The following is a 69,598-nucleotide window of genomic DNA, read 5'->3' as shown; positions in this document are numbered from 1 at the left end:
CACGCGTGAGGCGGCTGCACCTGGATACGTGGTTTTTTTCAATTGGAAGGAGACACAAACTCTCGAATGCACTGAACTCATTTAAGGTGAGATTCTGGGGTCCCAGACTCCTACAGGGAGAAACTGGACTGTCATGCAGTGGATCGGAAAGTGAGGGTGGCTTTCTCACAGAGCTGCTTGCAGGGATCACTGTTGCTGTGGAGGCGTGGGACTCGGGATGCAGAGACACGGAGTCGCAGAGATGCTGATGACAGCCATTGCTGTTTGCTCCGCTCTGGTGATTCTCTGAGACTCTGCCCCACTCAATTTACATCCCCACCCAAACTGTGTGCAGCAGTGCAAAGAAATCATCTGTGCTTTTGCAGCCTAAATTTAACAAACTGCAGCTGGGTCAGAGAGCTCCAAAGCTTCCAAACCCCAAACAAAGAGAAGAAATCTGCTGGTATGGCTGTAGCTCCTGCTGGGTTGACTCACACAGTGGTTGACTTGGAGATCCAGGAGCCAGGGTATCCCTGCCAGATACCAGATTTCAACTCCTAACATCCATAAGGGACACACTCAAGAAGCAGACTCAGTGAGCACCAAAGCCCCACTGAAGCAAGTCCTACCCCATAAGGGTGTCTCCAGCACAGCAGTTCTTCCACTGTAGACACAGCGGGTACTTGCAGTCAGCCCAAAATGCGAAGACAAAGAAACATGTCACAAACGAAAGAAATGGAGGAAAGCAAACTAATGGAGGACATAGAGTTCAAAAACCACAGTTATAAGGTTACTCAAGAATCTTCTACGAACCTCCGAGGAACTTAGTGAGACCTTCAAGGATCTGAATGAGAATGCCAAAAAAATGGAAAAGGACCAGTCAGAAATTATACATACACTGACTGAAATTAAAAATAATATACTGAGATCCAACAGCAGATGAAAGGATCCCAAGAATAAAGTCAAAGATTTGAAATATGAAGAAGCAAAAAACACTCATCCAGAAAAGCAAAATGAAAAAAGAATACAAAAATATAAAGATAGTGTAAGGAACCTCTGGGACAACTTCAAACGTACCAACATCTGAATTATCGGGGTGCCAGAAGAAGTGAGAGAGCAAGATACTGAAAGCCTATTAGAAGAAATCATGACAGAAAACTTCCCCTACCTGATGAAAGAAATAGACTTACAAGTCCAGGAAGCGAAGAGAACCCCAAACAAGAGGAATCCAAAGAGGACCACACCAAGACACATCATAATTAAAATGCCAAGGGCTAAAGACAAAGAGAGAATCTTAAGAGCAGCAAGAGAAAAACAGTTAGTTACCTACAAGGGAGTACCCATACGACTGTCAGCTGATTTCTCAATAGAAACTTTGCAGGCCAGAAGGGAGTGGCAAGAAATATTCAAAGTGATGAATAGCAAGAACCTACAACCAAGATTATTCTACCCAGCAAAGCTATCATTCAGAATTGAAGGTCAGATAAAGAGCTTCACAGACAAGAAAAAGCTAAAGGAGTTCATCACCACCAAACCAGGATTATATGAAATGCTGAAGGATATTCTTTAAAAAGAGGAAGAAGAAGAAAAAGGTAAAGATAAAATTTATGAACAACAAAGTGACAACAAATAAATACCTATCAACAAATGAACCTAAAAATTAAGTCAGAATAAACTGGTGAATATAATAGAAGCAGGGGCATAGAAAGGGAGTGGACTGACAATTCTTGGGGGAAGGGGGTGTGGGGGTGTGTGGGAAAAGATTGGACAAAAATCTTACACCTATGGATGAGGACAGTGGCAGGGGGTAAGGGCATGGGGTGGGGTGGGAACCAGGTGGAGGGGAGATATGGGGGGAAAAGAGGAACATCTGTAATAATCTGAACAATAAAGATTTATTATTTTAAAAAGAAGAAGAAGATGTCTTGAGAAGACAGAAGGGAAACACTGCCATTTGCATGGGTCCCTACCTTGCTCAGACTCGCTGCTACCATCTCTGGTCTTCATCTTGTAATATGGTTCATTGCAGTGGTACTGGATACGGGCCTGGTAGGTGTTTACCCCCTTTGTGGTGGTATACTTGAAGACCCCATTACGCAGGCTTCGGGGCTGCCCACAGTCCTTGACTGGGAGAGAACACAGGGCCCATGAGAGCTGACAATGACGGCTGGAACTTCGGTGAGAGGAATGTGAGTTGTCTACCCACAGAATAGGCTGAGAACCTCAGAGAAATAAGTTTCTCTATTGGGGGGCATCTGGGGTGGATGAGAACTAAATGGACTGAAGTTCAGTTCCAAGCAGAGTCCATCAATCCGATTGAGATGAGGGTTGCCTGGTTCCTGAGGTGGCCATAGGCTTCAAAGAAGAAATCAAGGGGAGGGTCTTTTGGGGAGAGGCTTACTTCCAGACCCCCCTCTTCCCTTTTCAGCCTGGGTCCCCAAGGCTGGGTGGTGGGAGACACATCCTGCATTGTGACTTACTCTTGCACCTGGGCATGGCGCGGTGCCACGTGCCGTCATCCTGGCAGACAGCTGTGAAGGAGGGCAGCACCTGGTTCCCCTGTTTGAGCAGAGGTAGAGGTGCCATTAGTACAGGAGGCACTGCAACTCCCACCCTGCCCTTCCCTACATGGCAGGTAGTGCAAATACAGCTCTCAAACTCTCAGACCTCAGCACCCCTGGGATGTGGCTCGTTCATCCTTCTCCCTAGCCAGGATGTTCAGATCAGAGTTATACATGGGAGCACTGAATCATACAGGAGAAAGTCAGAGAAAGGGCTAATTGTCAGACCCAATACTTCTCTCTAGACTCTTGTCTATTTCCACTGAAGTCTAATTGAACCCCACAATTTTAATTATTTATCCACTTTATTTAACAGTTTTTCCATTATAGTTGATATTCAATATTATTTTATATTTGTTTCAGGTGTGTAGCATAGTTGTTAGACAATTATATAATTTACAAAGTGATGACCCTGATAATTCAAGTACTCACCTGGCACCATATTTAGTTATTACAATACTAGAGGCCCAGTGCACAAAATTTGTGCATGGGTAGGGTCCCTAGCAGCTGCTGGCTGCTGGCCAGGACCTCCCTTCATTCCGCCCTGCTCCCTGGTGGTCAGCGCACGTCATAGTGAGAGATTGAACTTCTGGTCAGTCAAACTCCCGAGGGGACACGTTGCATATTAGGCCTTTATATATCTAGATTATTGACAATATTCCCTATGTCCATCTGAATTACTCCTGGGCCAGCTCTCTCCCTCAGCCCTGGGCTCTTACCTCGATGAGTTGGTAGCCTTGTTTGCAGGTCGCGATGAAGTAGTCACGGAATTGATACTGAGGCTGCAGATTCTGGATGATGGTGAACTCATCTAGGGTTTTGGGCTGGGGGCACTTGATGACTGTGGCAGAGACCAGAGGGTACGTTTATTTCAGAGCCACTTGCCTTCCTTCTCCCTGCCTGACCCTGCCCCATTGCTGGTCAGTAAAGGAGGCCCCCAGGCAACCTTACTTGAAGTGGTGTAGTGCAGCTTCCAGCCCCGGCTGTCCCCTGACTCGTCCGTGAAGAACAGCAGATCCACAGCATTGCTGCTGGTGTCCAGGTCAGCGGGTCTTTGCTTCCCACAGAACTCGCCGATGTTCCTCCCACTGGTGTAGATCTGGTCGGGTAGGAGGGAGGGTCATCTCTCCAATGCAGACATTTTCCCACAGGTTCGGGGTGGTGGTGGTAATCTTGCTTTATACCATAAATTATATAATTGTTTGTTTTCAGCTGGAGGGGAAAAGGGACCCCCAGGACCTGCTTCCAGTTGTATAGGAGCTTGCCCAGCCCATGTGTGATGTTGGACATTCCTGTCCCGATTGGCCAGAGGATCCAGCAGGCAGTAGGGATACAAAGGACCAAGTGGGGATGGGAAGGAGAGGGAGGGGTTTCTCTGGGGGTGGGATGGCCGTACCTGTAGCTGGTCATAGGGGCAGTGTACTTGCTGGTGGTCATCGATTTCAAAAGGCTCCAGGAACTTGAGGTGGATAGTGTAGCCCCGCTCCACCCGGATGCTGTAGTTGCAGCGCAGGTCAGGAGGGTAGGGCCGGGGGTACTCCAGGCTGGACACGTAGCCCGATGGCTCTGTGTACAGCTCGCTGCTGCATTCAACTGTGAGAGCACAGCCGGGAGGGGGTCACCAGGAGACTCTCTGGCTGGCCCAGCAAACCCTTGTTCAGCCTTTACCTCTCTCCCACACTACCCAACCTCACCCTGGCAGGAATGTCCGTCCTTCTGAAGCTCATAGCCTGGACGGCAGGAACAGAAGTAGCCACCAACGTAGTTGTGACAAAGGTGTTGGCACAGGGGCTGGGGATTCTTCTCAACTGTGTTTTGCTGGGAAGCACATTCATCAAGGTCTGGAAGAGATTCCGGAAGGATTAAATTCCTGCCAGGGGACTTCTGTAGTGCTGTTGGCCTCAGAGTGTCTCTCACCAGAGGCCACAAGACCAAGTTACCTCCTGCCCTCCTGGACCTCTAGGCCTTTCTAATGCTTTCTGGGAACTACCCAATGGGGACAGAGCCCAGGTTGGCATGCTTCTTCGGGAAAAAGCTCTCTCGAGGGGAAAAATAAGGAAGGCCAGGCTTCCTGCTTCTTTGTAGTCAAGATTCCCTCTTTCCAGTTCCCATTGAATAGGACGGAGGCCTTAAAAAGGCTCCCTGGGGACCACTCACCCACAGCTTGGTAGTAGGCCAGGAAGCCCTTGTAGAACATGATGGTGCCGTTCTCCTCGTTGGAGAAGTCTGTGTGGAAGGTCAGTAGCATCTTGTTTCCTTCGGATATAAATTCCTTTTCTCCTGGGGGGTTGCCCAGTGGAGAACCCAGTTGCCCACAGAACCTCCCCAGGGTTTTCTTATCAGCAGAAATCTGGTGGAGGAAGGACAAGGAGTAGAAAGAAGGGCTGTTGAGACATGTTCCATGTGGATAGTCAGTGATGGTCGGCCTTATCTTGTTCAAAGAGTGAATAAGCCCCGCTTCTGGAATGGCCTCCAACTCATCTCCTCCTGCTGGGGTCTGGGTGTCGAAAACTTCCCCAGGTGATTTTCATCTGGCACCTGAGTCTCCCATTGCCTAACTCTTTTCATGTTCTCCTGTGCCCCTCCCCTGTTTATGTTCCCCAAGCATGTTTCAGACTTTTCTTCATTCCCACCCCTTCCCTTCCAGTCTTCCACTGGAATCCTGATTGCCTCTACCCAGCCTTTATTTTCCTTCATTCTTAGAATCTGGACTGATCTGCTTTAATTTCTATCCTGTCATTTGGACCTCACCTTATTCAAGCCATTCATGCCCAGTCATGTCTCCTGATACACGTAGCTGAATGTGAGCCGCAGGGGCCCAGCAGGGGCCCTCCAGCTTTAGCATCGGCAAGCATCGCCCAGCTTTCCTTATTTCTTTCTTCATGATTCCTTAGCCCATCAAAAGAAGATGCCCTTCCCCCAACCCAGTTTCTCACTATCCCTGCCACCGAGACCCCTCCCCCCAACACAGCAAACTTCCCCAGTCCTTTGGACTAGGAAGACGTACCATTTTCCTGTTATTCTCTCACCACCTCCTGAGAATGATATTTATTGAATGATATTTACTGAGATGAATAATAGAATCAATAGGTTCTATTTGAATCCTGAATCTAGAACCTCATTTTGATTGGATGCAGAAAGATGGGACTGGGAGGGTACCCTTAGTTATTACAGAGGGGAGGGGACTGAGTCCACTGTCCTTGAGCTATAACCACACACATTTTCTTCCCCATGTTCCTGTGCTCCTGATGAGGCAGGAAGTCATGGTGATATTCTCCATGGAAACAGGGAAACTGAGGCAGAGCAGTTTCTCAGAGACTCCCATCAAGGAAATGGATGGGGAAGGTTTTTCTGAATCCTGTAGATCAGTGGTTCTCAACCTTCCTAATGCCGTGACCCTTTAATACAGTTCCTCATGTTGTGACCCAACCATAAAAGTATTTTTGTTGCTACTTCATAACTGTAATGTTGCTACTGTTATGAAGCGTAATGTAAATATCTGATATGCAGGATGTATTTTCATTGTTACAAATTGAAGATAATTAAAGCATAGTGATTAATCACAAAAACAATATGTAATTATATATGTGTTTTCCGATGGTCTTAGGCGACCCCTGTGAAAGGGTCGTTCGACCCCTAGAGGGGTCGCGACCCACAGGCTGAGAACCGCTGCTGTAGATGGTACATTTCTTGAGAGTGGGAACTGTACCTTCCTTCCTCTGTGTTTCTCCCCCACAGTGCTCACCGAGGGCCTCTGAAACGGGTGGACACCATTCATGGTCTCACCTGACTTCCAGAACTCCACTTGGCCATCAGCTCTAACAGGGCTGGGGCTGTGTCCACGGGTGGGGACTATAACCGGGGTGGTTAGAACACAAGTCCTCATGTTCCAGAGCCACCCAGCTCTCCCTCTGCCCTCACAACCTGACCTCCTACCTTGACATAGTCATAGAAACAGTCTTCAGAAGGCTCCAGGTCAAACTGCCAGAAGACAAGCTTCACCCTGTATCCCGTGGGAACTGTGATCACAGTGGTGGTCTCAAAGTTGTTGGGGTAAGGCTTGGGGTACAGAGGGGAAGTCACCTCCCCATAGAGGTCCTGAGCGATGGGCATGGAGCCTCCCACCTTGCAGAACAGGACTGACACCAGGAGGTATAAAAGCCACCTGCCAGAAAGAAAGAGGGTGTCTGGAGGGCTGTTTGGGCAGTGACTGGGGTGGGGGATGGGGCAGTCATATCGCTGGACATTTTCCTCTGCCCATTCTAGACCTCACAATGTTCCAGGTGAGTGTGGTTGGAGTGGGGAGGCTGGTCTCTACATCGGCTGCATTGATTGTTTCTCCCCAGGGCAGAGTCCAGTCCAGAGGTCAACTGCCTTCACCTCTCTCCCCATCCTCCTCCCCTGCCCTGTACCATCACTCCCCACTCCCTCCAACCCCCCCTTTCCATTCCTGGAATAGGGATGGCTTGGGACCAGCTAGTTGAGGGTGAGGGTTTCCAGTCATGGTTCTCTTAAAGGGCTCCCAAAGGCTCAGCAAAGGCCTCTGGGAGAAACCGCCTGTGGAGTATGGAGAAGTGTAGCACAGAAGACACCCTACTGAGCAGAGTGGGTTCCCCCATCTTGGCACTCCCCTGCTATGAGCTGGGGGGACGAAGAGGATGTGGCCATCACCTCGTATGTCTAAGGCCTGCGTTAGTCCTCAGGGGGAGGGATGGGGACTATGAGTTTGAGTGTGTGCATGCATGTGCACATTGGAATAGATAAGGGATATGGGGAGGAGAAGGCTGTTCTTGTCTGTCTGAATATATTTGGGGGCAGCGTTGCCTCCCATGCCCAGGGTTCTCCCCTCTGGTATCATCCTCCCTCCTTGGTCCCCGTCAGCCTTACTCACATTTCTCAAGTCCTGTTTTTGGATCCTGGACTCTCCTGACAGCGTCTTCATCCACTCTGTGTAGAGGGAGAGAGCAGCGGTCATGCAGAGGAGAGAAGGGGGAGGGAGGGACTGACTGAGTTGGGGGAAGGGGGACCTTTCCCGGAGGAATGCTGCAGGGAATGAACTATTTGCATAAACAAAACTGAAAAAAAAAAATCTGTTTCCAGTTTCATTCAGTTTTGGTTTTGAATTCCCTGATAGTGCTGCCACCTGCTGGCCTATATGGGGAAGAGTCAGTTTTTAGGGACAGAAAAGCCTTGGGTTAGAAGCCCAAACTTCTTGTTTTCTAAGTCTGATCTGAATACTCCCTATCTTCAGGGACCTTCCTAGGGACTGCTGTTGTGTTTACAAGATTCCCACCCAAAGTGCAGTGGAAATCACAGCTGAGGGAACTCTCTTTTCTGGACTGCCCTTTTCCATTCACTGGGTTTGTCCTGCCCTTAGTCACAGCAGCCCTGGTCCAGCAATGGCCAGAGTTTTGACACCCGGGATGATGTGACAGGGGTAGAGGAGGGCAGCAAGGGTGTGGACAGAGGAGAACGGAGTTTGGCTGCATTGGAACCCTGGCTTACTTTGCTCATGGATGACACCTAGACATAGGATAGGAATTGCTGCACTAGGGTCTGTTTTAGACTCCTCCTCCCCACCTCAATGAAATCGGCTTTTAGAGAAGCAAGGGCAGCTGGGGAGTGGGTGGAGACATCCTCTTTGCCTCAGCATCTTGTTAAGAATTTGAGCCCCTGAGCATCACAGTTGCTTAGGGCCAGGCGAAGGGAGTGGCTGTGGACCAAGAGTGACTTGAGGGGAAGCTAGACCCCTGGGAGGGAGGAGAGCTCTTGTCCCTCCTTTCCACCAGGACATAGTGTCCTGTTTTAAAGGTTTGCTGTTTGTGGGAGCCTTTCTTCATCAACTCTCCATGGTTCAAATGCCTTATGGCAATGAATTCCATTGGGAGGCTCAGGCTGCAGAGCAGGGCCCTGAGTTCTGAGGCCTTTGTTGTGTATCCTGCTTGTTTCCCTTATTAGATTAATTCCTCTACCCCTGCACCCACCCACCCACTCATTCCTAAGTCTGATCTGAATACTCCCTATCTTCAGGAACCTTCCTAGGGACTGCTGCTGTGTTTACAAGATTCCCACCCAAAGTGCAGTGGAAATCACAGCTGAGGGGACTCTCTTTTCTGGACTGCCCTTTTCCATTCACTGGGTTTGTCTTGCCCTTAATCACAGCAGCCCTGGCCAGAGTTTTGACACCCGGGATGATGTGACAGGGGTAGAGGAGGGCAGCAAGGGTGTGGACAGAGGAGAACGGAGTTTGGCTGCATTGGAACCCTCGCTTACTTTGCCACCTACTTAATGTGCCAGGCACTTTCCTAGGCAATGGATTGTAAGGACTCCTGAAGATGGAGCAGTTCGCCGTTAGGCAGCAACAAGTCATCACTGAATGCAGTGAGAGCAGACACGTGGAGGGTTTCTTCAGCAGGCTTACATGTCGAGCTGAGGAATACATCTTACGGCAGGGCTGATCCATGGCATGACCCATGACATGACCCATGGCCTTGTAAGGTCAGGAAAGACAAAAGATAGGGAGGATAAGGACTAGATCAGGAGATAAGAAAGCAGGGACTCTTGTCCAGCAAATTGCACATTAGCATCCTGACAGCAGTGTGTGTGTGTGTGTGTGTGTGTGTGTGTGTGTTCATGGTGGTGGCAGGATGGCAGAGGTAACAGGGAAGGAGGAGGTGGTCTGAGAAGGTAAGTCTTCGCTGAAGCTCTCCTAGCCCATCTACAGATTCTGAGGTCTGTCCCAGTGTTTTGCAACATAACTGGAAAGTGACAAACTTGGCCCTCATTAGCTTAGTCCCACCCTAACCTCCACTCTGCCCAACTACGCAGAATAACCTTTACTTACACATTTGACTTATGCCCTTGACTCATAATAAGAATAGAAAGAAGGAACAGCCATATAAAGAGTGTCAGGCACTTGACTTAAAGACAGTATTTGAAGACATTGTCTATTACATTGTTCATTCCTCTTAGAATTTGATTTTGGGGGAAAGTTTTTTTCCTTTAAAGTAATGGTAGGTTTTTCTTTGTGGCTATATCCATAATTATACCTATATCTAGTTATATAAATATAGATGTATACATATGAGTATATATTTTTTGTCTTGGTTGGGAGAAACTCATATCATTTTTTTTCAATAATAAAAAACACTAAAACTAAATACATGTTCATTAAATAAAATTTAGCAAATAGAGAAAAACATGGAAAACAAAACATCCAGAATTATACCACTTAAAACAATCTCTGAAGAACATTTTAGAGTATTTTAAAAATGTCTTTATTAGTTGAATGATGTTAGAGAGAGTGGAAGGGAGAGGGATAGAGAGATAGAGACATTGATGAGAGAGAAACTTTGATCGGCTGCCTCCTGCATGCCTCCTGCATGCCCGCTGCAGGGATCAAGCCTGCAACCCCCACATGTGCCATGACCAGGAATTGAACCAGTGAAATCTTGGTTCATGGGTTAACACTCAACCAGTGAGCCACACCTGCTGCGCTTAGAGTATTTTTCATGGTCTTTGTATTATGTACTATTCAACTTTGTAAAATAGAAGTAACCACATGTACGTTCACATTTTAATCCTACTTTTCCGAAGGTAAATTTAACCTTTAACTATATAGCTAACTTGATTTTCAATAGCAGCAAATTTGCTCTCTTCTCTGTTTCATTCATTTTCTAGTTCTATTTGAACAAGTGTATCTTATTTGCAACTTTTACTCTAAATCGCCATCATGTCCTCACTAAAAATTAAATAGTTGGTCCTCTCAGGTGGAGCATGGCCCGGGGTGTCCAGCAGCACTGGAGGGCTCTGTAGGAACATCCAGCCCAGGGCTGGGTTCAGGAGATGGGGTGTCTGCAGGAGATGGGGCCCCAGGAAAGTGCGAGCCAGGTGTCATCCTCCTCACTGAAGCAGGAATTCCCAGGGAGAGAGAATCTGTAGGGATGTCGGATTGGGAGGGGAAGTGGGCGATACGGCAGGTCCAGGTCCGGAGGAACCCTGAGAAGTGCAAAGGCGCACTGGGAAGCACACGGCCTTGGCTGTCCCAGACCAGCTGTGGCATTTGGGTAAGTCACTTTACCCCTCTGAACTTCAGTTTCCTCATTTAAAATGTGAGTCAGCAGAGTGGAAAAAGCTTTGCATTGAGTCTTGAAAAAGTACTCCCATAGTAATAGTGTCCAATTGTTCATAGATGAAAGGTGATACACACATTTACTAACAAAGCTTAAAAGTAAGCCTGAAAAGATCAAGTAAATTCCAATAAAACCTGCATCCACATCCTCTTTACCCAATCATGTACTGAGGGACACTTCCATATCCTGTGATCCACATATACAATGGAATGCTACTCAGTCACAAGAAAAGATGAAACAACTGCCGTTTGGGACAACCTGGATGGATCTGGAGAATATCATGCTAAGTGAAATAACTCAGAGATAAAAAGTCAAGAACCATATGATTTCACTCATGTGGAATATAAAACTGAAAGAGATAAATGAACAAACGAACAAACAAAAACTCATAGACACAGACAACAGTATGGTGGTTACCAGAGGGGTTGGGGTGAGGTAGTAAAGGTTATAGGGGCTCAAATATATGGTGATGAGCCGAAACCGGTTTGGCTCAGTGGATAGAGCGTCGGCCTGCGGACTGAGGGGTCCCAGGTTCGATTCCGGTCAAGGGCATGTACCTGGGCTGTGGGCACATCCCCAGTGGGAGATGTGCAGGAGGCAGCTGATCGATGTTTCTCTCCCATCGATGTTTCTAACTCTCTATCTCGCTCCCTTCCTCTCTGTAAAAAATCAATAAAATATATTTAAAAAAATATATATATATATGGTGATGAAAGGAAACTTGACTTTGGGTGGTGAATACACAATGCAATATGCAGATGATGTATTATAGAATTGTACACTTGAAAATATAATTTTATTAACCAATGTCACCCCAATAAATGTAATAAAAAACTGTCTAAAAAACAAGCTCCAAAAAAATGTAAAGGAGTAAAAATAAACTTAAAATCTATAAATCTAAAAAAGGAAAATAAAATGTGATCATAACACATCCTTTGCAAATTTGGTGTGAGGAGTCAATGAAGTAGCATGTGTGAAGCGCCTGGTATAGAGAATATGTAACAAAAACCGAGCTGTCACTGTAATTGCATCTGGGAGTTGTGGTAGGCGGTGCAGCTGACAGTTTGGCTATTTGAAGGTCAATTAAAGAGATTTGGGAATGTTTCAAAGATGCAATGCAATTAAGACCACTTCCCTCATACATCACTGAACAGGGGGATGAGAGGGTGGCTGTGTCAGCAGAAAGTGAAGTTCAAAGTGAAACTCACTGAGATGTACAGGGCTTCCCTGGGCTTCACGCAAACTCACAGGAAGGTAGAGGGTGAGGAGGGGTTGGGGGGACACCCTTCTTATCTGGCATGAGATCAGCCTTGAGCAGAGGAGGAGTTCTCTCTCAGGGACTCGGATAGGGATTCCCTGCCCACCCCCTCCCCACCCACAGGACTCAGTCTTGGCTTTCAACCCTCTTCTCCTGGGGTCTCCACAGTGCTGGTGTCATTGCTCAGCGCTCCCAGGGTCAGCCCTTCCCACCCATCACGTCCTTGATCCAGTCCACATAATTGAGCACTTTGGTGTAGAAGCCGTACCCTTTGCCACACCCAATGCCCCAGGATACGATGCCCGTGGCCACCCAGTGACGGGCATGGCCATCCCATACTACATAGACGCTACCACTGTCCCCCTGGCAGACACTCTGCTGCCGTGTCTTATCCCCGACACAGAACATGTTATCAGAGAACACCTCAGTCCTCTGTTTCTCTTGAAGCCAGGCCTCGCAGGCCTCCCTCGGGGCAACAGGCAGCCTTGAGTATTTCAACTCGGTAGTTAGCCAGCCCATCTGCACACCAAACCCACTGACATAGCCCATCAGGCCACTGTGGTAGAGGGTCTCGTTGTCAGGCAGACAGACCGGGAGGAGGTGGGGCCCCAAGGGGACACTGTGCTGGAGTTCCAGGAGGGCAATGTCCCCATTGAAGTTGTAGGACTCGTTCTGACGGTAGTCTGGGTGCACAACCACACGGCGCACAGGGTGGTTCCCCAGTTTTATCATCTCATCTATGCCTGTGTGGCCCAGGAAGACGTCCACATTCCTCTTCTTCCCGAGAAAGATGCTGTCCTTGGGATAGATGGTGTGGGCGGCCGTGAGGATCCATCTGTCGCCCAGCAGGGCCCCGCCCCCGCGGCCATAGATACTGGTGAAGGCTTGCCAGGGGAAGTTGCCCAGCTTAGCTTTGGAAGAACCCTGGGCCTCCTGGTTCTGGGCGATGGGGGTGACTGGCTGTCCACAGACTGGGAGAGAAGAGAGGTAAGGGTGAGAAACCAGCATGCATCAAGCCACAATGATTAAAGACCCACTTCTGTGAAGTGCTCTTCTTCCTGCCTCCTTAGCCATTTTAAGCTACTTTTTTACTCTCTTGGTGGGACTACCCTGAGCAAACTCATGTTGCAAGCAGAGTTTGCCTTCAGTGCCTCTTGCCTCTATTTTTTGTGTAATTTCTTCATTTAAAAAAATGTTTTTATTGATTTTGGAGGGAGAGGAAGAGATGGAGGGACAGTAGAAGAGAGAGAAACATTAATGTGAGAGAGAAACATTGATTGGCTGCCTTCTGCATGCCCCCCACTGGGGATGTGGGGGGATGGAGCCTACAAGAGCCGGAATCCAACTGGTGACCCTTTGGTGCATGGGACGATGCTCAACTAACTGAGCCACACTGCCCATGGCCATTTCCTCAGGCTGCCCCTAGAGCTTTCTGTGGATCAGGAGTAAAATCTGAAAAATTTATTCAAGTGGGTTAGAAAGGCAATGGTTTGACTAAAAAAATGGGTTTCAAAAATGGTAGGCTTGAATCCACATATACTGCTGATGGGAATTTACAATGGTGCATCCATTGTGGAAAACAGTTTGGCAATTCCTCAAGAAGTTAAATACAGAGTTATGATAGGACCCAGCAATTCCACTGGTAGGTATATACTCAAGAGAACTGAACACATATGTTCAAACAGAAGCTAGTACATGAATGCTCATAGCAGCATTGTCTATAAAGGGCAAAAAGTGGGAACAATCCCAGTGTCCATCAACTAGTGAATGGATAAACAGAATGTGGTATATCCACACAGTGGAATTCTATTCACTCATGAAAGGAAGGAAGTACGAATACAAGCTACAATGTGGATGAATCCTGAAGACATTGTGCTGAATGAAAGAAGCCACGCACAAAAGGTCACATATTGTATGATTCCATTGATATGAAATGTTCAGAGTAGGCGAGTCCATAGAGACAGAACACAGATTAGTGGTTGCCAGAGGATGGGGAAGGGGAGAGTTGGAAGGGTACTGGGTTTCTTTTTGGGTTGACGGGAATGTTTTGGAATTGGTGGCAATGGTTGCACAGCATTGTAAATAGACTAAAAATTACTAAGTTGTACACTTTAAAATGGTGAATTTTATATTTTGTGAATTTTATTTCAGGAAAAAACCAACCAAACAAAAAAGGTGGACTTTCTGGCCCTGTGGGATCTAAGAAGGGAGATGTTTTGGGGACAGAGAGCCTGTCTGTGTATTCCTAAAGCGTGCCATACCAAGAGAGGGTTTCCTCTTATTACAACCCTGCCCCTCTTTCCTCTTCACTTTTCCATCTGATTAACTTCCTTCATGCTTTTGCTTTCTTAGTTATCTCTTTTTTAAAAATATATTTTTATTGATTTCAGAAAGGAAGGGAGAGGGAGAGAGAGAAACATAAATGATGAGGGATAATCATTTATTGGCTGCCTCCTGCACACCCCAACACTGGGGATCGAGCCTGAAACCTGGGCATAACCTGGGCACGTGCCCTGACAGGAATCGAACCATGACCTCCTGGTTCATAGGTTGATGCTCAAACACTGGGCTTGGTTATCTCTCGATCTTTGAAGAATATGGGACAAGCTCCTTGCCTCTTCTTTTCTGGACCTTTTTGGTTTCCCTCTTCTTCCTCCCTTTCTGCCTTTATTTCTTCTTTCTATTTGAAGGCTTTCCTCTAACCCCCTGTATCCTGGTCCACAGGCCCCTGCTTGGAAAGTGGCCATAATCACAGCACTGGCAGGTCACTACTCACCAGGCACACAGCGAGGAGCCTCCTCCTTGTCCAGTGTCTCTTTCCCAGGGCTCTGGGCTCTGCAGGTGAGTGTCTCTGAGGAGTGAAATGAGGTGAGGCTCAGAATTGGGAGTTGGGGTTAAAAAAGTAGGTGCTTGCCGAAACCGGTGTGGCTCAGTGGATAGAGCGTCGGCCTGCGGACTGAAAGGTCCCGGGTTTGATTCCGGTCAAGGGCATGTACCTGGGTTGCGGGCACTTCCCCAGTGGGGAGTGTGCAGGAGGCAGCTGATCGATGTTTCTCTCTCATCGATGTTTCTAACTATCTCTCTCCCTTCCTCTCTCTGTAAAAAATCAATAAAATATATTAAAAAAAAAAGATTAAAAAAAAAAAAAAAGTAGGTGTCACAGGCCCCTTGGTGGGAGTAAGGCAGCTAAAAGCTGGTTTCCCAGCAGGAGGGGACTCACCTGCTGGCACCGCCTGATAATAGGGCTCCTGGCAGTGGTTCTGGATCTCGGAGGAGTTGTCCCCAGGTGTGTGTGTGGCATCAGAGTCACCACTAACCTGGGTGATGGGCCGACTATGGTTCATACCTATAGGGAAAAAGTGGTCATTAGGACCTAGAACAGAATTGCAAACGGGCACCCCAGAGAGTGATTCTGGCCCATGGCCATCTTTAGTTTGACCTGTACAGTGTTTTTTGTTTTCTCCTTAAATATTTGAACTATTTTTCACTGATCAGATGGTCAATGCTAAAAAACAAGTAACTAGGATATGGGGAAGCGGGCATTTTCAGACATGATTAGTGAGAGTGTAAAGTACCAAAACCTCTTAGGAGGGAAATTTAGCAATACCAAAATTAAAAATGCATTTTTTCCACCTAGCATTTCCATTTTTAAGAATTTACCCTCATATGTGTGCTCCAAGATGTATATGTAAGATATCCATAACAGTACTGTCTGTGGCAGCAAAATATTTACCAGTGGAAGACTGATTAAACACATTATGACACATCAATCAAAGGAATATTATATGGCCATTAAAAATAATTAAGCAACGCTAGCCACATGTATATGGAATGATCTTTAAGATATATCACTGAAAAAAAAAAAGATATATCACTGAGTGAAAAATGTCAAATTTAAAACATTGTGAATAGTATGCATGCAGCACACACACACACACACACACACACACACCTACTCACACAATTATATTTGAATGGCATAGCATGTCTTTGGAAGAATATCCAGGAAATGGAGAATAGAGTTGTTTCTGGACAAGATAGCCAGGGACTAAGGGCCAGAGATCAGAGACTTACTCTTTACCACATTTTTGGGATATTTTTATAGTGAGCATATATTATCTTTAAAAAAATTCTGAGTTACCAATTGAAAAACAATTGGTAACCTTTGGCTTGAAAAAACAAGATGATCTGCAAGTTCTGAGCCAGTAAATAGTCGTGGAAACAACTGTTGAGCAATGGCTGCCCTTTAACTGGCAGCTCATCAGCAGAGGCCTGGAGGGGGCAGGGAAGGTGTGGGCCTGGGTGTTCCTGAGCCCCCAGTGTCAATTGTCACTCAAGTTTCTGCTTGTAGCTTCAAGGCACCAGGGCCATGGCTATGGGCAGAGAGTGCACCCCCGAGGGACACTCACTCACGGCTTGGTAGAGGACCAGGAAGCCCTTGTGGAGGCCCGTGGTCCTGTCCGCAGAGGAGGCTGGTGCAGGGAAGGTCAGCCGCAAACTGTTCCCCGAGGACACAAACTCCCTCTGACCTGGGGGGCTGCCCAGCGGAGAGCCCACTTGGCTGTAGAACCGGCTTGGATCCATCGCACTGGCTGTGATCTGAAAGGAGAGGGCGGCAGGCAGGTGTGGGGTGAATTTGCAGCACAAGGGGTCCCCGGGTCACATCATGGGCACAGGCTTCATCCCCATCTAGGAGGTCTGAACTCCTCTGGGGCTGAGAAGTTGTTCTCTGTGGAACCTTGTTCAAATAGCTTCCTGTTCCATTATTGACCCCCCAGTTTCTTCCAGACATGACTAGATACCTTGCATATTTCTTTAGCCTGCTATAATTGTCTCATAAAGTCTACCATATTTACCTTCTTTCAAGAAGCTCCTTGGGAACAGAGTCAATAACATCATAACAACGATGTTTGGAGACAGATGGTTACTAGACTTATTGTGGTGGCCATTTTGTGAGGTATATTAATATTGAGTCAATATATTGAACTCCTGAAGCTAACATAATACTATATGTCAATTATAATTAAAAATAAATCAATAAAAAAGAAGTTCCTTGGAAACCCTAGGGTTCTCCCAATAGTCCACTGGATTGTAAGTTCCAAGAAGGCAGGGAATACATCTATTCTGCTGGCCACTGAATCCCTGATGCTCAACATGGTGCCTACAGCACCATGGCTTTGAATCAACTACGATGCAGACATAAGTCCCTTCCATCCAACCCCATCACCTTCCTCTTCTCTGAGTAACTTCCTGTGGGCCAACAGCTGTGACGCAATAAGACCCTCTGCAAACACTTAGCTGGGGTTCCTGGTCTTTCCTGTTCTCCTTCTTTTGGAGTGTCCCTCCTCTTACCCCATGCACTGCAAATAAAGCCCCACAAGGCGTGGGAATCTAAGGACACAAGTGTACACAGTGTGGATACTCTGGCGATTGTTGTTTAACTTACATGTTCTTTGAGCAGGGTGTCTCTGTGTCAAACCCTTTTGACTGCCTCGCCCCTGCTCAAATTCCTTTCTGTGGGTTCCCCAACCCAACGCAGGATACCTTGGAAGGAGTTCCCTTGACTGATACTTCATGCTTAGTCTCTATTCTGGGCACACGGCTCACTGCTCAGCTCATTTTATTTTTAAAATTTTATTCCTGATTTCATATTGACCCACATCCTGTGTTCTTGCTAGTTTTTCATTCGCTTATTCTTCCAAAGTCTCAAATTCCTTTAAGAGGCCATCCAGCCTATCTCACTGCGATCACATTAACTGGGTAAACGTTGGCATGTAGAAAATTTCTCAGTTACCCCAAATGCCTTGCTTGGGCACATTCCAATACTGTTCTTTTCCTCAGAACAACAACAAACTTAAGCCCCATATTTAAGAGACTCATCTCTTGGGGGAAGAAGCCTTTTTGCTCTCTGAAACTGTCCTTTACTGATCTACTTGGTTATCAAACTCCTCAGCTTTCTTTTTAGCTTCCTCACAAGTTGTTGGCTAAATAGAATCACGTAGGAGTCTAACTAGCAAAGCAGAATGAACACATGGCCGTGAGTCCTAAGACTTTGCTCTTGAGACTGTGTGACATGGGCAGTAGCTCAACCACCTCAGATCTTAGTTTCCTGTCCTGTAAAATGGTCGGTGAGGCCTCTTGTTGTCAGGGCAGCATGTCCTATGGCAGCTTTCCAGTATGTCCCTAAAGAGCAGTGGTGAAGATGATATGAAATACCTGCTCATTCAAAATTCATTGTGCTGTGTGTCCTACACGTATGACAAGCTTGGATTTCATTTATTCTTTCATTTATTTCTTTGAGAGTTATTATGTTCTATGTGCAAGACACTATGCTAAGTGCAGGGATACAGACATGAATAAGACATGGTTCTGCTACCAAGGAGCCCATAGTCTGGTTGAAAATATTGCATTTAAGGTGTGTGTGTGTGTGTGTGTGTGTGTGTGTGTGTGTGTGTGACTTTCTCTGGCAGCAGAGAGGAGAAAAGAATTCTACTCCTGAGCTTGAATTTCCTCAATGACAAGGGAAGAGTCAGTCTGGGCTTACAATTGTCCATGACTAAGAAGAACAGGGCTCATGGTAGGTGCTCAATAGAATCGGTTGAATTGAATATAGTCGGCTTCTGGTGAAATCTGAAGCTTTAAACATGCATGTATCTCAAATCCCATTAATATGACAGCAAAGGGATAAAATGGTGTACATGGTCAAGGAAAAAACAGTGAGAGATGGCAGCAGATGAGCGATGCCAGTAACATCTTGAAAGGTGGAATGGAGATGCAAAAGGGACAGCCTGACTCTGCAGAGGTGGAAGCCAACATAAAGCAAGCAGGTTCCCATTGCAGAAATTAGGATAACCAGGCACCCGTGAGGATGGGGATGAGAGAGAGGCTTAGAGGAGCCTCTGTAGGGAGACCTCAGGATTCTGGATCCCTTTGCTCACCCTATGCATCCAGATAACTTTCGGGCTCACCCTGGCAGGAGACCTGAATGTGAGTCAGAGACCCTGGACTTGGGGTTCCCTGGGACACTTGATAGAGGGAGTGAGGCCAGAATTGAAAGCAGAAGGATGAGGTGAAAGTGTGCATAGCAAACAGTGAGATGCTACTGCTTGTTTACTAGAAGGCTGGCAGTAAGACTAGAGGATCGGAAGACCAGAGGATTCCTCTCCTAGGCTGGCTATCCTCAAAGAGAGTACTTCTGCATACTGACACTGGGGGCCCCCCCACAGACATCTAAGTCACCTTGTTGATAACCCCGTTTTCAAACTTGTTCCACAAATTTCAGCTATCACACAGAGCATCCAATATCATTCTAATACTTCATTCTTAAATATGAATGGACAGCCAAGGATTATCAAACATTGTAGGAGAGATGAAAAGCAGAGACTTAAAACAAATGAAGAGTAAAAAAGAACTTGGATAATACAGGCACTAGAAGAAACATTTAAAAATAATTCTATTATAGGGAAAAGAGTATTGTCTAGTAAGCAGGAACAGTATTCTGTAAAAAGGCACATTTAGAAAATAAGAATGAGGCTTTAGACATAAAAATATGTCAACAGAAAATAAACCATTACAGTTGGTATTTAAAAGGAGGAAATCTCCCAGAAAATGGAACGAAAAGACAAGGAGATGGAAAACACAGCAGAATGAATAGCAAAACTAGAGAATCAGTCCAGAACATACAGCAGCTAAATCACAGGAGTTCCAGAAATCAAAAATAAAGCGAGTAGATGTCTGGAAATAATTTAAGAAACAATACAAGAACATTCCTAGAATTGAAGGACTAGATTAAAAGAGTCTCTAGATTCAGATAACTCTGTACAACCAGTAAAAAGCACATAATGAAAGTTCAGAATACTGGTAATAAAGAAAATATTCCAAAAGCTCTGGAGAGAAAAAAACTAAGGATCAGGACTCAATGCTATCAGACTTAACACGAGAGCTAGAAGACAATACCACCACATTTCTGAGAGAAAATGACTTCCAACCTAGAATGCAACCCGGTTAAACAATCCATCACTGTGAGGGCAGAACAAAGACATTTAGGGTTATGTAAGAGCCTCTGAAATGTACTCCCACATACCTTTTCTGGAGGAGAAAGTGCTCCTACAAAAAGAGGGAGTAAACCAGGAAAGAAATGGTGATGGGATTCAGTTCCAACACAGGACAGGCAAAGGGAATCTCCAGCATGAGGATGAAGGGGACTCCCAGAAAGTGTGAAGGCTTAGAGAACAAAGAATTCAGACTGAGGGAAGAAACCATCAAGAGATCTGTAGGTGAGTGTCACCAATAAAAAAAGAGGACTCAGAGATTGACATTTGTACTTGAATGTGCTGAGAAGAGATTTACTGTCCTGGCTAAGAGTTTGGGGAGGTCAGTTACAGAGAACTAAGCAAACCAAAGATTAGAACAAAAACCAACAAAAAATTCCAAAGAACTCCATGTAATTATTGACTCCTGGAAACCAAAGTTGGAGAAAGCAAACAAACCTATAATTATTGTACTTCACTGGCTCAGATCTGAATATTTTAAAGTTATAATAATATAAATAAGAACTCTAGATTTAATAAAAAATGACAGTATTGGTAAACTGGGCAGATGGAGGAGGGGAAATGTAGATGGTGAAGTTCTGAGATAGAGCTAGTCCTATCATCTATAGTTGAAAGTTCATGGGTAATATTGCTAGACAGACATGAGCAGAGCAAGGCCAGGCACAGAAACTCACAGGGCAGAAGGCCCCGGATGCCCAGCAAGGGGGAAAACTGGGACAACAAGAACCTCACCCCCAGGGAACCTATCCTCCCCTAGCATGTCACTGCTCATGCGGTTTGGACCCCTGGTCTTTAAAATCGATGGTCAGGTGGTTTAGACCCCCTGACCTTTTCCTCCTTAAAGATAACGTCGAGGCCTCAGTTGTATTTCAGCTCCAGGTCCAGAAAAGCAGCAAAACCTGACAAGTGACGCTGTGGCTGCCTCAGGACAAGCCTTGTTGATTAGTGACCCCCTGCCCTGCCACTGACCGGTCAGTAGAGCATACCCAGAAAACTGATGAATATTCTATTAAGACTCTTCCCTGAGACCTCCCCTAAGATTGCCACCTGCAAGAGAGAGATACATATGCTTAGGACAAAGGACCCCAGTGCGCACACTCTCCCAGGGGAGCACGCTGGCCCCGTTCCCTTCCCCCTTCTTTTTTCTAAGGGACCCCAGGAGACTTGTAACCAGAGGAGCAATGGGCAGTGGCAGCTCGCCCCAGGCTAACCCCCGAACCTGTCTCCAGGACCCCCTTTTCTCTCACTTCTCAGTGAGACAAAGCAGCCCAGCCAGGCTTTCCTGTGGCTTCTTCTATGGCCTTCCTTGCTTCACTGTCCTAAGGATATTTTTGCTGCCATCATGGATACAATACCCTTTGGCTCAGTGTTGTGTAGCCCTTCCTTTTGGATATCTCCAACTCCTATCCCCTTTTCCTTAAATAAATTAAAATTTCTTTATTCACTGCCTGAGATGGCTATTTAGCCTGACTGTGCATCACCAATTTTACCCTTTCAAATGTGTTTTACAAAACACAAACAAAACCAGAATGAGCATGTTAGTGATACAGATGAAAATAACTACCAGAGGAAACAGCTACATGAATTGTAACTAATTGCCCCAGGAGAAGACAATGGGGGGGGGGGGGAGTAGGCTAGAGACAGCTGTTTCTCATTATATGCCTTGTAGTACTCTGTTTAAAAAACAACAACAGCCCTAACTGGTTTGGCTCAGTGGATAGAGCGTCAGCCTGCGGACTGAAGGGTCCCAGGTTCGATTCTGGTCAAGGGCATGTACCTTGGTTGCGGGCACATCCCCAGTGGGGAGATGTGCAGGAGGCAGGTGATCGATGTTTCTCTCTCATCGATGTTTCTAACTCTCTATCTCTCTCCCTCCTCTCTGTAGAAAAATCAATAAAATATATTAAAAACAACAACTATGTGCATGTATTATTTTGATATAAATAAAACTTAAACCAAAAGATAACATGAGGTACTGTTTTTGAAGTGTCCTTATTCGGATAATGCCCTTACCCTAAGAACTTTTGCCATAGCTCCTCTAAGGTAAACCCAATCACCAAATCTTTTGTTATTATTCATGCCCAGCTGCCTGCCCTGACAAGAGCAAGTATTCAGGTGTGTTTAATGACTGACGTGTGAGTCCTTGCTCTTTATTCTAGGGATTGGCAGTATTTGTGTGTTCCTTTGGGGCCAAGATGGTAGCAGAGCCAGGGACAGGTAAGGGGCCTCCCAGGTAAGCCCGCCTGTGCCCCTGACTTGGGCTCTTCATCCATCCTCTGAGGTTCAGGGCACTGACGCCTCCCACTGCCCCCTGGGCTCCAGGCTAGAGGATCCCTCCCCAGAGTCCCTCCAGGACCCCAGCTCACGGTGACAGAGTCCGGCTCACAGTCCTGGGACAGCTCCAGGTCCAAGTCCTGCAAGATAAGCTTCACAGCAAGGCCCTCCGGGGCCTGGATGACAGTGGTGCTCTCTTGGCCTTTGAGGTATGGCTCTGGGTACCCTGGAGAGGTCAGCTGCTGGGGTAGCTGCTGGGCCAAGAGCACAGAGCCCTGAGTGGGGCAAGCCTGGAGGACTCCCCAGAGAAGCAGCCACCACCTGGGAGGGGGTGAGGGCAAGATGAGGCCTGTGGAGTCATGAGCAGTGAGGGCAGGCTATGCCAAGGGACTGAGGGACCAGTTAAGGCATTGGCAGCTGTGGCCTCAGCCCTTGAGGCCTGGCACCTCTGCCTGCTCCCTTATCACCCCTCTCTGCCCCAGTGCCTCCAGCCTCCTACTCAGCCTGAGTAGGAGTTTTCCACCCTTGCTGTCTCTGTGGAGAGTCTCGTACAGAGTTGGGGGCTACTTTCTGCTTCAGCAGATCCCACCCCCACCCTGGGAACTGCGGGAGACGTGGTGGCACAAGTGAGGGACAGTTAGATGTCAGTTTCCTGGCTCAGAGCATCGGGCTTGATCACCCCCAGGAAAGGCTGCTAGAAGCTACGGGCAATTTCTAAGTCCCTCTGCATTAAGTGGCTCTGTGTGTGTGAGTGTGTGTGCGTGCGTGTGTGTGTGTGTGTGCGCGCGCGCGCGTGTGTGTGTGTGTGTGTGTGTGTGAGTGTGAGTGTGTGTGTACATACGCCCCTGGGTCCCACCCCATCCTTTTCCTCTCCTCCAGGCCTCTCCAAGGCCACACTCACATCATGCGTGCGCAGCTTATGGAGCTGGGGCTCCCCCAGAGATAATTCTCCACCTCTGAGACCAGGCATCTGGAATGGGCCATCTGGGACCTTAGAGAGGACTTGGCCCAGGTTAGGGAACAAGAGGTGGGGCTGGAGAGGGCCCTGAGGGGGAGGAGGGAGCAGTTACTGGAAATGGGTTGAGTAATTCTCTGGTTCCTTTTTCTAATTCTCTGGGTTGAGCGCCACCTACTGTCTAACTTGGGGATAGCTCACCCACCACAACTTAAGGCAGTGGTTCTCAACCTTCCTAATGCCGCGACCCCTTAATACAGTTCCTCATGTCGTGGTGACCCCCAATTTCAATTGTTACAAATTGAACATAATTAAAGCATAGTGATTAATCCCAGAAACAATATGTAATTATATATGTGTTTTCCGGTGGTCTTAGGCGACCCCTGTGAAAGGGTCTTTCGACCCCCAAAGGGGTCGCGACCCACAGGTTGAGACTAAACTGATGTGGGCTTCAGAGATCAGGGGTGGGAGGGCACTGACTCTGGGCTCTCTTGGACTATTTGTACAAAACGGTAAATGGTAGGGTGGTTCCTTGTGAGTTATGGCTGTTGCCTTTAATCGGCCATACCTTTCCCTCCCTGACTTTCCACTCATTTATGTTACCAGCCTACCCATTGTTGAACTTGAAGTTTGTGAACTGTGACCTTGAGCTTCTCCCCCAAGCAAGTCTCAGGCCCTCGCTTAGGTAACCTTTTGCTCACAACCCCTGGAAGCTGCTCGTCCACCAGGGTCAAGTTGGCACAGGGCTGGGATTAGGCCCCGACTTCAGCTTCTTTAGGCAGATACCAGGGGCCGTGACTAAGCACAGAGGCCATGCTCCCTAGGAGACACTCACCCACGGCTTGATAGGGGGCCAGGAAGTCCTTGTGGAGGCCAGTGTTCCTGTCCTCAAAGGAGGCAGGTGTGAGGAAGGTCAGCAGCAGCTCCTACAACGGGGCTGTGATCTGAAAGGGAAGGGATGGGGGGAGAGGGTGCAGGCAGGTGTGGAGGATTCTCCACCACTGGTGGTCACAGGGTCACATCCTGGGTGGACTCCATCCTCGTCTAGAAGTTCTGCACACCTCTGGGGCTCAGAGCCATACCTCGCGGTGGCTTTGTCAAATAGTTTTACTCACCCTTTGTCCCCCCGTTCTTTGGGCCACAAAGGCTGCCATATGCCAAGAATGGCTCCTCACCTCCTCTAGTGCTGCCAGTCCACAATTCTTCCAGGAGACTCTCTGGGAACCCTTGGGGTATTCCCAAGGAATCTGCTAGGCCCGGGCTCACATCACCAATGTCTACGAGGGCTCCTAGCCCATGTACAGGGTCAGGAAATGTGTGTGGTTGAATCTTGCAAGTATGGCTAGAAAGTCTCTTAGCTGGCTTCTTCCCTTCTTCCTCCCTACACTAACCCTCTAATCCTCCTTTATTCAGCCCCACTGTTGCTTTAAGATTTTTTCTGCTACCACTCTGTGGACCTGACTTTTCCTTTTTTCTCCATCCCCACGGAATACTCCCCCTTGCCCCCAACAAACACGTATGGTTGTAATTTAACTATCTAATAACAGTGAAAAAGATTAAAGATACAAAATATACTGAAAAAACGGTATACTTCTGTATATATATTTTTAAATTTTTTTCTTTATTGATTAAGGTATTATATATGACCTCTGTATGTTCTTAATCCTGTAATAGTAATAAGTAGCTCCTTCCGGGCTCTCTCCGGGTCATTCCAAATGACCAGGCTCCTTCCCAAGCACCATTCCTCTGGGGTCCTCCCCTTCCTGGAGCCTTGTCCTTTCAGCCTAAGTCCAAGGGACAGCTGGGGGGGCAATCCCTGTCACCCCCATTCCATGAAGTAATCTCTACTCCGGGTGCATGCATGCTGCTCAGGTCCCTGTGGTGTGTATGTTCTCCTCCTTCTCGTTACTCTGCTTTTATTTGTCCCTCACCCTTCTTCCCTCCCTTTCTCCAGGCCTTTGTGCCCTCTTTCATCCTCCTCCTTGCTCTAACTTCAGCTCTGACAACTTCCTCTCCTCTGAGCATCTTATTGCTCCATCTTCCTGGGGAGCCTCTGACTCAAGAAGGAAGTTTCCTGTTGGGCTTAAGAATTTTTATTGTTGGCTTGACCGGCCGGCGTGGCTCAGTGGTTCAGCATCGAGCCATGGGCCAGGAGGTCATGGTTCGATTCCTGGTTGGTCCATATGCCTGGGTTGTGGGCTTGTGTGGACCTGACTTTTCCTTCTTTCTCCATCCCCATGGAATACCCCCCTTTGCCCCCCAACAAACACATATGGTTGTAACTCAACTATCTAATAACAGTGAAGAAAAGGCCACAGACAAATTCCAAATCTTGAGGTAATTGAACTCAGGGTTTTACTGCTTCTCTCTTTTTTCTTTTCCTTTTAAATTTACTTTTCAATTACAGCTGGCATATAACATTATGTTAGTTTCATGTATACAACATAGTGATTAGACATTTAGATATTTGTATACCTTATAAAGTGATCCTCCAATAAGTTTAGTACCCACCTGACACCATAGTGATTACAATATTATTGACTATACAAGAGGCCCAGTGCACAAAATTTATGCATGGGTAGGGTCCCTAGGCATGGCCGGTGAACAGGGATCATCGGCGGGGCAATCAGGAGAGGGGCCCTGTTGGCACCCGGCTTGGCTAGCCTGGCACGACCCACTTGCCAGCCCCGCCCCCCGCTGATGCTGTGGGGTCAGGGCCTGTGGGCTGGGGGGAGCTCCTGCATTGAGCATCTGCCTCCTGGTGGTCAGTGCGCATCATAGTGACTGGTTGTTCCTGCGGTCATTCTGCCATTCGGTCGATTTGCATATTAGGGTTTATTATATAGGATTCCCTGTGCTGTATTTTACATCCCTTTGACCATTTTTATAATTGGCATTTTATACTTCTTAATCCCTTTCGCTTTTTGTCCATCCCCTCCACCCCCTCTCCCATCTGGCAGCCATCGGTTTGTTCTGTGCTCCTCTCTTTCCTTTTCCAGCTCTTCCCATAGGCTGGTTCCTATCTTCCCTGGTCGATCACCAAGCATGGATTCCTTCAGTTAATTCAAATAATTGCAGAATCTTAAATCTCTGATAAGAAATCAAACAGAGTAATGGGATTTTAACTTTATGCTTGAAAGGAGGAAAAGAGAATCCCAAAGGTATTCTTCTGGTTTAACAGATAAGCAATAATCTCACAAGTATTTATGCTTTCTGGAAAGTAAAAGGTTAATTAAATTTTTTATGAGTATCAATGATCAATCAGAATTGCAGACTTTTAACATGTATAGACTACATGGTCATGAAGCAATCATCTTTGAAGTCTGAATGTCTTTAAAGATTCCTTTGTGTAAATTACACTCCAAAGATGACATAAATATAACATGGAACAGGATTATGTAGTTTCATACCAGTGAGATTAAGTGTTTTTGGTTCTTCACTTTATCAGAATCAACTGTATGAGCAGAATCCTGTCTGATTTTCTGCAAGGCTAGGCTAACAGGGAGTACACTCTGTCCTCATCTTGCTCAGATTTATTTTTTGGGCATTTGTGAGGCTTGCTGTTTAAAACCAAGCACCAGAATTTCATTTCAGAGGATTTAGAGGGAACAAAGGGCAGGTCTGAGGAGCTTAAAATGTACAAAAGAAAATAAAAAGTTAACAAGTGTAAATATTGGACACATTAGGTCTCTCATCTACAATTGTGAGTCAGGTCCCTCACTCCAGGCCAAGGAAGAGGACTTGGCCTGGACAAGGCAACGGGGCTGTAGGTAGGGAAGGCTCTGGGGAGCAGGAGGAGCAGAAAGTTACTGGAAATACAGTGCTTATCAACACGACTTTAAATCTCCAGAGTAGACTCCACTGTAGTCTGGCTTGGGGATGACCGAAATATTGGAGCTGATTTTTTACCCCAATTGAGGCTTGACATTTCTGAGACCGGGAAAACCTCTTACCCACCAACAATCAGACTTAACTGAAGGAAAAGCTAAAGAAAGTTTTCTGGGGACCAGGCCAGCTGCCTATTTTTTGTTTTTAAATTCTCTTTCTCAAAGCCTCTATTTCCATTTCTTTATGCTCCTGGTTCTCTGCCTCTGCCTTCCTTTTCTAGGCCCGGTGCTCTGGGGAGAAGGGCGAAGGCCATGTGGCAGCACCAGGACCCGACCTCATTCAGATGAGGTGGGGGAGAAGGGAAGCCTTTGGTGCAGGCAGTAGAATTCACCTCCGTGGAATCCTCAGTTTCTGGTCTGCACTGCTCCTCCTTGCCCAGAGTTGGAAACCTGGAGGTTCAGCTGGTGTTTGAGGTCCTGCCTTCTCATTGGATGTCAGAGCAGATCAGGTGGCCGGCTGTGGACTGCTTGGCCCATGGTGTTTAGAAGTCCAGGTTGGGCCACTTCTTGTCAGTTGAGGGAGGAGTCAAATGAAACCCCAGAAGAGGAAACTTTCTATTGACACCTGCAAGTAAAAAGCCAGGACCTGCTGGAACAGCCAGCCCATGACTCAGAGGGGCCATAGCATGAGTCCACAGGGATCTGTCCTGGAAGGAGGGGTGCTGAACCAACCACTAGATCATATGGGGTAGGGGCCCCGTAGTATGATAATCCTTTGTTTCTCTGATTATGTTTCACTATAGCTACTCCTTCATCATCCAGCCATCTAAACACCTAGTAGCCCTAACAATACTGGTGACTTCTGCATTGATTGCCACCCACCCTGCCTCACTTTATTTGAATCACTCATCACTGATTCACTTTATTGCTGTTGACTCTGATAGGTCTAGCAAGATCATTAGTACCATACCCACCAGGGTATTGGTTGGCTGCCTCCTGCATACCCCCCATTGGGGATCGAGCCTGCAAACCAGGCATGGGTCCCGAACCACAACCTCATGGTTCATAGGTTGGGGATCAACCACTGAACCACACTGATTTGGTGAGCAATAGAAACTTTAAGAAAGAACCAAATATAAATTCTAGAACTGAATGATGCAGTATGTGAAATTTAAAAAATTACTGGAAGGGCTTAACAGAAGAATGGAGATGGCAGAAGAAAGAGTCAGTGACCTTGAAGATAAATAGAAATTATTCAATCTGAAGAACAGAGGAAGGCAGTTTTTTTAAATGAGTAGAAACTCAGGAGTAGTGGAACAATATATATATAAAAAAACCCCTCTAATATGCATGTTCTTGGAGTGCTAGAAGGAGAGAAGAGAATGAGGCAGAAAAAATATTTGAAGAAATAATGGCTGGAAATTTCCCAGCTGTTGAAAAAGGCATCTATCTTCATGTTTAAGAAGTTCAATAAATTCAAAGCGGAACTAAAAATAAACAAAAGAGCACACATGGGCCCATCAAAGCCCCATTGCTGGAAACTGAAGATAAAAAGAAAATCCTGAAGGCATCCAGAGAAAAAGAACACATCGCCATCACAGAACCACATTTTCAATGTCACTGCTGTCTCATCAAAACCAGCACAGACCAGAAGGAAGTGGAACAACTTCTTCAAAACACTGGAGGGAAAAAGCGTCAACTCAGTGTTGCTTTTCCAGCAAAAATATTCTTCAAGAAAGAAGATGAAATAAAAGCATCTTCAGATAAAGAGAAAACTTAGAAAACTTATCATCAGCAGACCTGCATTAAGAAAGATGCTAAACTTCTTCAGGCTGACGGGAAAGAAATCCAGACGGAAGAACAGAGTTGCTAGATGGATAAAGAGAAATGGTAAATTTGTGGGTAAGTATAAAATATATATTTTTCTTAATATCTTTAAAATACATATGCCTGTTTAAAGCAAAAATTATAACATTGCATTGCGAACTTTATAACATGTGTAGATTTAATATGCATGGAAACCAGAGCACAAAGGATGAGGGGAGACTTACTAGTATGTGGTGACGAAGTTTCGTCATTCAACAGTAAGTCTAAAAAGACTAAAAAAGTGAAGGATGCAGTTCTCTTTAGAGCAGTGGTTTTCTTTTCTTTTTTCTTTTTTAATTCTTTATTAGTTAAGGTATTACAAATGTGTCCTCATCCACCCCATTAAACCCCCATCCTTCCCCCCCCCCCCCACTCATGCTCTCATCCCCCATGTTGTCCATGTCCATTGGTTTGGCTTATATACATGCATACAAGTCCTTTGGTTGATCAGAGCAGTGGTTTTCTATTTGTGGTCTGGGGAATGCTGGGGATCCCTGAGGTCCTTCGAAGGGGATTATGGGGCCAAAATTATTTTCATAACAATACTAAGATGTTATTTGCTGTTTTCTCTCTCTTTCTCTCATGAATGTACCAGGGCGTGATCAGAGGCTACGCGAGGTATGTCAGCATCGTCCCTTCACAACTAATGGAACATGTGCTTATTTATCCTTACATTTTAAATTTTTCTCAGTTTTAATGTTTTATGCAGTGAATACGAATAGATACAACCCACACAGACAAGGGCTTTTTGGGGTTCTCAATAAGGGTATAAAGCTTGAGTCCAACTGCCCTAGAGTGATCACTAAAAAAGAAAAATTAAAAAAAGAAAGGCAAAAATGTATAGCTAAAGGCCAATAGATAAATTGAAATGGAATTCTGGACCCTAAATGGGATTAATTTGGGGGACTTGTTGCTAAAAGGTGACCTATTAGAAGTTGTCCTGGTTTATCTGAGACTGAGGGGTTTCCTGGGACACAGGGCTTTCAATCCTAAAACTGGTTCGGTTCCAGGCAAACCCAGACAGTGGTTATTTCTAGTCCTTCAATCATCTATTTTGTTCCCCTTTCCCTTAGCTAATGTGAGCCCATGATGAGCCAAGGCTACATCTGCTCTGCATGGGTCCCCAGATATAGGTTAAGAGGATTGAATAAAAGAAATAAAGGGAGCAAGCTACAAAATTGTGAGTACACAATGTTCGCAAAAATAGAAACACGAGAACAATCTAAAACAACTGTGACTGGCCCAGCGGCATGGATCAGTAGTTGAGCATCAACCGATGAACCAGGAAGTCAAGGTTTGATTTCCGATCAGGGCATATGCCCGGGTTGTGAGCTCATTCCCCAGTGTGGGTGTGCAGGAAGCAGCAGATCAATGATTCACTCTCATCGTTGATGTTTTTATCTCTCTCTCCCTCTCACTTCTTCTCTGAAATCAATAAAAATATATTTTAAAAAGTAAAGAAATAAAACAACTGTGACCATATTAGAGTATAAGGCTATGGGTGACTTAAAAAATGTTTCTCTGTTTAGTGAAATTTATGTGATGTTATTAAATCACTTTAATAATTATAAAATAAATGTATTTAAAATGATAATTGTGACCAGATGGCCCCTCCTAAGACAAACAAGATTAAAAGGATGAGGTCCTGGATCCTGAGGATGATGCTAAGACCCTGGCTCCAGTGGCATCTTTAGGCCGTGTGATCAATGAAGAACTTTTTGCTCTTGGATATAAGCTTAGGCCAGGCATGATTCTTTCAACCTTGGGGAGCTCATGTCTGAAGACACCTCATGTTCCACTGTCTCAACTCTTCCCCTCCATTGGAATTTGTTTCTCATTGACTGAGAAGGGGCAAAGGGCAGAAGCAGGGAGAAGGGACAGTCTTCAAAGTTGTGATGTGGGGGTTGGGGAGGATGGAGAGAAAGCCGAAGAAGTCCATGGGTGTGAGTGTAAGAAGTGCATAAACAGGTTTTCAGAATTTGGATTGTTATTTTTGAAATTCCTGCTGGTGCTGCCACCTGCTGTCCTGAATAGGGAAGGACTTCCTGTGGCAAATGTCTGACTTTTACCGGTTGCTCTACACTATTGTCTTTTAATATCTATTAACTACAATATGAACTGTTCTGATCATTTCACCCTCCCTTACGGTCATGGACATACTAAGCTGCCGGCTGGGTGGTTTTTGATATGCGGGGTAACTATTTATTCATATATCCCTGCCAGCAGGTCTGGGAGGCCTTGTTCCTTAGGACAACTGACTGTCTTTATGCCCCAGAAACATACAGGGTTCGAACCAAAAGGGATCTTCTCACAGCCGTGGCACTGGACTGCAACGGCGATCTCCAACTGGGAGTCCTGCTGAATATATTGCTTTAACATTTTTGTTATGCTGGTAATGGTAGGCTCCCTTAAGGTAGAAGTGGCCCAGCTGACGGGTAGCAAAGTAAAAGCCCCGAATGCCACTTCTAATAACTACAATACCTGGGATAAATCAAGAGCTGAGCCAGGTCAGGGAGGCAATTCTAGAGAATCAGGCTTCATTTTTCTCCTGTTTATTTTTGTAGCCTGATTGCTTGCTGCTGTATTCAATGTCTTCCTCATTTTAGATCCTGCATTCCCTATATTCCATCCCTGCCAACTGCTTTCAAGGCAGAAGCCAATGCAGTCCAGCAAGATGAGACTTTTCACTTAAAACTAATCTCATAGATATGAGATGATAGAAATAGCAGTGAGGAATGTCAGGGGCAGAAATGGAATAGCGGGGATGCTATAATTATAAGAAATATTAATCATGCTCATGTGATTGTTCTAGTGTGATTAGAGAAAACCTAGTTGAGAGTTGTACGCCCCAGGACATGGGAGCCAACATCGGAATGCAGTCCAACCTCCTTTCCTGAGAACTGCCTGTCATTATGAAAAGATTAACAACCTTGTTGCTGAAACAATCTAGTCCCGGAGGCACCAGCTCTTTGCCCGCCCTTTTCGACCCCCAGCCCCTATTGCTTGTAATCTGGTCCCAGAGGCACCTGGAGGCACCTGCTCTCCATGACCTCCTCCACCACCCCTCCCCACCCCCAGCCCGCATTGTCTGCAACCTGTAACCATTATACCTTGCCTACTTTCCCATGCCTGTAATTCTTACTTTCCCATGTAATCTTTGTCCTTCTACCCAAAATAAGCAGCTGGCTTATGGGGAAGGGGAAAACAGATTTTTATGGATGACCTACTGCTCTTCCATACCACCAGCATTATTGGAATAAATGCTCATACATGATTCAACCCTGTCTCTGCTTAATTGGCTCAAACAGTGACAGGCAATTCCAACCCATTGGTTGTCCGGTTTCAGTTTGATTGGGGCTGGAGGGGCTACTTCCAAGATGGCTGGCTCACAGGGCTGTGGGCAGGGGCCTCAGTTCCTGGACACACAGCCCTCTTCATTGGACACTTGCGTGTCCTGATGACATGACAGCTGACTTTCCCCAGAGTAATCTAAGACAGAACAAGACTGAGGCCAAAATTCTTTTTTAAAATATTTTTATTTAATTCTGGGAAGAATGCTTAACATGAGATATATCTTTTTAAAAAATATATTTTTATTGATTTCAGAGAGAAGGGAGAGGGAGAGAGAGATTGAAACATCAATGATGAGAGATAATCATTGATTGGCTGCCTCCTGCACGCCCTCTACTGGGGATCAAGCCTGCAATCCTGGCATGTGCCCTTGACCAGAATCGAACCCGGGACCCTTCAGTCTGCAGGCCGACCCTCTATCCATTGAGCCAAACTGGATAGGGCGAGATCTATCTTCTTAACAAATTTTAAGCTATAGACACAACATTGAACAGAAAATCTGAAATGTCTTTTATAACCTAGCCTTGGACGTGACATAGTATCACTTCATAGTATTATATCATATTCAGTTGGTCACACATACCAACCCTGATACAGTATGGGAGGGGATGACACACGGATGAAAATGTCATGGAGCAGGGATCCCTGGGGCCATCTCAGCGGCTGGCTATCACTGAAGTAGATATGTCATTTTAGTACAATAAATGCAGAAGGTCAGTGGGCAGGATGTTATTTTTGCCAGGTAGGATTGTAGTTCAGATGGATTAACCTGAAGCCACAGTGCCCTTGGGGACACTGGCCCTCTCTCTCCTCTCCCACCCTAAGATCTGAAGGGCCCCTTCACCCATCACCATCAAGGAACAGGACTGTACAGATAAAACAATGACTTACAGCAGACAAATCACAAGAGGAGGTGGGGCTTTGCAGGGGTGTGTGTGTGGCGGGGGATAGGAAAGGTTACAAACTACCACGAAGGGGATGGGCAGGAAGGAGAAGCCCTCCCAACCTAGGCGGGGGGTAACCTTAGTGAGTCCAGAGAATCTAGGACTGTGGTCTCACACCAGCAGATTGTCCAAAGGGCAAGTTCAGAGGCTGAAGGTTCCCCTTCCAAATCTCCCATCCCTGGGGCTTTGGGTGGACTTTGAAACCTGAAGTCAAGTCCTTCAGTAAAGGATTCCTTAACCATACTGCGTATGTGCCTTGCTTGCTAATAGCAAGGCTGTTCTGCTGTATCCTACACCATCCCTTCCTTTCACATGAGTTTATAGGTGAAGCTGCATTTGTATCCTATATAATAAAAGCCTAATATGCTAAGTGTCTGGTCATCCGGTTGTTCGTTCAACCAATCAAAGAGGCTGCTCAACCGCTCGTTATGACGTGCACTGACCACCAGGGGACAGACAGTTGACCTGTTGACTAGTTGCTATGATGTGTACTGACCACCAGGTGGCAGATGCTCTGACCAATAGGTTAACTTGCTGCTGGGGTCTGGCCAATCGGGACTGAGCGAGACAGGCCGGACATGCCCTGGAGCCATCCTGCTGTCCCTCCTCAGTTGGCCAGCCTCCATGTCCCTCCCCCGCCCTGATTGTGTACCCTTGAGGTCCCTCAGTCTGGCCTGTGCCCTCTCATAATCCAGGACCCCTCGGGGGATGAGGGACTCCACTGGTGCACGCATTTGTGCACTGGGCCTCTATTTTTAGATAATCAACTTGGTATATTATTCTCTGCTTTAGTTTCCTTTGTTTCTGCCAAGACTTTAATAAATCTTCATTCAAATGGTGCCCCCTTGTTCCATCTGTGCTACTCAGAAAGAAAGTAGTAGGAACGAGAGGGGCCCCCTTGTTCCATCTGTGCTATTCAGAAAAAAAGTGGGAAAGGGAAGGGAGAGGTGAGCAGTAGCGTTGGTGAAGGGAGCCACCTGCCGGAGGAGGAGTGCTTTGCAATCCAGCTGCCCTTTTCTGTGTTGAGACTGTATCTCCATCAGGGAGCTGGAAGGATAAGCTTTATTAAGCAAGACAATAGTTTCCTTACAGCTGGGTCAAGGACAGGCAGCCAGGGTTTTCTGAAAATAGCCGGGAAGGAGAGGAGATGGGAGTGAAAGACAAGAGAGTAGATCATTCACAGACATCAAAGCAGAGCAGACCAGTCCTGTGAGGAACCAAAGTCACACAGAGTGAAAGATTTTGCCCAAGATCACGGTGACTCCTCAAGCAGTGCTTTTAGCTCTGCCCAGCCCCTCTGCCTGAGTCAATGAATACCCTCAGCTGTTGTCACATGCATGAAGCAAAGAGAAAAGAAGGTGCTGGTTCTCAGCAGTCTTCTAGAACAGTGGATGGAAAGCCACACTGACAATACACACACCTGTCCCCACACACCTTACATAGAAGAGACGTGTGCAAGACAGATGCATGATGGTCACACACACACACAGGTATTAAAGGAAAACTGTGCAGTTGATACTCAAGTCAATCCTCTGCATACTGGGTCATGTCCAGGGTAGGGAGCGAGGGCTGGTCAGGTCCAAGTGGAGGTACGATTGGAAGGATTGCTGGGGCTTCATTAGGGTAGAAAGATGATAGGAAATATGCTGCAGGGGATCAGGGGTAGGAGGCTGAAGGACTCTCAGGCAAGAGGAAAGCATGAGGAAAACACCCACCAGGGCAGGTCTGAGGGTGCTGATATCCATGGGGAAGAAGGGTAAGGAGCCAGAACAGGTCGAGGGAAAGTGGCTGCACCTGCAGCTGGTAACTAGAGAAGTCTGGGGCCTGGACACAGCCCCTGCCATGGTGGGGTCCAGCCCCTTGAATGGTGTAGCTTCAGTGTGTACTGTGGGGGAGGAGTCCAAGAGGAACTCAGGTGGGGGTGGAGCCTAATGGCTCTGCACAGCTGACTCCATAGGGGCTCTATAGGGCGGTGCAGTCTGGGACAGCACACTTGTCCTCCTGGGGGTAAGGGGACTATGGGATACCGTGAGAGATTCTGGTTCTGAAGCTTTAGAGGGAGGCAACGACTCCCTTCCATCCCTATCACCTCCAGTCACGGTGAGGGCTGTACTATCTCTCAATCCTTGGTATCAGTGAGTTATACTTGGGTATGAATATAACCCACTGTGTGACCTCAGAGGCATGAGCCTTCTTTAACATTAACTGTAGAATACAAGGCTTTGCTTCCAGTTAAGGGGATTTCAATCATCGAGTTAAGAGGAAGGAGATAGTAAAAGTAATAACAGCTAACTTCATCCATGCTTACTCGATTCCAGGTCGCATGCTGAGCAATTTTACATGGAATATTCCTGGGAGGAAGGAGGAACCCTTGCAATTGCCTTGCATGACCAGCAAATGTGGTTTTACCATAGGTTAGTGGCTTGTATATTCTCACGCCACTAGTAAGAGGTGGTAGTTTGACACTAGAGCCTGGTCACCTGATCACTGTGTAAAGCTCCCTCCCAATTAATGGGCTCCTGCACAGAGCCCATTAACTTGCCCATTTGGCCTCCTCATCCTTTCCCCTCCTGTTGTACCTGCAAGGTCTCCCCCATCCTCAACTGTCCATACATGACACAGCCTTGGGGTGGCTCCAGGTCAGTGCTCAGGGAACCTGACGGCAGGAGGTCGTTCCGAGGCTGGGCAGGAGCAGTGAACTCCAGAGGGAAGAGCAGCCTGTGGAAGGGCAGGAAGGAGGGGAGGGGAGGACCAGGCCATAGCCAGGGGCAGCCCCCACCCTCATTTTTATCCTCAGCCACACCAGGGATTGCTGGCCTCTTACTGACCTTTGGTTATTTAAGCCTAAACCAGATAGGGTTCTTGCCTCTTAGGGGATAGCATTTGGGTTGGGAAAAGGGGTCAATGTGGACAGGCCTGTGCTCTTTGTTGGGATCCTAGGATTTGCAGTGGCCTCAAAGGGTTTCCAGGGTCAGCCTCCTGGCTGGGATGGCCTTTGTGATTTAGGGTTGAGGGATTTCCTGCTTCTGCCTGGGCTCCCTGGGCATGTGGGCTGGTGGGGGGTGGGGGGGTGGGGAGGGGGTCAGCTAGGGAGGGGTACACGGCTAGACTTTGCTGCTCCTGCCTCCTCTTGGGTCTCTTCCCAGAACATGGAGCCTGAGTCCTTGGGAAGCATGTGGTCCTCTGCTTCAGAGGACACACACCTGCTCCTGTCCTCCTGCCCATGTTGGCCAGTTCCTTCTGAGCAGAAGTGTCTGGATTGACCTAAAGCAGCGGTTCTCAACCTGTGGGTCGCGACCCCTTCGGCGGTCGAACGACCCTTTCACAGGGGTCGCCTAAGACCATCCTGCATATCAGATATTTACATTACGATTCATAACAGTAGCAACATTACAGCTATGAAGTAGCAACGAAAATAATTTTATGGTTGGGTCACAACATGAGGAACTGTATTTAAAGGGCCAGAAGGTTGAGAACCACTGACCTAAAGGCTCATTTGGCATTCAGGCAAGAAAGTTGTTGCTGATACTAACTCAGCTGTGTGGAGTGGAAGTGGGATAGGGGCCTGGCATAGGGCTGGCTTAGATGGGTGCCAGCCCTTATCTCAGATGGAAATAAACATCTTGGATTCCTGGTCATTTCCCTGGGACCAAAGACTCTGGTAAAAAAAAAAAAAAAAAAAAATCAAAGTCTGTCTCAGGACCCACCCTGTGTTCCCCTGGAAGGGCCGGGGTGAGACCCACCTTGGTGCCCACCCATCCATCGATGGCTGTTGCCTCCTCCCCTGTCCTTTCCTTACTCACATGTTGGCGCTCCTGGGATCTTTTCTATCAGAATGAATGGGCAGCCTGATTTGAAGGAGGGTAGGGGTATTGTCAGAGTGAGTATGCAGATTGGAAAGTCCGCTGTGTGTATGTGTGTGTGTCCAGTGGGGAATGGAATATCCAGGAAGGTGGCAGAGAAGGGAGGACAACTTGGTGGGTCTTTGGCTCCCACTGTGATGAGAAGCGCCCCCTGCTGCCCATAGGGGGAAACAGCAGCAGAGCTCTTAGTAGGTCCCGGTTCCCACCCCCTTGTAAATGGCTCTGAAGCTGCTCAGTCCTCCTCTGGTTGCTTGTGTTCCTTTGCGGGTCTTCAGGCCTCTGGCTCCTGGAGGGGTGGGATCGAGTGGAGGATAAGGATACTCATGTCACAGGAGTTTTGGGGGACTGAGGCTGCTTTTATTTGGGCCTGCTAGTCACCATGGAGGCCTCCAAGCTTCTGGGTCAGGCCCTCTGTCAAGACTCCAGGGAGGGGCACTGAACTAACATAAAGAGCACAGAGAACAGTCTTTTGGGGAGAGGCTTGGATATGCACTGTGAACGCAGAGTGGCTGGGACGCTGCGTTGACCTGGTGACTTAGGTAATGGGTGAATACACATGGAGCCTCATCCTTCAGCTTCTCTCTACTTTGGAAAGGGATCAAGGTAAGGCCCAGGAGTCCTTGGAGCTTCTGCTGGGCAGCTTGTCTGAGAGGAGGCTCTCTCTCCTCCCCACTTGGCCGGGGGACTCTGCAGAGAGTCTGGGTAAGGAGTAAGCTTTCCAGTTCTCCTCTGAGTTCTTTTCTTGCTCTTTTCCAAATGCATTCCAGAGTGTGTGGTAGGGTCAGTGTTGCAAGCATAGTTCTTCTGGCCGGAGCCCCAGTGACTGTCCTGAATGTGTGTGGGGCAGAGCCATTACAGGGGGCAGAAGTGTTCATCTAATGAGCACAAGCCAGGGACTTTCCAACAATTTTCCCTCCCCACCCCAGCCAGACTCTGTCCCCACCCCACACCGAGTCCTCTTCTTTCTGACTCTCGTCCTACAGTACTTTTATTCTGAAAGAACCAAGGCCACTGGCGGTAGGGAGGTGCTAGAGGCTAGAGCTGGCCATGACCATGAATAGGGCCTATCCTCGGGGCTGTTTTCCAGGGCAGTGATTCCAGAACCCTAAGAGAGGGGCCTTGGATTTCTCAGTTCTCCCTCTTATCCTCTGTCCCCATTTTTGTTGGCCTTTAAGCAGAGGGTCTCTATAGCCAGGCCTATTGGTCTTTCTCTTACTGTTGCCTTCACACCTCCACGATCCTCATCCTTGTAGCCCTTGGCCTTATATCTTCCATCTGTTTCCCTTTCCAGGCCTTCTTGCTGCCTATCCTTCTCAAAGTAGACATGGAGGCCAGGCCACTATTTAGAAGCTTCTCAACTTCCTCCCAGTACTGCACAAAGGGTCTTCCCCAGTCACCTCCTTCTTCCCCAACATGTAGGATGAAAGTGTACCATAGCCAGGATGCATTCAGATGTTGGGAAACTGAACTCTGTTCAGTGCCTTGGGCCTGGTACTGTTGAGCATAAGAGGCTTTTTCCAAAATAAGGACAAGGACATAGGCAAAAAGACTCTTAAATTCTTGAGCCCCAGTCACAGTTTTCCAAAAGGTCCCCCAGGATAGACTTTTCACTGGCCCTCAAGTGCTCAACACTGAGTCCTTTCTTAGATGGAAGATGAAGAGAGTTGAGATTGGTTATTCTCTAGCATCATTTCCTCTCATCCAGGAGGCCAGGCCGCGAACTGGACATAAGGTCACTATTGGGCAGTGGAGTGTGAGAAAGAAAGGACTTTGGCCTTAGGGGCTGCAAGTTATAGATTAACGTGGGGAGGGCTGAGGAGGGACTGACGACCTGGGACAATCTGGGCTTGAAGGTGCACAAACAAGAGGAGTCTGGGGACTGGTGCTGTCTGGAGTGGCCTTCAGCTCCTCTCTGGCTACTTGACCTTCCTGAAGACCTGCTTGCATACTGCATCCCTTGCGGTCAGTTCCTGGGGATAAAGAAGGAAAGTTGAGGAAAGCGAATGTTCTTGCCAGCTGGAGCTCCTTTCTCAAGGTCCTTGACCTCCATTTAATCCTCAGGATCCATCAACTAGAGCATTTGATGCATGAGGAATTGTATCCTTGTCCAGACCTTCAACTTTTCACCCCAGAGGAAGGAAGGTAGCTGGGCCAGGGAGTGCGAAATGGGGAAGTCGCCATCTCCCCAGTTTTGATTTACGGACATTCACTTGACTTGTAGCCAGGGCCCCACCTCGACCACTCTACTCTTTCCTCTCTCGACTCTCCCCGGAGCTTTTTTGAAAAAATTTTTTTATATGCTTTTGTCCCCCTGTCTTGGCTGTTTTCTTTGGAGAGGGGGCAGGAGATAGAGTAGTAGAGTTATCTGATTTGGGCAACAACATGAATCCTAGCTGGAGGCCCCTCTCCAGACATGCCCATTTGGGTTCGTTTTCCCAGACCTCACCCAGCTTACCAGGTGCAGCATCTCTCCTTCCAGCCAGTGCCTCCAGCCTCGGTTAGGCACCTCCCCTTTCTGCACACAGACCAGCTGCTCCTCCTCCCAGGTTACTATGGTCTACAGGCAAGGCAGGAGTGAAGGAAGACTGGGGGGCAGTTCCACTCTGGCTGGGCTGCCCCCTTTTACACCACAGCAGACGCTGTCTGGCCCCAGCCCCTTCACTCTGAGTGAGAAGGCTGCTCTGATTTAGGACCCCTGCCTCCCACTCTTAAAGGCCACTGAGGGGGGCCCACAGTTTGTCTACTGTAGGGCAGAGTAGGGAGGGAGCAGGATAACCAGGGTGAAATTGGGGAGTGGGTGATGAAGAACGGAGACTTTGTCCTCTGGATACTTCTGGTCAACCTGGAGGGGCCTTTGGGAAAGAAGAGATAGGTTGGGAGTTCCATCAGGGAATCTCTTTCTCAGTTTCAAGGACAGCTGAAGCTTTCCTGAGAATGAAGGATTAAGCTCCCAGAGTCAGAGCTGGGTGGGCCTGGGCATTCCAATCAAAACTTATACGATAGATTCTGCTAAACAGGGAGCTCAGAGTCTTGATCAGTAAATAGATATTTATGATACCAGGCAAGACTGTTGAGGATGGGAGTGAGGAGCTAAATCTTCAAGGAAGTGAGGAGTTAATTAGATTGGAGCTAATGGGAAATTTTTAGCAAGGAAAGTAACAGCACAGAAGTAAGAAAGAGGGAAAACAGTCCTGAGGGGCTGTAACCTAGCGTGTATGTGGGAAGGACACTAGTGTGCTGTGTGAAGCATATGACCTTACCTGGAGCGTAGAAGATTGTCATGGAAAGGGTTTGATTAAGGGAGTGACATGGTCACTTTTACGTGTTAGATCCTTATGGCTACAGGACACAGAGTGGTTTAAAGAAGGGTTAAGATTGAGGGCTAATTTCAGGTACCAGGTGAGAAATGAGGGCCTGAGTTAGGCTGGGGATAGTGAGAAAGGCTAGGGAGGAACAGAGGAGAGCCATGTGGAACGGCAATGTTCAGTAGAAATACAATGGGAATGTAAGCCACATATATAATTGAGAGAGTTCTAGTAGCCACATTAGAAAAGTAAAAAGCAACAGCGAACTAGGATCTGCAAAGGAGACCAAAAGGAATATGTAAGAAGCAGAAAGAAATGCAGGAGAGTGAAGTTACAGAGGCTGAGGGAAAAAAGACTGTGGTGATGAATAGGGTCAAAGGCTAGAGGGTAAGCAAATATTTGCTCTTTGGCCTGAGGGTGACCTGCTCTTTTGGTCCTGTTGACTGGTGATAAGATCCCACAGGGAGAGAGTGGGAGGGGGAGCACCAGGACCCTGTGATCCTGGGGACTCCACAGTATGCTGTGGTGGTCATTTCCCCTGGCTCTGGCTGGGTGAGGTCATTTTGCTTTGCCCCGAATTATTAAGAAGCACCTACTTGCTCATCCACATCCCCTCCCCCACCCCAAACCTGAGGAAAGGTACCTGGCATTTTCGTCCATCCACCATCCTTAGGTCCTCCTCAAACTCAACTCCCACCTCGAATTCTAGGATGTAGTTGCGAAAGGTGCTGAGGGTCTTCACTGTCATGTGGTTGCCCTGATGGTCAATCTCCTTGTCTGGCTTGAGCAGCAGCGCTATCTTCCGCAGAGCCATGTTGATGTCTGTGGGGATTATCTCTTAGCCGGCCGGTGTCCTCTTAGCCAGCCAGCCAGGGTTCCCCCACCTGCAGCAGCCCCTTGGGAGCTGTGAGCTTTCTCTCAGCTGGGTCTGGACTATATTGATTTACTCCCTCCTAGAAACACTCCTAGAGATGGATCCCAAGAGAGGTGCCAGCTCCTGAGCCTCTCCACAGGGTCCAACCCCAGCATTCCCCGTTCTCAATGGGATGGAGAGGCAGGAAGGTAGAGGGAAAAGGGGGAGTGAGAGGGGTCTGGGAGGGGTGAGGCCATTACTTAGGGCTTGCAGGTAGTCCTCCATGTTTTTCTGTGAGACGAAGCAGTAGTAGCCGGTGAGGTTGGGAGGCATTGTCCGGGCTGGCCAAGACGGAGATGGAGATCTTAGGAGACTATAGGAGACAGGGTGAGGAGGGAGGGGTGTTGTCTGGCAGGAGAGACTCCCGCCAGGCCTCCACACACAGAGACAGGCTTGTGTAAAGGTCTATGCTTACCAGGGTTTTTATAGCGCCGGGGCTCTGTTGCAATAAGAGCTCCTACCAGACCTCCTCCCTCCCCTCATGATGAGCTTGGGGTGGTGTTTGCTGCCTGAAGGAGGGGCAGGGACTTGGCAAGGTCATGCTGGACCTCGGCTTTTCCTGAGGAAGGAACCTGGAGCAGGATCTGGGGCTGTCAGTCATCCAAGACTTGAGCCTTTCCAAAGGTCAGCTTGGCTTCCAGCCCATTTGTGGGAGGCTTGGGAACCATTCCAGAGCCCTGGGGAGATGGTGTCCCCCTGGGAGGAGCTGGTCTTGCTGTGTGGAGTGTGGGCTCTTCCAGGCGTACCCAGGGATGAGTTCCAACAATATTCTGAGATCCTGGGGCTGAGTTGGGGATCCTGAAAAGTATGAGGGGAGAAGGTAGGGGAAGGAGGAGGACAGCCAGCTGACCACGAGCCAAAGTGAAGCAAATCCTATCGCGCTGGCCCCCACAACTCCTCTAGACAGCTCCCCTAGCTGCATTCCAGGCTCTGTCCTGTAAGACCATTGGGAAGGAGGTGGAGAAACTGCCCTTCCTAAGCACAGAGGGGGCGGTGGGCAGCCTGATGAGGTGTTGAGTTCAGAGTCCAGAGCGGAAGTCAGTGAGGGAGGAGGTTGGTTGGCTATTCTGGAGAATTTTACAGGCTTTGGCCTGGGACCCAGGGGTTTCCTTCTCCCTGTGGAGTCATTGATGATACATTCCCCCCCCCCCTCTACCCCCCAGTCCCTCAGCCGGCCCAAGCTCACCAGTATTCCCATGGTGGAGGGAGGTGTGCCTCAATTATTTTGTGCCCCAGCCCCCCGCCCCCAACCTACCAACTTCTCTGGCTTCAGAATCAATGGGCTGATTTATTATGGTTTAAGGTGGGGAATTCGAGGAGAGGAAGGCAGGGAGGGTAGGCAGTGGGGAAAATTACACCTGGTGGTGGACTGCCTCGACAGGTGTGTGCGTGCGCGGCACAAAAACCTCACTTTTCCTTCAGTTCCAAAGCCCTTTCCACCGCCCTGCTGACCGCCCCGTGTTTTCCTGAGAGACCTGGGGCTGGGAACTGAAATCCTAGGATCTTTCGGGTTCAGGCTGTGGGTTTTACTTCACGGTTCCCAGGAGGCACGCAGCAGGGACTTGCTGATGGAATGGACTGTGTAAAGAGGTTAATGCAGAGTTGGGGGGGGGGGCGCCTCCCTCAGGTCTCCGTTGACGTCTTGGTTCCCCGCCCCCCCCCACCCCCCCCGAGCTTCTAGCTTCTAGCTTCTCCCGAGGTCCGTCTTATTTCCCACCCCCTCTACGGCTTTCCAGCTTCCTCTCCAGCCCCCGCAGTTCCCTGGCTCCCGCAAATTGCAATCCAGGGGGAAAAAGCCCTAAAAGCATTCTCCCGCCCCAGCTCCCGGTCCCATTGGTTCCCTCCCCCGCTGCAGCACCTGGCCCTCCCAGTCAACCGATTGGCCCATGGCCTCATCAATCTTCGTCTGGCTGTGCTTACGTCATCCTGCAGTAGAGGGGATGGGAATGAGAGAGAGCGAAAGAGCGAGGAAGCCGGGCTGGAGAGCATACGAGAAGCCACTGCAAGTCCCCCACCTCCGCCACCCAGGCTGGGGTCTGCCCAGGTCTGCTCTATGGACTAGTAGTGTGGGCGGCAGGCTCCTTCTGTCTCTGCCCTGCTGCCCTCTCTCTTCCCTCCGCTCCTTGGAGGTCCCCTGCATCCCTCCCCCAAGGAGCAGTAAGTGGGTTTGAGGCTCCCAGGGGAGAGCCATCGCTTGGCCCTGCCCTGCCCTTTACCACACCACACCATGACCCTCCTGCTGCTGCCCCTCTTGCTGGCCTCCCTCCTTCCCTCCAGCTCCTGTAACAAAGGTGAGTGAGGTGGGGGGTGGGGGCACTAAAAGAGGGGTTTCAGGCAGAACATTGGGGGGTAGGGGTGAGCAGGAGCCATGAGGCTCTCTGGCACATGACAGGTGTCAGTTCTTCCCACCATTCCCCTTCCCATCCATTTTCTCAGATGTACCCCTTCTCCTTTCCTTTGAAACATCCTCCCCCCACCACCACATCCTCCTGTCTGGTCCATCTTTATCCATAGGCTTCTTTGGTCCCGTTTGGTCCCTATTCCCATCTTGGGGTTTCTGTCTCCCTGTCTCCCAATTTCTCTCTGTCGGAGATATTTCAGGTCTCGGAAGGACTTGCCCTGAGGGTCATTATACATCTCCGGGTGGTTCTCCATTTTCACTGGGGTGTGCGTGCACTGGGGTGTGTGGCAGATCCATCTGGTCCATCTCCGTCCCATCCTGGGGAGAAACTGCTCCTTGCGGCTCAGCAATTCGGAGCACGTATGTTTTGGCGTGTTCCTCTGCATCTATACCCTTATGCCTGCATGCAGCTGGGTTGTGGGTTACCAGAGCTGCCCTCTCTGGCAGACAGCAGATAAATTCAGCTGGGTGAGGCCCACAGAGGGACCAAGAGGGAGGGAAGAAGGGAAGGGGTGGAGGAAGAGGGCTCAGGTAGGTGGAGAAAGGCAGGAAAGGGCAGAAGTGGGTGTGTGGGGGAGCTAAATGAGGGCTGAGAGGGAAAGCTGGGAAGGAGAAGGGAGATGAGACGTGGGAGGGGGATAAGAAGGGGTTGGAAAGGGTAAAAGTGGAGGCAAAAAAAGGGGGAGAGAGGAATGAAAGGGAAATTAGGAAGAACGGAGGAGAAGAGGGGGAGGGGAGAGTCAAGGAAGGAAAAGACAGGGAGCCTAGGAGTGAGTGAAAGGAGATGGACACAAGGAGAGAGCTGGTGGCCAAGAGGAGAGGAGCAGGGTCAGGGTGAGCTGTGAAGAGGGTGCCCAGTGCGGACCTTGCTGTGTGCCTCCCCTCCATCCTCAATCTCTGACCTCAGTCTGGTTTTTTAGCCTCCTGCCACTTCCTGTACTACCTTCTGAGCACCGTCCTGTGGCTTTCACCTCTGCCACTAGAGAGGGGGTGGTGGTAGTCATCAGCAAGAAAGGGGCAGACTTTCAGATACAAGAAGGCTTTTGGGGGTAGGGTTGGAGGAAAAAATGGATTTCTTGCTCACCATGACATTCTGGGGACGAGTTTCCTTTGGCGACATCCTTTGGATGATATCTTTCTCTGCCCATGTCCTGCTGATGGACCATCATAAATGTACCTGGGAGCCTGAGGGTTGACATGATAGGATTAGATAGAGCAGGCAGTGGAGGTTGGGGTTGGGAGGTGATGTAGGAAGGGAAGGGAAGATGCTGTCTTTCCCCATAGCCTCTTACCAGGCTAGTGGGAAATTGGTCCTGGCAGGAAGCACAGTTGAGCTAAGTCTGGTAGGAGATAGGGAGATTTGGAGGCTGATCCATCCGGAATGGGCTGGTGGTTGAAGGGAAGTAGGATAGAGTAGACAAGAATTGGGACTAAGTCATGAGACTGTATAAAAAGTGGGGTTCAGGGAGCATGGGGTTTGGTCACCTTGGTGGGGGAACACAGAAATGTGTTGGTTACGAGTGTGTTCTCTTGGCTGTGGGGGTGAGAAGCAGGGAGGAGATTTGTCCTGATTCTAGGCCAGCTTGATAATCCCTTAGGATGTTGGCTCTGCTGGGTCCAGTTATTTGGCATTGATTCCTCCGCTCTATCGCTGCCCTTCTCTGTCCCCCTCCCTCTGTCCTATATATTTTCTCTTCTCTCTTTCCCCCTCTTCCCTCTACTCTGGGAGAATGGCCTTAGGTTGGGGCTTGGCTGGGAGAAGTGCAGAGTGAAGGGATCAGGATTGAATGGGGTAGTGGAAGTGGTGATGGAGTGGATAAACAATCACGATCTCAGGAAACTTCTAGATCTACTTTTTCTAACATCAACTCTGCCCTTCATCTATCCCTTCCCTTTCCCAGGGCCTTCTGATGGCCCACCACTATTTCCTGAGTTCTCCAGTCTCCATTCTCCAGCACTTGAAATCCCTAAGGAAAATTCTCCACCCTCTGACCATGTTTCCCAGTGAAGTTAGAAGACCCATCCCTCTCTTCAGGGCAGACTGTTGCCATGGAAACGTTCTATCCTGCCATAGGAGAAGGCTGTGACCTCCCTCAGGCCTTCCGACTCCTTTAATAGCTGATTTCTTGTCCTCATTTTTTCCACCTGCAGGTGCTTCTGCAGGGTGTGGAAAGGGTAGTGATACTGGAATGTGAGTTTTTCTGAGTCAATGAGGGTTGTGTGGGAGTGGCGGGCGAGATCATAGGTTCTTCCTCTCCTCTCCCTTGGGGGGTCAGCCAACAAGCACAAGCCATGGATTGAGGCGGAATACCAGGGCATCGTCATGGAGAATGACAACACGGTCCTGCTGAACCCACCACTCTTCGCCTTGGACAAGGACGCCCCCCTGCGCTATGCAGGTAATTGGGATTGGTGGATTGCAAGGCGGGTAGGGCAGAGAAAAGTGGTTGGGAGGGTAGAAGGCAGGAGAGGAGAGGGGAGATCCTGGGAAGGAGAGCAATAAGGAAGTGGGAAAGAGGCCTTGGAAAGTGGAAGATGAAGTTGGCTCAAGGAGTAGAAAGGGCTGCATTGAAGCTGGTGGTTGGGTAAAGGCAACCAGAGAGGACATGGGCAGGATAGGGGTTAAATGAATCAAGATTTTGCCAGATCTCAGACCTGGTACCTCTGAGAGGTTGTTGATCAGGAAAGCTGGCGTTGGAGCTGTATGCTTGATAATTATTGCTTTCAGATGCACAACAAGGACTGGGTTTGGGAGGAGAGGTGAAGTGGGAACCCGAGGCAGGGAGGCTGAGGCTGGAAGGAGATGCTGGAGGTAGTGCAAGAGCCTCATCTTTTCCTACCCGCTCGGCCAGGTGAGATCTGTGGCTTCCGGCTCCATGGGTCTGGGGTGCCCTTCGAGGCGGTGATCCTGGACAAGGCAACAGGAGAAGGGCTGATTCGGGCCAAGGCGCCAGTGGACTGCGAGGCGCAGAAGGAGCACACTTTCACCATCCAGGCCTATGACTGCGGCGAGGGCCCCGATGGAGCCAACACCAAGAAGTCCCACAAGTGAGGAAGCCCTAGTCCCGTGCCCCCTGCTGCAGGGTCTCCTCCCTCCTTCCAAGCCCCTCTCCATCCTCCATCGGTGCAGTCATGGAATATTAGCTGCCCTTTCCCTCTCTGTTTATAGGGTTTAGGGACAGGAGACAGAATTATATGGTAGAACTTAGTGGGATCTACCCCTGGCTCTGCCTCTTATGGCCTTGGGCAACTTAGCCTTTCTGGATCTGCTTTTCTTATCTGTAAAATAGAAATAAGGATGTCACCTACTTCTTTAGGTTGCTGTGAAGATGAAAGGAGATGGTTTGTATAAAAAGCATGCACCACAGTGCCTGACAGATAGTAATGGGCTCAATACGTGGGGGTTACGATGACCAGGAGAGCAAGGAGGAAGCGAAGGAGCACACTCGGCACTGTAGATTCCTTCCTACTGTCCCGCCGGTCTGTGGTGCAGTGTGCGCCACACTCACACCGTTATCACACACACAGCACGCTGGGTGAGGGTGGGCAGGGGCTGGCTACAGCACGAAAGAGGCTGGGACCTGGGACTCCTTTGTTTCAAGCTAACTTCTCATGTGAGACTGGATGAAAATTGGCAGGCAGGATTCCTGTGTTGCTAAGAGGCCCTGGAGATCAACGGCTCTTTGTGACTCAGTTTCCCATTTGGAGACAGGAACTTTGCCTCTTGGGTACTGGGAGCCTGGATCTAGGCTAGGAGCAGGCCTCAGCGCAAAGGGTTAGCCTGAGCTTTGGTTGCCCTTCGGGGACCTGAGCAGGGAGGGCCGCAGCTGACATGCATACTGTTCACAAAAGGCAATACTCGTCTTCCGTGTACTGCTCATGACAGATGACGTGGCTTTTGTACAAATGCCACTACCTTTCCCACGGTTGGTTTTTAACTTGGCTTTTACTCTGTATCTTCCTTGATTATCTCATTGGATCCGATTGTTGTGAAGAAACGACCTGCTGGACACAAAATCCTCTTACCCCTCTTCTGGGCAGCCCCAACCTATAGCATTCTGTCCAGAAGCCATCAAAATCAGTGTTGGTGTCACCGGGGGCGGTTCTTACCCCTCACAGCAGATATCCTTTCCTTAGCACAGTTCCCTTGAGGGCTCTCTCCCTCTGGGTGCCTGGTGCCCTGGGCAGTGGCGATGGGCATCCCGACTGCCCCAGGCTAAGAGACAGACTGCCTCCCTCCTGCTCTGATTCCCTGTCTGGATTTCTGCTTGTGCCTCTCTTGAGTCTCCAGTATGAGGATGGCTGACTCGTTCTCTCCCCTCCTCCCACTCTGGCACATGCAGGGCAACCGTTCATGTGCGTGTCAATGATGTGAATGAGTTTGCCCCCGTGTTTGTGGAGCGGCTGTACCGAGCTGCAGTGACTGAGGGGAAGCTGTATGACCGCATCCTGCGGGTGGAAGCCATTGATGGTGACTGCTCCCCCCAGTACAGCCAGATCTGCTACTACGAGATCCTCACACCCAACACCCCCTTCCTCATTGACAATGATGGTGAGTCCAGCCCCCGCCCACCTTGTGCACCCACATCCCTTAGGACATCTCAGGGCTGAGCTGTCCACTTTGCCCTCCACACCCTCCTTTCCAGATGTGGAGCATTTTTTCCCGAGATACCCTCTTTTCAGCTTCCTGCTGCTTAGTTAGCTCCTGAGCCCCCTGCCCCCTGCCCCCTGCCCCCCTCGTCTCCCTAGGTTTTCTTTAGTGCTGCTGACCATCTCTATCCTCCCCCGCCCCCACCCCAGGGAACATTGAGAACACGGAGAAGCTGCAGTACAGCGGGGAGAAGCTCTACAAGTTTACGGTGACAGCTTATGACTGTGGGAAGAAGCGGGCGGCAGATGACGCCCAGGTGGAGATCCAGGTGAAGCCCACCTGTAAACCCAGCTGGCAAGGTGAGGAGCCCTGCTCTGTGACTCATCTTGTGAATCATTTTTTACCTTCGCCTCACTTTTTGTCGCTTCTGACAGTCATGGGAGCTAGGCGAGGAGTCAGGGGAGGGATAGTTAGGTTCAGGCTTGTAACTGTCCACCCTGGACAGCCATTTTTGTAGGAGGCTGAGACTGTCAGTGGAATGGCAAGAGCAGAATGGATAGACAGGAGGGGCTGCCTTCCTCTTCTGTCTCTCCACTGCCCTCCCCCTCTCCCCCATGCAGGCTGGAACAAAAGGATTGAATATGCACCAGGTGCCGGGAGCTTGGCTTTGTTCCCTGGCATCCGCCTGGAGACCTGTGATGAACCTCTCTGGAATATTCAGGCCACCATAGAGCTGCAGACCAGCCATGTGGCCAAAGGCTGTGACCGAGACAACTACTCCGAGCGGGCGTTGCGGAAACTCTGTGGTGGGTGTGCACCCCCAACCCCTAGTCCTGCCCCTTCCCACCCGGCCCTTACGTGACCCTCCTCTACCTCTTTAGTAAGAATCTGCATTATATCTTCCTTTGTCCATGCACAGGTGTATATATTCAGAGGGGTTGTGGCATGTAGTTAGCTCTTGTGATCCAAAGATCAAATAAATATGTTATTGGCAAAGATGCATAATTGTAGCACAAAGCGATCACCAGATGCATTGTGGGGAAAAATGGTAGGGAGAGATGAAGAGTTGGAGAATGAGTTAATTGGAGAGGTATTCCTAAAAGAGAGGCCAATTCCTCTCTTGTCTTTGAAAGGCCAGAAGAGGTGGTGAGATTAGCTGTAGGAGATTTTTTCTCATTAGTCACTCTTTCCCTGCCTGCTCCCCAGTTCCAAATCTGCTGCTGCTCAGCTCTGACATGTGTGCTTTCTGGGGCTCCTGCAGGTGCTGCCACTGGGGAGGTGGATCTGTTGCCCATGCCTGGCCCCAATGCCAACTGGACGGCAGGCCTCTCAGTGCACTACAGCCAGGACAGCAGTCTTATCTACTGGTTCAATGGCACCCAAGCTGTGCAGGTGCCCCTGGGTGGCACAGCTGGGCTGGGCTCGGGGCCCCAGGACAGCCTCAGTGACCACTTTACCCTGTCCTTCTGGATGAAGCATGGTGTAACTCCCAATAAGGGCAAGAAGGAAGAGGAAACCATCGTGTGTAACACTGTCCAGAATGGTGAGCCTTGCTCAGGGCACTGGCCGGAGAGTGGGAACACTAGCTTCTTGGCTGCCTCTATCACTGTCCAGTCTGTGACTGTGAATGGATCACTTCCTCTTGCTGCATCTGTAAGATGGCAGTGCTAGGTTTGATAGTCCCTGAAATTCTTTGATTGGCTCCCAACATGAGAGGTTGAGATCCTACTGCTCTCAGAGTGCAGTGGGACTGCTCACTGCCATTCTCACTTGGGGGTGCCCAGTCCTCCTGCATCCCACCATAGACTGCCCCCTGAATCTGCTCCCATTGAAACCCTTTCACTATGGTGGAAAGCCCTGGGTGGTGGTGTGCCCCATCCTTTCTCCTCTGCCTCTACCCATTTTCCTCTTATAAGGGCTAGTTGGCTCCATCACTAAGTACATCTCCCTCAACTGTGTGACACATCCTTCTGCGGGTCGGGTGTCAGGGGGCTCAGCTTCATATGCTCTTTCATTTCTGCCACTTCTCTGAGGTCAGATATCATGACTTGAAGAGGACTGTCACCAGTGATGTTTGTATTAACCAAAGGACCCATAATGATCTGGGTGGAACAGGCTGGCTGGTGTCCCCCCTCAGCCAATCAGAGTGCCCAAGAAGCTCTAGTTACCACCTGAACTGGGCGTAGGTGTGTGTGTGTGTGTGTGTTGGGGGGAGAAGACTAGTGAATGCAGGAGTGAGAGAGTGCATGAGAGGGCAAAGAGAACCCAGTGTCCTCTCCCTTCTGGTGCTTTGAACCTGTTCTTGCCCCAGGCCCTGTGTTTGACCCCCATCCCCATCCTCTGTCCTTAGAGGACGGCTTCTCTCACTACTCACTGACGGTCCATGGCTGCAGGATTTCCTTCCTCTACTGGCCTCTGCTGGAGAGTGCTCGCCCAGTCAAGTTCCTCTGGAAGCTGGAGCAGGTGAGGCCAGTGCCAGAAAGATGGGTGCATATAACTTGCTTTCAGGGGAGGAGGGGCCTAGGGCAGGGGTTTGAGTTTTTTGGGTCGCCCATGCCCCCTCTTTCTGTTCCTCACCATTATACCCCTAGGTTCTTTTGTTTTCTATTGCCAAGGCTTGTCTCCTGCAGAAAGCACTCCTGGGTTAAAAGGAAATAGGAAAGAAATGACTACTAACATCAAACCCAACCAACCATTTCCTCCCCCCCTTGTTTTATTTAATCTCTTTCTGATCTAGAACCATAATAGTACACATTTCTGACTCTCAAGCAGTTAGCATGTTGTAATTGAGAAAATAAGTAATTCTGAGGTACACAGATTGAGTTTGAGTCCCGCCCGGGGAACTTACTAGCTCTGAAAACTTGGTTAATATGTCTAGACTTCAGTTTATTTACCTATAAAATGGGGATAATAAGAATTCTATATTCAGGGTTGTTGTAGGACTAAATGACATGATAGACCTTTGCACTGCTATCCTTGCTTAACGACAGAATATGTTCTAAGAAATGTGTTGTTAGGCAATTTCGTCGTTGTGTGAACATCAGAGAGTGCACTTACAGAAACCTATTACACACCTAGCCTGTATGGGATAGCCGCTGCGCTTAGGCTGCAGGCCTGTACAGCATGTTACTGTGCAAAACCACACGAGGTTAAACCAAGCACGAGAGAAAATGGTGCAATCAAGACCCATGGTAAACGCGAGAAATCTTGAGGCTGCTGCTGGCATAACACTTTTTTACAGCAACATTTTTTTATAAGTAGAAAGACTACATTCTGAAATAGTGATTAAAAGTATAGTAAGTACATAAACCAGTAACATAGTTGTTTATGATCATTCTGAAGTATATGTACTGTTCATGGTTATATGAGTTATTCTATATATAACTGGCAGTGCAGTAGGCTTGTTCAGACCAGCTTCACCACAAACAAGTGAGCAATGTGCTGCACCTTGATGTTATGACAGCTATGATGTCACTAGGCGACAGGAATTTTTTTAGCTCCATTATAATCTTATGGGACCACCATTGTATATATAGTAGATTGTTGACCAAAATGTCATTATTCCACACATGACCATAGACTGGAAAGGACTCTATACATGTTATTTCTTATTGTTATTATCCATGATTATGAAGGATAAGTAAAAATGGACCAAAACCCCACAAAAGAAAACAGTAAAATCCTCTCTTGAGCCAACAGTTGCTCTCCAAGCTAACCACAAGGACTAGTGGGGACTAATGGGTTTCCATCTCCTATTTTTCTTGCAAGCCCTGGTGGAGTGGCTGGTTAAGCAAATGACTGAAAAAAGGCAGGAAGTGGAAGAGAGAGAATGGCAAATGAAGGGCCTGGAAAACCCACAAACTGGATAGTTGAGGGCTGTTTGCAAAAGCTTCTGCTTTTTGTGGTACTGTTGAAAAGAGATAGTCTGCCATTTGCTATTTCTTGACCTTCTGCCATGTTGCTAATATTGGTAACATTACTCCTATTTTTATTTTACTTTTATTTATTTAAAAAATACTTATTAAATATCAATTAAGTCCTTGTCAATCTGCTAGATTCTGGGGATACAATGGAGTATAAGATGGAACAAAATCTTTGCCTTCATTAAGGCTACATTTTAGTTGGAGATATATTTTTAGAAAGTAAGCAGACATATAAAAATGATAAATAGTGATAAATGCTCTGAAAGAGTAAGGTACTGAGGTAGGGAAAAGGGGAAGGCAAAGATTGGGGAACTTACCTTACATTGGGTGTTCAGGGAAGGTGACTGAGGAGAAAAGTAAGTAGCTGGTAGAAGAGGGTGTTCTGGGCAGAGAAGAAACAGATGTACAAGCCGTGAAGTAGGAAAGAGTTCAGCGTGTTCCAAGCATAAATTATTTTGGGAAAAATTAATTCATAAAATAGCACGTTACTCCTTTTAGAAATGTTTATAGTTTTAAAGATTTACCTGAAGAGTGGAATTTTAGGTATTAGGTTGGTTGCCTGAGAGATTTTGCACAAGGATGTTATTCCTTGAGCTGGATAGGCAATGAGTCCCTAATAAGTCCTGATGATAGAACTGCCCCTTGATTCTCAGGAGAAGGGGCAGTGCCTGGTGTTAGTTCCCTGAGGATGAAGTCACTGAGGGGTTCTTGCCCCTACCCTCCTCCCCCAGGTCTGCGATGACGAGTGGCACCACTATGCATTGAACCTTGAGTTCCCCACAGTCACACTCTATGCTGATGGCATCTCCTTTGACCCTGCTCTCATCCATGACAATGGTCTCATCCACCCACCCCGAAAGGAACCTGCTCTCATGATCGGGGCCTGCTGGACTGGTAAGTCGCTGAGTTGCTCCATGAAGACACTGAAGGTTGGAGCCTCTAGTGCAGGGATGGCGAACCTAAGACACGCGTGTCAGGGGTGACACGTGAACCCATTTTTTTGGTTGATTTTTCTTTGTTAAATGGTTTATATTTGATATATAAAATAAATATCAAAAATATAAGTCTTTGTTTTACTATGGTTGCAAATATCAAAAAATTTCTATATGTGACACGGCACCAGAGTTAAGTTAGGGTTTTTCAAAATGCTGACACGCCGAGCTCAAAAGGTTCGCCGTCACTGCTCTAGTGGCTTAGAATTGGTGAAGGAACAAGGACAGTTGGGCAAGGTGACTCAAAAAGATCTCCAGTGGCCACCACAGCCCCCTATATCTCCTACCTATTCAACTGGTCATCACCTCTGACTTGGAAAAATTTACTTTTCAGGCATCATGGGAATATTTCTGTCACTTCAGCCAGTTTCCACTCTGTCCCATCACAGTGACGATGATGTCCACAGCCCTTTACCCTGTTGGAGGGCAGTAATCCTTCAGAGTCATCAATCTTCCAACTTTAAGCTCTTCCTTTCATTTATTTTTTTCCTTCTGGGAGAGGGTGTGTGTCTGTCAGTCTTACCAGAATTTGTGTTTCCTCAGCAACATATTTGAGGGTTTGTCTATACTAGAGGCCTGGGGATTAAGACATAACAAAGAAGGGTTGGGGCCCTGGCCGGGTAGCTCAGTTGGTTAGAGTGTTGTCCCAATACACCAAGTTGCAGGTTTGATCCCCGGTAGCACATCCAAGAAACAACCAATCCTATATAATAAAAGGCTAATATACAAATCGACTGAACGGCCGAACGACGGAATGACCAGTTGCTGTGATGCGCACTGACCACCAGGGGGCAGACGCTCAGCACAGGAGCTGCCCCCTGGTGATCCGTGCGCTCCCACAGGGGGAGTGCTGCTCAGCCAGAAGCCAGCTCACAGCTGGCGAGTGCAGTGGCTGTGGCAGGAGCTTCTCCAGCCTCTGTGGCAGTGCTAAGGATGTCAGACTGACGGCTTAAGCCTGCTCCTTGTGGTGAGCAGGCCTAGGCCATCAGTTGGACATCCCTTGAGGGCTCCTGGACTGTGAGAGGGTGCAGACTGAGTTGAGGGAACCCCCCCTCCAGTGCACGATTTTCATGCACCAGGCCTTTAGTGAATACATAAATAAGTGGAACAACAAATTGCTCTCTTCCTGCCTCTCTCTCAAATCAATAAATAAAGAGGTTGCAAGTCCTATAAGGGCAGGCCAGAGCAGGGAAGACCTCTTCTTCCTCTTTCCTCTCTGTCAATCTGTCCTTACAACTTTGAGCTCACTGCCACTTTTTTTCCTCCTCCAGAGGAGAAGAACAAGGAGAAAGAAAAAGGTGGAGACAACAGTACGGATGCCACACAAGGTACTCTGTGTGTAAGAACAGGAGACCAGAGAGTTCTCACCTTAACTTTCTGTTCTGCACTCCCTTTTCCACACCAAATCCTGTTCAGCCTTGTTAGTTACTGCTTCCCATGCCACCAGGGGGCAGAGCCTCTGAGAACTACAGCAAGGTAGGGTTTCCTTGGTGAGTGGCCAGATGGAGTTTGGCTGGATTCTGGGTGTCCCATCCTGCCTACAGAAGGGAGTAAAGGGTTTCTCTCGCTGATACGCAGGAGGCAGAAGTCAGTCACAGGAGGATCTGGGCATCTGTGAAGCTCACACACATTCACCCTGGTCTCCTTGCATGCTTCTGAAGATGCCCTCTCTTGCAATCTCCTCCTTTTCTTCATTGTGTCTCCTCTCTCCTCCCTGAGTCTTGCTTTTCTTCCTCCCTTTTTCCCTGTCCTGGAAGCTTTTCTCATTTCTGTTGCTTCTATTTTTCACCCCTTTCTCCCCTTGTTTTATTCTGTGCTAGAAGCCCAATGCACAAAATTCGTGCAAGGGGCTTGGTCCTCGAAGCTGCAGCAGCTTGCCTTGGCCCTCGCAGCCCCGGCTTCGTCCAGAAGGACATCTGGTCTAATTAGCATATTAGTTTTTATTATTATAGATTCTCTCTCTGCCTTCTCCAATCTCCCACTTAGCCTCATTTCTCTCTCATCTCTCTTCTTTCCTTCTTTTAGTTCCCACCTTTCTCCTTTGCATTTTCTTTCTCAAGCCTTCTGCCCTTTCTCTCTTTTCCCTTTCTCTTAGTCCCTTTCCTTGTCTATTCCCCCTTTCTTCTCACCTCCCCTCTGCCCCTGTGTTCCTGCCCTAGGAGACCCCTTGCTGATCCACCACTACTTTCATGGCTACCTGGCTGGTTTCAGTGTGCGCTCAGGCCGCCTGGAGAGCCGCGAGGTCATCGAGTGCCTCTATGCATGTCGGGAGGGGCTGGACTATAGGGATTTCGAGAGCCTGGGCAAAGGCATGAAGGTATACCCCCTTCCTCCAGCCCTCTCCTTCCAGACATGTCCCCAGCTCCCCAACCTTGTCCCACCTCTCTACCTCGGCTCCCTTCCTCTCTTGCCTCCTGGGCCTGCTCTCAGCTGTGTCTGTGTCTGGGACCCAGGTCCACGTGAACCCCTCGCAGTCTCTGCTCACCCTGGAGGGGGATGATGTGGAGACCTTCAACCATGCCCTGCAGCATGTGGCTTACATGAACACTCTGCGCTTTGCCACGCCTGGCGTCAGGCCCCTGCGCCTCACCACTGCCGTCAAGTGAGTGTGGGGTGGGGTGGGAAAATCACCGAGTAGGGACAGACGGTCAGAACCCTTTGGCGGTCAGGGTAGCTCAGTTAATGGATGGGGAGAGGACATTTGACCTGCTTGGTTGACATAGCCTGGATTAGACTGATTTCCCAGCAACGGATGCATTACTCTTTCCACTGAGCCACACTTCCAGGACTTGGGGGTTTTAAACTTCTCGGTGGCTCTCTGCTGGCTCTCTGCTGATACGTAAAGTGGGACAGGGGTGGAACTGGATTAGGAGCTGGGAGGGCTGATATTAATTCTGACTCAATACTCATTACCTTGAAGATATCGGGCAAATAGCTCTAGGTGCTTTACCTATTTTAACCTTGACTCATCAAGCTCTTGCAAGGTCAAAGTGGATGATCTAAGCTCAATCTGACCTGCTGCCTGTTTTTGTAAATAAAGTTTTATTAGTACACAGCCATGTCCGCCCATTTGCATATTGTTTATAGCTGCTTTTCCACTGTGGTGGCAGGGTTGACTAGCTGGGACAGAGACTGTATGGCCAAAAAGCTGAAAATATTTACTGTCTGGCCCTTCACAGAAAAAGTTTGCTGACCTTTGCATTTTAAGTGAATTATTTTGAAATCGTTCAAAGAAAAATTATACATTACTTCAAGGTTTAAGTATATTTGGTGTTAAAAAATACAGATTAATTGAGAGGTAATGAAAGCATAATAGTTATGGACACAGATATTACTAGCTTTTTCACATCGAACAAATGCTATAAAGCAAGGATAACAATAGAATGTAACACATGGAATTGTTATAACTAAATGATATAATCCAGATCAAACGCCTGGCAGAGTGCCTACTCTGCAAAGGTTGGCTCTTATAAGGGAATTTTCACCCCTTATTAGGTTTATGGGGCAGTTTTTAGGATATACTGCCACCTAGTGGGTGGATTACACAATGTAGGAGTCAGGATTCTTGTGTAAGCATTCTCTTCCCTACGCTGCCTCAGTTTCTCCGTAAACTGTATGAAGATTACTACCACTGACTTGTCCCTAACTTGAGGGGAGTGGGGTTAGAGATGAGAGAGCTCTGAGCCTAGGCAGTGACTGGGTGTAATGATCAGGCCTCACAATTAGAGCAGTGGAAGGCAGGGGCAGGGGCTTTGGGTAATCTGGCTGTTGGTGGGTGGTGTGGTGACGATGTGGAGTTGAAGGTCATAGGTAAATGAAGTCATGTGGGCCCAGATCAGAGCTGAGGATGTGTCCCATCATGTTATAGTCAGAACCCTAGTTGCCAGAGGGCTGTCATCCAGTTAAGAAGGGCTTAATCCTCCTCAATCAGCCAAGGACCAAGTCAGAAGGGAGGGCTCTGTCTCAGCTCAGGGTGGAGCTCTGTAAGAGTAGTCCCACAGGGCGAGGAGTTGACATCCCCTTTGTTGATGGGCTTATCTGAATCCCTCCTACCTCTGTCGTGCTCAGGAAGAGGCTTATACAAGGGCTGGGAACTGACATTGATCTTTTCATACAGGAGAGGGACCCTGTTGTTTTCTTTCTGAGGTTAAGAAAAAAAAGAAAAGAAAAGAAAGAACAAACTCTCATTTCTCCATTTCTAGTGCTTCCATGTGGTTGGTTAGTGCTACCCTAATACTTGAGGTTGTGGGAGAAAACATAGAGGTTGTGTATTTGTGCGCATGTGTGAATGAGAAAACAGGGAGAGACAGATACCTACCAGCACTTCCTTTTCTCTGATGCGTACCCTTGCCCTAGTTCAGGTGGCTTCCCTTTTCCAGTGTTCAGTTCTTGGGCCTCTGTCCATTTAAAGCCAGGTTAATGCAACTATTCAGTTTTTATTATTTTTTGAATCTCTTTCTTGGAAAGCCCATCTACTTGTGGCATTAACCTCAGAACAAATGCTACCCCATCTTTTTCTCTAGCTTTGTCCTTTTTTCCATAGCTCTTGAATTTCTACCAGCTTGCTATAATCTCTTTCTAGAACAGTGGTTCTCAACCTTCCTAATGCCGCAACCCTTTAATACAGTTCCTCATGTTGTGGTGACCCCCAATTTCATGGTTACAAATTGAACATAATTAAAGCATAGTGATTAATCACAAAAACAATATGTAATTATATATGTGTTTTCCGATGGTCTTAGGTGACCCCTGTGAAAGGGTCGTTCGACCCCCAAAGGAGTCGCGACCCACAGGTTGAGAACCACTGATCTAGAAGTTCTTTCAGCACCTCAAAAAAATGAGCTAAAGCTGAAATAATGCTATGAGGAGTTTTATTTATGAATATAGGATGGGACTAGAGGGGATCCTGGGAGCATGTTTCTGAGCTGCTGTGCTGTTGGTTGGTTCAGCCTGGCTGAGTTTTCTAGGGAGAGTTTGTATCGGCACCAAGATCAGTGAGGCTCATGGGAAGATGGATGCAGGTCCCAGATAGTCAGATTAGTTCACCTACCAAAGTGTGCTACTCTGATATTAAAGGAGAGTCAATAGAAGACTCATCAAGAAGGCGAACACCTTTTGTGATAGGTCCCCACCTCCTTTTGTGGTAGAATATTTTGGGGCATATTTCTGCCAGATATTGCATTAAACACAAATAAAAACACCTCTTGGATAAAGAACTGTATGCGTACGTATGTATATTTTTGTAAGCTCAGCTTGTAAAATACAAGTTTGCTAGATGTTCCATAATTTTGGGGTAAGACATTGATGATGTGGTCATCCCCTTAGGTTAGGGTTGCCTGACCTTCTGTCCCTGATCTTTCCTGCAGTAGCATCTTCATGAGAGACAGTATCTCTCTCTTCAGCTCTACTACTGGGGGTGACGGTGGTGGTGGTGGTGCAGAGACACTAGCCCCCTTCCCTCCCCTCACCACATGGGCTGCTCTATGTAGAGGTGGAGGCCCAGAGGGATGAAAGAGAACAGAGATTATAAGAGAGGGGGTTTTGGGGTCATAGCTGCCTCTCCCCATTTCTCACATAGGTGCTTCAGTGAAGAGTCTTGCGTCTCCATCCCCGAAGTGGAGGGCTACGTGGTTGTCCTCCAGCCGGATGCCCCCCAGATCCTGCTGAGTGGCACTGCTCACTTTGCCCGCCCAGCTGTGGACTTCGAGGGATCTGAGGGGGTCGCTTTGTTCCCAGATCTTCAGATCACTTGCTCCATCTCTCACCAGGTGGAGGCCAAAAAGGATGAGAGTTGGCAGGGAACAGGTAAGGATGACCCCAGGGAGTGAGGTCATCCCGAGGAGGGTCCCTGTCTAGCACCGGAGTGAGGGAGAAAAATCTGGGGCTGGATGTGAGCAGCGACTTCATCCTGCATTTGCTTGACTAGAGCCACAGACCATTAGGAAGAAGAGCCAGTAGGGGGCTCACAGGTGGATGGAAATTGTTGGGTAACAGCGTTCTTGAAGATGATGCTGACTTCCAGGGAATGACCCTGGCAGGGGAGGAAGAGTGGCCATGAGGTGGGCCTCAACTCTGACCCAGATCCTGACTCTCTCCAACCCAGTGACAGACACACGTATGTCGGATGAGATTGTGCACAACCTGGACGGCTGTGAGATTTCTCTGGTGGGGGATGACCTAGACCCGGAGCGGGAAAGCCTGCTCTTGGACATGGCCTCCTTGCAGCAGCGTGGGCTGGAGCTCACCAATACGTCTGCCTACATCACCATTGCTGGTCAGTGGGGCCCGAGAGCCTGTCCTCTTTTTCTGTGTGTTCTCCTCCCCATGATCAAGTACTGGGAAATCCAGAGGGTCCCCTTCCAGGTCCAGGGATGTGGCCAAGTGACATTTCGCATCTTCCCAGCCTGGAAGATTGTTTGGCTGCTAGATTGCCCCTGGAGGAGATGTGCCAGGGGTTAGGCTCCAAATGCTCCTTTCTCCCTCTTCTCTCTTCAGCCTGGCTCACCTCCACCTCTCCTTTGGCCGAGCCTTCTCTGACCAGCTTCCTAATCCTCTGGCTGTTTGATACCAGCCATCCCGCCTGTCTTCCATCTCACTCATCTTGTGTAAACAGCATAGCTTTCTGTTAGGAGGTCATCTAACTAGTGGGAACGATTTAGAAATGTCCAAAGGAAGCCTGCTCTTCTCCAAAGGATCCTCCCTAAGGGAGGATGGGAGCTGATGGGCATCACCAGTTCCCTCCCATTTCCAGTCCCTTCCAGAGCCTCCCTGGTGATTTCCGTATCCCCCCTCTCTCTGCTTCTCTCCTGCTTGCCACCTCCCTAATGTGTTGCAGAGGGTCCTGGTTTCCTTCTCTCCATCCCTACTCAGAAGCCACAGAGCATTAGAGAGGAAACCAGAGCAGGAAATGCAGCCCATCCCAGTCAATTAGAGCCAGGTTGCGGGGCAGAAGGGAACATCGCTTCCTCTGAGAACTCCTGTTGAAGGGTGGCGTTAACCCACTCCAGGCTGGTGGGAGTCGGAGAGAGAGTCCGCCCTGGGCCTCTTCACCGGCTCCTGTGCTGAGCTACTTCCTCGTCCCCCAGGGGTGGAGAGCATCACTGTGTATGAAGAGATCCTGAGGCAGGCGCATTACAGGCTGCGGCACGGAGCTGCCCTCTATGCCAGGAAATTCCGGCTTTCCTGCTCAGAAATGAATGGTCGTTACTCCAGCAATGAATTCATCGTGGAGGTACCGATGGAGTCTCCTTCCTTCCACAGCTATTCCCCACTGGCGAGAAGCCAGGGTGGAGTGGACTGAACCGAAAGGTGGTGGGAATGGAAATGACAGCAGGGAGGACTCCTGGCCCCGGTGGTGGGTGGGGCGGCAGCAGCTGTGGGGCAGTGGTTAAGAGAGGGTTTTCGGGAGTTGGAGTTGGACCTGGGGAGAAGTGTGTGCACACCAAGCCCTCCCTCCCCAGGTCAACGTCCTACACAGCATGAATAGGGTTGCCCACCCGAGCCATGTGCTCAGCTCCCAGCAGTTTCTGCACCGTGGTCACCAGCCACCTCCTGAGATGGCTGGACACAGCTTGGCCAGCTCCCACCGAAACTCCAGTAAGTAAGGCTGTGTGGGGTGGCCAGGTGGCAGGGGACGGGGCTGGGCACAGGCATCCTCCCCCTCCACCCGCGGGGGGGGGGGGGGGGGCGGGGGGCGGGGCAGGACAGGGTGGAGCATTGGGTTCTGTTCCCTTGTGGTACCTGAAGGCTGTATTCCAGTTTCTTTATTCCCCTGGATCATCACCTTTCCCTTGGGAAGAATGTGAGCCGCGTGTCATTGCAGGGGCACTCATGCTGGGAATCATGAAGTCAGTGTGGGGTTTAGGCCAAGCCTTTGTTGTCCCTGCTACCCTCCCACAACAATATCAATAAGCCCCGGTCCTAGGGACCCTTGGGAGTGAAGTTACCAAGTATTACTAAACACCTATCATGTACTAGCACTGTCCTAAAGTACCCTTAGGAATCTAAAAAAATTACAGGATACTGTTCCTATCTCCAAGGGGAAAGTTGGCACCATTACACGTGTAATTATGTGCCATGTACAAAGTCATAAGACTATTTCTAAATCAAAATGGGCAAGTGTGTAAACATGCAGATGGAGTGCTGCCCTTCAAAGCAATCTCCTTCCCTGGCCCTGGTCCTTCACCAGTGACACAATTTTTAAATTCCCATGTAAGAGTTGCTTAATAGCAGAGAAACCAGAAACTGCAAGTGTAAAGAAGAAAGCTCAGCCACAATTCTATCACAGAGAGGAAACCATTTTATTTATTTATTTTTAAAATATATTTTATTGATTTTTTACAGAGAGGAAGGGAGAGGGATAGAGAGTTAGAAACATCGATGAGAGAGAAACATCGATCAGCTGCCTCCTGCACACCCTCTACTGGGAATGTGCCCACAAACAAGGTATATGCCCTTGACCGGAATCGAACCTGGGCCCCTTGAGTCCGCAGACCGACGCTCTATCCACTGAGCCAAACTGGTTAGGGTGAAACCATTTTAATATGGTATATTATGCGCCAGGTTTTTTTTTTCTATCCCCGTTTTTTTTCCTTTTTACAAAGTTCGGATCCTATTATTTTGCAACTTGAGATTTATACCAAATATTGTAAAATGAGTCTTCCCCCACATTATTAAAAACTGCAAAATTATTCTGATAGTGCTAAAAATGATTTTTTAAATCCCTTTTTTGATTGCTTTCAAAGCCAATTAATGAAGTTACACTTATTTTATTTTATGTTTTTGGACACACCATGCTTTTGGCCCAGTTCCGTATTACCCAACTTCAGCATCCAGTTTTGTCAGAGTTGGCGCCGGATGTCATATTGCTTTTTTAAACATTAAACCTACTCTTGAAGGGCACAGATTTGTCACTTTTGAAAAAAAGTCAAAAGGTGTATCACAGGCTCTGAAGGCAATTCCTTAAGGAGTTCCAAGAATGCTTTGTGGGAAGAAATCCTTGGTCAGTGAACACTACCCTGAAAGTACAGCACTCCCTTCAATACATTTAGTAATAAGAGCAGCAAGCGCATCCCGTGTGCCAGGCACTATGTCTGCGGGCTTTTACACATATTAACTCATTTAGTCATTACAAACAGCAAATGAAATAGGTACTAGAATTATCCCTTTAAAGGCAGGGAAATGGAAGCCCAGAGAGGTTAAATACTTTACTAAGATCACACCGCTAGAAAGTGATAGAGCCAGGATTAAAATCCAGCAGCAATTCCAGAGCCTGTGCACTTCATACTCTCTCCATTTATATTTGATGCTTAAAAACACACATACTGCCGAAACCGGTTTGGCTCAGTGGATACAGCGTCGGCCTGCGGACTGAAGGGTCCCAGGTTCGATTCCGGTCAAGGGCATGTACCTGGGTTGCGCACATATCCCCAGTGGGAGATGTGCAGGAGGCAGCTGATCGATGTTTCTCTCTCGTTGATGTTTCTAACTCTCTATCTCTTTCCCTTCCTCTCTGTAAAAAATTAATAAAATATATTTAAAAAAAAAACACACATACTGTTATTAGCCTCAATACTTTGTAGGGCTTCCCTCTTACTCAGTCTGGCTTCCTCTCCTTGGGCAGTGGCCGCTGCTACACTATCCTTGGTGTATTGTTACCCTTGGTACTGGCTCCCTTCTTTCTTCTGCAGAAGCCTTTTTAAGTGTTTTACTCTGACAGTATGGCAGAGCAGGTGGGAATAGGGACGAGGAGGGAGTAAAAGGCATAACCAAGTTGCAGAGGTTCCAAGAAGCTTCACTCCATTTAAAAAAAAATATTTTTATTGATTTCAGAGAGGATGGGAGAGGGAGAGAGAGAGAGAAACATTAATGATGAGAGGGAATCATTGATCAGCTGCTTCCTGCAAGTCCCACACGGGGGACGGAGCCCACCACCCGGGCATGTGCCCTGACTGGGAATCGAACCATGACTTCTTGGTTCACTGTTCAACACTCAGCCACTGAGCCATGCTGGCCAAGCTTCACTCAGTGTTTAGTTGGTAGGGACATGTGAGCGAACTAAACCTGTTTGTGTTCAATAGACCCTCAGGGCCAACTTCTTTCTTCTTCTCATGATTCCCTAGCTCTTTCTCCAGTTCTTTCCCTCGGAACTGGCCCACTCAACCCTGTCTGGGTTGGATACTGGGTCCTGCTACACAGATGAAGCTCAATCTAAATCCTTGTTGGCATTGTTGCTGGGCCTGTCGAGATTTTTCAGTCTTAGTTTTCTGTGGCATGAGGTCCCAGGGGTGGTCCCTCTCTAACTACCCCAGAGCTTCCTACCCTCACCCTCATCCTCCCCAGCTGGCGGTGCTCCAGGCGTGTGTGTAAGTATTGTCCTCATTTCACCTCCCCATCCACTGTTCTGAGCTGATGTGCAGGCCAACCAAGCCCGCTCTGAGATCCTGAGAGCGGCAGCCTGCTTTTGCTCTCCCCTTTATTTTGGGTTGAGTATTGTGCAGAGTCCATAGTTCACCTGGGGTCCTTGGTGATGACATCTCCTGAGTTTACCAGGAGATCCGTTTCATAAAACCCTCCTCAAGGCAGTCCATCTCCTCCCCCACCCAATCCCAAGAGTGGTATTATAGGATTATGGCTTTGCAATGTCAAATTCCTCTAGGCAAGCAGAAGCAGCGAGAGATACCATTTCCTCCGAAGGGACAAGAGGTGGATTTCCCTGAAGGTCCTAAGTGCATCAGAGAACAGAGGATCAGTGAGAAGGGGGGCAGTCAGGGAATGTTTTCTGGTGCGCATAGAGTTTGAACTTTGACCTTGAAGGAATTTTTGTGTGGTTATGAGAGAGAATGAGAATTTGAAAATGGTGGGTGGGTGGGTGGTTTAGGGCAATTATGGTTAAGGAGAATAAGGTTGTCTGAGAAAGGTGAGACAAAATGATGAAGATTGTATTTATGTAGTCATCCAAAAGTTTGATGCCCCTCAGTCTCACTTGGGGAGCTGTAAAAACGTTTGGTGCCCAGGTTACACTCCATACCAGTTAAATCAGAATGTCTGGCAGTGGGAGCCAGGCATCAGGGTTTTCAAAGGTTCTTAAGTGACTCCAATGTGCGGCAAGGTTTGGGGACCATTTCCCTGCTTTGTTTCCTACAAGGCTTTTCAGAAAGACCTACAATGTAATAGGATAAAGGTAGAAAATGAATTAGGAAGTGCGGCGGAAAGGACTAAGATGAATAAGATAAAACCAGTTCATAAAATACTCAGAGACTGTGCAGTTGCGAGAGTGGGTCAAATTTTGACTCTGAGCTTCCTTGTCGCTAAAGCCAAGGGGAACCTGAGAAGTTATGAAGGTCATAGGATAGGAGCCAAGCAGAATTTCAGGAGAAGCCCTGGGACCAAGGGCAGAAAGGTTTCTCCCGATGGTCTTCACAAAGAGGGCACCACGCAGAGCTGTGGACAGGGCTCTCCACAGTGTCCTCACCATCAGCTGAAGCCAAGAGTTCACATGGGCCATTTGCTAAAACACCCTTTCATGTTGACTATGGAGGTCATTCAAGGCCAGAAGTAACAGCTCAGATCTAATGCCGCAAGAAAGGTTGCTTCGTTGTTAAACTCTTGATTTTTATCTGTAGCTAATTTAAAAATCCTCCCATCTCCCTGGCCTCCTGGCTCATTTTAAACTAATGAACCATGCTCATTGGCCTATAGATAGAGTGTTGGCATTTTGTCTTTCCTGCATCATTTCTTAGTCCTGGCAATCAACTTGTTATTTCCTTTGCCAGGCCAGGGTCTCAGAGGACCAAATGCATCTGATTAAGGCACAAACCAGAAGGTTTGGCTTGTCATCATTGTGCCCAGAGCAAGTATGCCTGCTGTGTCCTCCACTCCTTCTAGAGCCTGGGCTTAGCGACAGGGGCATTCTGCTGGTGGCCCCCCCCCACCCCCCCCCCCCATCGTGCTCATTGACGTGGAGACTTGGGAGGGACTGTTTCCTGCAGATGGGCAGACAGGTCTCTGTCTCCCTCTCCCCGCTCCCCCATGCCCAGGCAGTTAAGAAATGCTGATCCAGCCGGGCCCATCTCTGCCCTGGAGCCAGTGTCCAGGAAGGCTGCCTGCCCTGCTAGGCAGAGTCAGCTCTAGCTGGAGAGTGGCCCCAAGTGGGCTATGGGTCGGGACGGGGACCAACTCGGCAGAGAGCCATCAGGGTGGCCTCAGGGAGGTGTGAGGCTAGTGTGCCTGCTCAGGCAGGGCATTCTCCACACACCTGGTTGGCCCTGGAGCGCGTGGTAGTGTGTGTGGTGGCAGCATGAGTGTGCTGGCTGCCGCAAGCAGGGACTGCAGCAGGGTGTGTGGGGCTTTTGTGCTGTGTGCTTCTCTGTGCTCTGCTCTGTCTCTTGACATGTGAGTCTTACAGGCTGAGGGTAAATTCAGGACCAGGAGGTATATCTGTTACCGGAACATAACGTGTGTGTGTGTGTGTGTGTGTGTGTGTCCCATGCATTTAATAGTTCCTCAGCAACGGGACTGCTCAGAGCCTGGGCCTCATGGAGCCTCTGTGGTCGGGTGAGCTGCTGTGAGCAAAGACAGTGGGCAGGATGTGCACCATGTGGGGTGTAGTGACCCAGCTGCCTGTGAGGGCCCTGGGCCTGGGTGTGTATGTGTGGGGTCTCTGCCTCCAACTGCTACCCCTGGGGCTGTGGGCTCTCCTGTTTTGCCTCCTCCTGTTTCTCCGAGGACTGTTTGTGTGTGCGCGGGGGGTGGGCAGGGCTGTGCTCACAGTTGTTCGCTCTGTGGCCCTTGCAGTCTACGTCTGTGCTGTTTACATCCTCTTTCAGGGGGTTGCCTGGTGTGCCCAGCTGGCAGGGAGCTGGGTGACGCTGCACCTATGGCTCTTCGCTGCCTTTCTGGAGACCCTCAGACGTATCCCGTTCACCCTGCTGTGTGAGCAGGCCGCCAGGTGGCTGGTGCAGGCAGCTGTGTGGGCCAGCAGAGGCCTGGCTTGGGTGCAGGGTGTGGCGACATTCTTCCGGCTATGTGCCCACCCGGTCTTCCTGGGCATGTACCTGTGCATGCACATCTGCTTTTCCGCCATCAGCTCTAGGGTCCACGTGAGAGTCCACGTGCCCTTCAATGTCTCACTGCCCTTCAAGGTCCATGCCCCCCTGAGCCTGGGCCTCAAAGTGGGGCTGCAGGACCAGAGGCATGGCAGGGCCAAAGAGAGGAGGGGTGTACCTCAGAGGGAGGTTAGGGAGGAGCAGAGGCCCCGGAGGCCCAGGAGCCCTAAGCCCATAAGGAGAAGGGAGGCGGCTTCCAGCAGGAGTGAGTCCAATCCAGGTAGGTAAGTGAAGGGGCTGCTGCTTGCCCCTTACACCTGTCCCAGCCTTGGTCATTCTCTCCTCCCACCATTAAGCCCATGTGGCTGCCTCTCTCCTTCTCCCACTGAGCAGCTCATTCCTAGGCCAAGTGGTCCCGAGAGCACAACCTGGGCAGGCTCCAGACCTTGTCCTCTTCCCGCTGACAATAGGGCTGCTCCTGACAGCACTGCGCTGGGAGCCCCTCCCCACCTTGCCCTGCCTCCACTTTTACACACCTCCTTCCCTCTGTCTCTCTAGCAGCAGCCACTCTGCCGACAGCTTTTCTCTTGGTCTCTGGTCCTTCCCAGCTCTACTTTTCTTCTAGCTTCTCCAGGGTAGCCTCCTCTTCAGAGTCATCACGGATCTTCTCTTCTCTTACTCAGAGATACCCTCTGCCTAGGCCCCCCTCTCTGCTCCCTGTGCTGAGTCCCCTCAGGTGGGCCTGGCCACGGTCTGCTCACCGCACGCTCTCCCCACAGTGGTCCCCAGTGCAGCGACCCTCATCATTGTGGTGTGTGTGGGCTTCCTGGTGCTCATGGTCATCCTGGGCCTGGTGAGAATCCACTCCCTTCACCGCCGTGTCTCGGGGGCCGGTGGGCCCCCAGGGGCCTCCAGTGACCCCAAGGACCCTGACCTCTTCTGGGATGACTCTGCGCTCACCATTATCGTGAACCCCATGGAGGTGAGTGGCTCTGGGGAGTGGGAGGTCTGAAGGGTCATACACAGCGAAGACCTCTAAGGAATGGCCGGGCCCTGGGGAAAAAGCTCTGGGAAGAGCCTCTGAGTAGAAAGGAGAAAGGTTTGCATGGGGAAGGAGGTGGGAGAGGGGTGGGGTGAGGAGACGGAGGGAGGCTGAGAGGCTCTGGGGTGTGTCAGGCCACTGAGTCCCTCTCTTCTCCACTTCTGCCTTCTCCAGTCCTACCAGAATCGGCAAGCCTGTGTGGCAGGGGCTGCCGGTGGCCAGCAGGAGGACGAGGACAGCAGTGACTCAGAGGCAGCTGACTCGCCCAGCAGCGATGAGAGACGCATCATTGAGACCCCCCCACACCGCTACTAAGGCCTACACTCCTCCCCGAAGAGAGAGAGAGAGAGAGAGAGAGAGAGAGAGAGAGAGAGAGAGAGAATTCTGCCCTGGTGAGACAGAGATACTCTCAGAAAAGAAAGAAGGACATTCTGAGAGAAGAGAGACCAAAAGGGAGAGAGCTTGAGGCATCCTTTAATCTCAGAATCCCACTGGAGTCTGCCCTCCCCATCCCCCCACCCACCTTGCTCCCATGCCTCTGGGCTCCCCCGCTATCCCGAGTGGAAGACTCTGGCTGCCTTTTTTGCCCCTCAGAGCAGCCTTCCCCTCGCTCACCCATGCCTCTGTCTCTCCCCCCACTAGCCATGCTCTGTATTGGGGGGGTTGTCAGTAGCAATGGCAGGGGCCAGCGGTGGGATTGAAGGAACCCTCTACTCCACTTCCCTACTCTCCTGTCCATGAGGCCTTCCTATCCCCAGTTCCCACCCTGGGGCCTTCCTGCTTCTCTTATGATCCCCCACCTCTGTCTGTTTCACTCTGGGGACCCCTGCTTCTTCACTGCGCCCACTTTCCTTCCTTTGTTGCCCTCTTTCCTCTCCTGTCCTTGCCTGAAGTCCTACAGCCCCTTCCCCTTCCTACATGACCCGGTCATGGCTAGGTTGTGGGGGTGGGAGCGGGAGTAGGGGCCCCGATGTATTATATATAATGTATATTTTTTCATGTTGTGAGCACAGCCCCTGTGTTCCATGTGCAGCTCACAGCCTTGTGTGTGTGTGTGTGGCATTGTCATGTCCTGGGGTGGTGGTAGGGGAATGGGTGTGGTGAGGGAGGGGACACACCTGAGGGTTTTCAAATAAAACAACCAGAAAAAAGCGCCGTGAGCTGCCTCCTGCCTATCTGATCCCATGTGGACACTGTAGGAGGCGGGCCTGTGGGTCTCAGGGCCCTTTGGGGTCTATGAACAGGGCTGAGGTGAGGTGAGCAGGACTGGTTGTCTTGGGTGCCATCACCAGGATGCCAGGCCACAGGGAAGTAAGGCAAGGTCAGATGGCTCCCAACGCCTTCCCTCAGCACTCCCTGGAAAAATATAGATGATTCAGGGAATGCTGCAGATGCCTGGACATTGTGGGTTCACTGTCAGTCCCTCCCCATCTCTTGGAACATCCCATCTGGAACACATGGGCTCCTAGTCCAGGAGTCCAGGAGGTAAGGGCAGGAAGCCCTGCCATTTGTAGCAAGAGAGGATGGGCTCTGAGACATGTCCCGTAGGTGGTAAGAAGGAGTAATGAGATGGACATGTTTCAGAAGAGGGACCTGTAATGGAGCATCCTTCCTGGGCTGTCTCTTCCCCAGGAAACACCAGGGGTCCAAGTCTTAGTTCCTTTCTGTGGGATGAGGGGATTTGAGGATCAGTAATGTTCTCTGGAATTCTTAACAGGTGGGATGGAGGTGGAGATCACTGGCCCATCCCATGTCCCTCCCAGTGCCCAGTCTTCTGCTGGGTGCCCGCTCCTTACCCATCGATCCAACTACCAGCTGTAGATGGACGCTTCCACATATATTTCTCCCACCCAAACCTCTTTCCTGGCCCCTATTTACAACTACCTATTGGTATGTCTACTCAGGCATCTTGTGCCTCAGACTCAACCTTAACCCAAATTCTGCTCTGTTGTTGCTTACCTTTCCCTATCGCCTTTTGCCCAGTTACCTAAGCTAGAAACCTGGGAGCCAGTCTAGACTTCTCCCTCTCCCTTCACCTCATGTCCAAGTGGTGATGACACCTGTCATTTTTACCCCTTAAAATCTCTCAACATGTCTTTTCCTTTCTCTTTCCTCTACTGCTGTTACTGTGTTGCTTCAATATAAGCCTGGTTTCCTTGCCTCTGGGGTCTTACTGCACTCCAGCCTGACTCTGGGTCTGAGTGACCTTTCCAAAGTGCAATTCTGGTTATGCCACTCTCCTCTTAGAACCTTCCCGTCCTTCCCATCACTGCCAGTCAAGTTCTGATGCCTTGGGGGTGGCACTTAACCCAGGGGGGGTCAGA

At 48.7% G+C, this 69,598-nt stretch overlaps 4 protein-coding genes across 4 annotated transcripts in view; 1 reads left to right on the top strand and 3 right to left on the bottom strand.

The window, feature by feature from the left end:
* The window catches only part of C1R (complement C1r), a 10,544-nt gene extending 3,027 nt beyond the window's left edge, over window positions 1-7,517 (bottom strand). The window contains exons 1-9 of the mRNA XM_081085189.1: window positions 7,432-7,517; window positions 6,477-6,705; window positions 4,698-4,890; window positions 4,235-4,381; window positions 3,937-4,133; window positions 3,492-3,639; window positions 3,260-3,381; window positions 2,460-2,538; window positions 1,950-2,105 (exon numbers count right to left, since the gene is read on the bottom strand). Coding sequence (XP_080941315.1) covers window positions 1,950-2,105; window positions 2,460-2,538; window positions 3,260-3,381; window positions 3,492-3,639; window positions 3,937-4,133; window positions 4,235-4,381; window positions 4,698-4,890; window positions 6,477-6,705; window positions 7,432-7,433 — 1,273 coding nt within the window. The 5' untranslated portion in view covers window positions 7,434-7,517. The remainder of the gene's footprint in view (window positions 1-1,949; window positions 2,106-2,459; window positions 2,539-3,259; window positions 3,382-3,491; window positions 3,640-3,936; window positions 4,134-4,234; window positions 4,382-4,697; window positions 4,891-6,476; window positions 6,706-7,431) is intronic.
* A 4,611-nt stretch (window positions 7,518-12,128) lies between these two features.
* Window positions 12,129-23,239, bottom strand: C1RL (complement C1r subcomponent like; the record flags this gene model as incomplete). Its single annotated transcript, XM_081084611.1, has 6 exons — window positions 12,129-12,901; window positions 14,707-14,781; window positions 15,151-15,276; window positions 16,340-16,529; window positions 22,348-22,576; window positions 23,157-23,239. 6 exons carry the CDS (start codon window positions 23,237-23,239, stop codon window positions 12,129-12,131), a joined length of 1,476 nt encoding a protein of 491 aa, XP_080940737.1.
* A 15,360-nt stretch (window positions 23,240-38,599) lies between these two features.
* Window positions 38,600-41,672, bottom strand: RBP5 (retinol binding protein 5). Its single transcript, XM_081082482.1, has 4 exons — window positions 41,480-41,672; window positions 41,010-41,188; window positions 39,517-39,618; window positions 38,600-39,031 (listed from the first exon to the last, which is right to left on the bottom strand). The coding sequence occupies exons 1-4, from the start codon at window positions 41,550-41,552 to the stop codon at window positions 38,978-38,980; spliced, it is 408 nt and encodes a 135-aa protein (XP_080938608.1). The 5' UTR covers window positions 41,553-41,672; the 3' UTR covers window positions 38,600-38,977.
* A 1,538-nt stretch (window positions 41,673-43,210) lies between these two features.
* CLSTN3 (calsyntenin 3) lies at window positions 43,211-68,433 on the top strand. The gene is made up of 18 exons (XM_081083169.1): window positions 43,211-43,570; window positions 45,957-46,079; window positions 46,533-46,728; window positions 48,024-48,232; window positions 48,481-48,630; window positions 48,892-49,077; window positions 49,533-49,814; window positions 50,622-50,734; window positions 52,926-53,088; window positions 54,458-54,514; window positions 55,346-55,503; window positions 55,640-55,788; window positions 58,765-58,991; window positions 59,290-59,460; window positions 60,272-60,417; window positions 60,647-60,782; window positions 67,012-67,214; window positions 67,449-68,433. Exons 1-18 carry the CDS (start codon window positions 43,507-43,509, stop codon window positions 67,587-67,589), a joined length of 2,874 nt encoding a protein of 957 aa, XP_080939295.1. The 5' UTR covers window positions 43,211-43,506; the 3' UTR covers window positions 67,590-68,433.
* The last annotated feature ends 1,165 nt before the right edge of the window (window positions 68,434-69,598 follow it).

Source organism: Myotis nattereri (assembly GCF_964212035.1).
Source record: "Myotis nattereri genome assembly, chromosome: 2".
NCBI classification, from domain to species: Eukaryota; Metazoa; Chordata; class Mammalia; order Chiroptera; family Vespertilionidae; genus Myotis; species Myotis nattereri.
Note: the sequence above shows the minus strand (reverse complement) of the source record. Positions and strands in the feature narration are given on the sequence as shown.

Coding starts and splice junctions, on each gene's coding strand:
- CLSTN3 (XM_081083169.1), top strand. CDS start 43,507: ATGACCCTCCTGCTGCTGCCCCTCTTGCTGGCCTCCCTCCTTCCCTCC. Junction 46,729..48,023: donor AACACCAAGAAGTCCCACAA/GTGAGGAAGCCC, acceptor TGGCACATGCAG/GGCAACCGTTCATGTGCGTG. Junction 58,992..59,289: donor TGAGAGTTGGCAGGGAACAG/GTAAGGATGACC, acceptor TCTCCAACCCAG/TGACAGACACACGTATGTCG.
- RBP5 (XM_081082482.1), bottom strand. CDS start 41,552: ATGCCTCCCAACCTCACCGGCTACTACTGCTTCGTCTCACAGAAAAAC. Junction 41,189..41,479: donor GGACTACCTGCAAGCCCTAA/GTAATGGCCTCA, acceptor TAATCCCCACAG/ACATCAACATGGCTCTGCGG. Junction 39,032..39,516: donor AAGGAGAGATGCTGCACCTG/GTAAGCTGGGTG, acceptor CTTTATCCCCAG/GAACTGACCGCAAGGGATGC.